Below are 72,089 nucleotides of genomic sequence, written 5' to 3'. Positions count from 1 at the left end.
TTTTTTTTCTGTTGTCGTATGTCTCTCTTTGAGCTTAATGACCTTTCTCTCCCCCTATTAAATTCTCCTCTTTTTCTATTTTCTCTGCACAAGGGGTTCTTTGGCCACAGATACCATGTGTGAACTCTGATAAATTGAGAGTCAACACTTTGTCTTCTTTAAGAATTTACTTCCATAGAAACTAATTACAAAAATCTCTAACATTGTTGGGAGCAATGTGAGAACTAGGAGGGAATCAATTAAAAAAAGTAGTTTTAAAGAAATAATCTATAATTATAGAAAAATTAGAAATAAAACAGTTTTCCAAGTGCTTGTAAAGTCTTATATGACACTCGATATTTTCTCATCTTCCTGTATCTTCCGTAAGTCCTGTCTTCCCGTGTCCCATAATGAATCCACCTGGAGCAGAGAAGTTTTAACAGACCTATGTCTACAAAAAAATACAGAATCATAGAATCATTACAGTTGGAAAAGACCTTTAAGGTTATTGAGTCCAACCACTAACCTAACACTGCCAGGCCCATCACTGAACTACACTATGTCCTTCAGCACCTCATCTATGCATCTTTTAAATATCTCTAGGGATGGTGATTTCACCACCTCCATGGGAAGCTCCCTCCAATGCTTAATAACTCTCTCAGTGAAAAAGTTCTTCCTAATCTCCTAATTTAAAACTGCCCTTGTTGCACAACCTGACCACATTTCCTCTTGTCCTATCATTCATTACTGGAGAGAAGAGACTGACCCTCACATCACTACAACTCCCTCTCAGGTAGTTGTTCAGAGTGATCATGTCTCAGCCTCCTCTTCTCCAGGCTAAACAACCCCAGTTCCCTCAGCCATTCCTCATAAGACTTGCTCTCTAGACCCTTCACCAGCATTGTTGCCCATCTCTCGACACACTCCAGAACCTCCACATCTTTCTTGTAATGAGGAGCTCAGAACTGAACACAGTATTTCAGGTGCAGCCTCACCATTGTCAAGTAGAGGGGAACAATAACTTCCCTGGTCCTGCTGCCTGCACTATTTCTGATATAAGTCATGATGTCATTTGGCCTTCTTGGCCACCTGGGCACATTGCTGGCTCATTTCCAGCCAGTTGTCAATCAACATCCCTGGGTCCCTTTCCAACAGACAGATTTCCAGCCACTCTGTCCCAAGTCTGTAGCATTGCCTGGGGTTGTTGTGGCCCAAGTGCAGGACCCAGCACTTGGCTTTGTTGAACTTCATGCAGTTTGCCTTGGCCTATCACTCCAGCCTGTCCACGTCCCTCTGAAGAGCCTTCTTGTCCTCACGCAGTTCAGCACTCCCACCCAGCTTGGTGTCATCAGCAGACTTACTGAGAGCGCACTAAATCCCCTCATCCAGTTCATTGATAAAGATGTTAACTAGAACAAGCCCCAATACTGAGCCCTGGGGAACACCACTGGTGACCAGCTACCAACTGGTTTTAACTCCATTCACCACCACTCTCTGGGCCCAGCCATCCAGACAGTTTTCCACCCAACAAAAAGTATATCTATCCAAGCCACAGCCATCTACTTTCTCCAGGAGGATGCCATGAGATACAGTGTCAAAGGCTTTACTAAAGTCCAGGTAGAGGACTTCTGAGGAATAAATGTTCCAATTGTTATGAAAATCTGATGAAATAAAAATAATTTTCTGTTTTCAGTATTTTTTTAACTAATTATCTAATGCCAACTTCTTAGGTAACCCAAATAAAGGTATACATGTATATACATATACATGCACACATGACTTAAATCATATACATATATGATATAAATTCAGAGGGAAATGTAAAGGGTCTGAAAGGGCAACTGATAGCACTTGACAATACAATTTTGTCTCTTCCAGGATGGATTTCTGCCTTTTGTAGTTTCACTTGGGTTTGGAGAAACCTTTTCTCCATTTCTGGAGGGCCATGCTATTTACTGGTTACTTTTCTGTTAAACAACGGAAATCGTACGAGAGTCACTACCGATGGGATTTTATTCCAAAAAGCCTAGCATTAGCTGTTCTGCTGCATGCCAGGTCAGTTCTGCCTTCAGTAAGATGGGAGCCGTTGGGAGCTATGAGTGCTGGAGCAATTCTCCCAAAAATGCCATCAGGCTTCCCATCTGCATAAAGGCTTGGCTACGATCTTAGTTACTTAAAGCTGGCATTTACCAGCACAGTTGTCTTTTCTCTCGTATTTGGGTCATTTGTCTCGAACGCGCCGCCGCTATTCCCTAACCTGCCGCCGCGACCCCCGACTCGCCACCGCGATACCCGACCCGCCGTCGCGATAGCTGCCTCGATACCGAAACCACTGCCGCGATTCCCGACCCGCCACCGCGATTTCCGACCTGCCACCGCGCTCTCCGACTCACCACCGCGATTCCCGGACCCTCCGCCGGGATACCCAATGCGACGTCGCGATTCGCGAACGCGCCTCCGCGGCACCCGAACCCGCCGCCGCGATATCCACCGCGACTCTCGACTCGTCACTGCTATATCTGAACCTGCTACCTCGACTGCCGACTCGCCACCGCGACACCTGAACCCGCCACCGCGATCCCCCAACCCTTCGCCACGATACCCGGCGGGCCGCCGCGATACCTGAACCCACCGCCGCGGTTCCCGCCGCGCCGCCGCCCCCGGCGCCCCGCCGCGGGACTTTCCGCTCGACCCCTACAGCATCGTGGGGCAGCGGCTGGGGGAAGAGCGAGGGGTCTGGAGGAAAGAGGGTAGCCCGCGGCAGTTGGCGTGGCCACGGGCCTCCTCGTCACCCGCTGCTGATGGTTATGTCCCTTTCGTCAGGAAACCACTTTCAAGCCCTTCTAACGCTGCGCGCAGAGACGCGCAGGCTTTCACGGACGTCGCACCGGCTGCTGCAGTGCGTGCCTAATGACACTGGCAACAGTTGGTCTAACGCGTATTCAGCTCTGAGGTTTGCTGCTTTTACTTCAGAGCTGGAAGGGCATTTGCGTGCTGAAAGTTTTCACTTTTCTTGAGGCCACTGACTGTGGTAATAATACCTCTACTCACAGACTTACTTCTCCTTTTCCCTGAGAGATGTATGTTAGCTCAGCATATTTCCAGGGTTGAGAACATTACTATAAAGGCAGATACTGTCTATGAGGTGGTAACTGCACTCCTTGTGGGAAAAAGCGAGTTGCCTGCTTGCCTTTGGAACAGGAGCCATCGTGTCCTTTGGCAGTTTCTTAAGACTCCGACTCTCCATGAAGTTGTTTCAGTTTAACTCAAAAGTGGCTCTAACTTCAGTGGATAATTTCAGCTGGGGATTGACAGTGTCCAAACTAGATTGTGGAGACAGACAAGTACAAACTCCTCACATAGGTGTGATCACAAAAAACAAGCAAACAAAAAAAAAAACCTGGATGCAATTGACCTTGATAGTCACAGTCAAATGATTTGTTATATGCTTTTGTTGGAGCTATACAGCTTTTGGCTTGACTATCTAAGCACACCAGGGTTAAGTGATAGTGCTGTGTGCTTATGTGTGTGTATACATGTAAAATGTCTGTCCCTTACACCCACTTTTCAATTCTCACCAATTTGGGTAATATGTCACAGATGTCAAAGTTAATCATTTTAGGCATGGTTTATGGAGACAGGCAGTCTAACATAGAAGGAGACTGTACTAGTCTGCAACTCAAAAAAAAAGCCTGCAACTACCATCGCTGCACTCTCTTGCACAACAGAGAACCCACACCTTGCAACATTAATCCATAGAAAACCAGCCTGCTTTTGTCCTGCTGCTCTTATAAACATTTGATTTTTCTATTTTGCGTCTCTGAGACAACTCAAAGAGAGCAGATGAATCTCATCAGAGGAAAGAACACTGCATCTGCTCTGGTTACCTCCAGATCAGGGGCCAGTATCTGACTCTAGACACAGCTAGAACTAAGCAAGGCAGGAGAGAAGTTAGAACAGAAACAAAGGAGAAAATAAACAAAAGCAAATAATTTCATATCTTACCAACTATCAACATCTGCTATGTCTGAGCTTGGAAAAGTGGTAGAGCTCAGAGAGCTGATGTCATAGTTTAACCCCAGCTAGCAACTGATGTCCATACAAGTGTTCACTCACACCAGTCTCAGTGGGATGAGGAGAATTGGGGAAAAAAAAAGAGCAAAACTTGTGGGTTGAGATAAGAACAGTTTAATAACTAAAATGAAATAAATTATAATAACAATAATAATACCATAATAATTGTAATGATAAATAATATAAAAGAGAAATAAAACTCAAGGGGGAAAAAACAAACCAAAACCAAGTTATGGCCAATGCAATTGCTCACCACATGTTGACCAGTGCCAGAGCAGCAATTGGCCCCTTCCAGTCAACTCTCTCTGGTTTATATATGGGACGTGATGTTCTATGGTATAGAATATCGCTTTGGCTTGTTTGGGTCCTGGCTGTGCACTCCTCTTTCCCAGCCAAAACCAAGGCATAGTCATTGTAAAAGGCTGAGACTCCTCTTGCTTGGATGAATCATGTATTAAAAATGCTTAGTTCTCTCTATGACTGTAAAGTGAATCTAGATTAGCTCCTATTAGGTACTTCTGTGCATAGGTGTTGTGTTCAGTTGCCACAACCTCCCTTCTCCTGTCCTAAGTGATAACAACTTGAAAGATGTAAGATTAAATAAATCAAGATGAAAATAAAATTAAATGTAACTAATAGAAGCTGTCAAAACACCAAATTATTTTTCATGACTTGCTGTGTTTAGGCAAGAGAGAGCTAGGCACAAGGGTAATTATTTCAAGAGTTCTGAACTGATCTGAGCTTTTTTTTCCAAACACAATCTTTATCTCTCTGAGACCATCTTTAAAAGAAAGTCAGCAACACCCTTTGAAAATTCAGGCTCCCAAGTCACATAGATTCTGCATCTTTCCAGAGAGAGGAATCAGCTCTGCCCTGCTGCAAGGCAGTGGGAATATCCCCTTCTCCAGGTACCAAGGACATGGTAAATCTCATTCTCTGGGTCAGGGATGATATGTCATGTATGGATTCACTCTGTGCCATTAGGGAATATGTCAAGTCCCTGCAGTGCCTGGGGCATTGTGGACTAATTCCTAGTGATTTTTTGTAGTTAAAGTTTTCACTGTGTCATAAGTAGGGATTGCAAGGTATAACTTCCCGGTAGCCTTGTAATTTAAGACTTTTTTGTAGTAGAATATCCATACCTAGAGAACAGCAGCTGCCAGCAGTGATGACAACTACAGAGTCTACCTTGTAGTAGCTTCAATTTGATGCCACTATTATTACTGCTGTCTGCTAATGCAGAATGGCTTTTGGTTTTTAGTCAGATTTCCTACAGAGACAAGATTTGTGCAGCCACACTGTCATCACCACCTTTTTAAACTTGTTAAGCTGTAACAAAAAAATGCCACAGATAGAGTTCTTGAAAACTGATGTGCAGATAGTGTTTTATTGCTCAGTGAAATTCAACTGTTACTTTTTCTGGTGTACCCATCAGATAGTTGACTGAGTAGCATACCTAGACTTTGGATCAGACACAGTATATAATGCATCTTGCACAGCCATCATGTAAAACAACGGGAATAGGAATATTACAAGAGAGCTACAGAGGCATGAGAGCTGAGATGACTGCAGCAGGAGGCCCGAGGCAACACAGAGGGAGCTGAATGTCTTAGTTGACTCAGTGGAGCACAGAAGAAAGTGGAGTACAGAGATCCTTTGGGAAGGAAGAAAAAGGGGAAAAAAAAAGGAATACTGCAGCATTGGATTTCTGGGACAAGGAAAAGAAATCAGAACACTACCATAGATGATGTGGAAAACATAAGATGAAAAAACTGGAAGAGGGCAGGCTTTCCATGTCTTGCCAGGCACATGGAACCACTATGTTGTGCAGATACCCCATCACAGAGTATCGGTGGAGCACTTATGAATACCATGGAGATAGATACCTGATCAAGTGCTAAAGAACAGATGATTCCATTCACTCCTGTAAAGGAAGTCAGTCAAGTATATCTGAGATGTGTGGGAGTGTCTTTGGATACTAAGTATAGACAGTGCTCACTTATATAAATGAAGACTTAGTAGATATTTGCATACTATGGATTTTATTAAACTGGTCTACTTCTTTTTACATGTTGTTTTTGCTTAGATTGACAGCTTTACTGGGACAGTCACTGCAGAGAGAATTGCTGTTCTGCTTGAGGAACATCAGAGTACAAGGGCAGAGTACAAGGATATCAGTGTCCTACAGATACTTTCTGGTAAGGATCTTTTTTTGGCTTCCACCTCACCACGTGGCTTATCCCCTGTGTTCTGTGATCACGAAATGCAGGCATAGCAGTACCTTTGAAACGGGACACAGGAGAACATGGCTTTTTGTAGGGCCTCCTGAAGAAGCACCTCTTACCTAGGTTTTTTCTGGGTTTTACCAGGTCTTTCCTGTGTTTTATACTCCCAGTGCTGGAACATAACTACCAGCATGGTATCTGATGGAGAAACAGGGATACTTAGTCCATACTGTTTCTGAGACCTGAACTAATACAGTGACATGACACTGCCCTGTGTCCTGTAAACATACCAGACTGTGCAACATTAAACTATCACTGTGTAACACATGGCCACATTCCACCATATGGACACTTTCTATGAGATGTACAGAAATTATCCTTTAGCTTAATAAACAGTACAGCAGAATGACCACTGCCTCTAACATATAGAATGCTCCAAAGTTATTTGTACACAGACTTTTCATTGGGATGCACTGATACAGCCTTGATACTCCATGTGTATAGCTTCCAGTCAAAGCAAGCTCAAGGTCTTACAGCAGCACAGGCAAAGAAGCCTGGGCTAGGGTGCTCCTGTCTGGGAAGAGGGAGGTCATGGCAGAGATGGATGCTCTAGAGTTGTTCTGGCTGTTGGTGGAGGGAGGGGAGATGCAGTGGATGATGACTGCTGCTGCAGAGAAAGCCTTTTATCTCTGCTGCCACCACACACCTCTCTTTCCTCTGCAGAGGCAAGAGCAACCAGGCTTAGATAATGTAGCCACTGGGCCATACTTCATGCACTGCAGCCGTCTATCCGTCCCTTTGCAGCTCTGCGTTTCTCTTCTGCCGAGAGTCAACTGTTTCTCATAGACAAAATGATGTTTTTATGAAGATCGTATTTGTCAAGGTTCTTGGGTTTAGGAAAGGTTACAGAAAAACAGAAGAAAAGCTGAGGAAAAGCAAGTAAAACCAGCAAGGACACTGCTTCTGTCTCTCTTTAAGTGTCAGTTGTCCAGCCTGCCAAACATAGACAATTTCCACTGCTTCAGCTGTTCCTTTACTCCTGTAGGAGTGGTATCAAGGCCACGGGGTTCATAACACATTTTGTATTCTTGTAGCCGTGGCACAGCACAGTCAGGTAGGGACAAATCCAGAGGTATGCTCAAACACCATGGTTCTCCATTGGAGACTCTCTCTTTGAAATGTATGGATGTTGCATGTTTTTTTTCTGTCTCCCAGATTAGCCCTATAAATTCCTTTCCTTTCTGTCCAACTCTTCCCTTACATGAAATAGAAAGGCAAAGCAGGGTATTTAGTGGCAAAGGCTAAACTGTACCTGGCAGCAGTTCTCAGGCACAGGTCAGTCTGTCACATCGATACTCATCTTTGCCCACTGGTCATCAACATATGACTCAAGTAGTATAGCCCAGTTTGTTCTGTAGGTAATGTGCTAGTAAATATTGAGTTCATGAGTTCATCTGTGAGTAGTAGAGGAGTAAGTCAGCACCTGAGGGCTTCTCCTTTCATGCTAGTCACCATCTTGGCAGAAGCCGTTCCTTTTAGATTTCTACTGCGTGAGTAGTAGTACTAGTAAAAGCACAAGTATCTATGGTTACTTTTTTGCCCATCTTGAATGCTGGTGCTGATTAAAGATTAAAACTTGAGCCAGTTTGTGGGGAAGGGTGAAGAGTACTTGGCTCAGTGGTTTTTATTTCTTCATAAAGTGTGCTGAAGTTCTCAGAGATAAAGCGCGAATCTGAATCCGAATCACCATAATGCAGAAAGTTGCATTTTGTGTGGTTTTATGACTAATTATTAAAATATAAGATGTGTTTTGGTGGGGTTTTTTTTTTTTTTACAATTAATATCATGGTTAAAGGCAAAAAAGCAGGTTTTGTGTCTGGGCTTGTAATTTTTTTTTTTTTTTTTAATCCAAAGTTTAGCTTTTGTGAAAGCTAAAGACACTGTGACAAGCTTGGGACCATGTCAGAATTACTGCTCTGTTGTACACCGGCAGCTCCTAGGATTTCAAGTTAAACTTTGGGAGATAATTAGGAATCACAGCCCTGTTGAAATTGTTGGCTCATCTGTAGGCAGGAGTGTTGAAATCTCGTTTGCAATTGGGAAAGCCACCAGCGGAGGTCAGTGTCTCACAGACTTTCCCCTTTCCTGCTGCAAAGACGGCGCCTGCTGCGGGCTTGAGCTGCTCTGATTAAAATAGGTGAATGGGGCTCCTACTTACGGTTTTCTCCCCATTTAATTGCACACCCATGTCCTATGCAACTCTGCGAGCACACAGGCCTCTTCTGGCTGAGGTTCTGCCGAGGTTTGCAACGTGATATTTTCTCCTGACACCATTTCCCATCTTGAGTAACGCCCAAAACTGGTAAATAATTGATCTTCACAACTGAAGAGTGATTCTGTACCAGTCACTAGACTGCACGAGCATGTGCACGTACTGAGCTGGAGGACTCTGGTCCTGCAGGATGGGCCCCACATCCTTTGGGAATGCTTAGTAGGTGCAGTCCTCAGAGAAGCCAGGAAGGAGCGCTTTTCAGGTGGCAAAATATGGAACTCTGTGTAGAACGAGTCACCTGAAAGTGTTTGTTGTCTGAGAAGAGAAATAGGCTCCTCCAATGGATGATTTGTCTCCCTGCAAGTACTAGAAGTGCCCATGTTACTCTGTTAATCGTAAAGCTTATGTAGGGTGGACTGTTACTGAGACGCAGATCTCCAAGTTCAGGTGAAGCAAATCTTACTCATAGTTTTAGGGACTGTAGCATGAACCATTCAGCCTTGATATTCAGCACTGTCACAACCAAAGTGCTTTTGGACTTGACTAAGAACAAAACTTTCCAGTGTGAGGGCAATAAAGATAGGCCCTTTTGCACAGTTTTCTTTATGTAAAGACTGTGTGTTTTAAGTCTCTACCATAAGCCAAAACAATTAAAATTTAAAAAAAAAAAAAAAAAAGATGCAAGCAAGGCAGTATTGTAACAATGAATTCAAGCCAGAAACCCAAATCTTTGGTTAGGAGGGAAAATCATACGGTGTTAAAACCTAACTGATTTTTAATCTGGTTGCTAAATGCCCATTGATAGTTGTTCTGTTTCTGCTGCGTCTGTTTGTGGCTGGCATTATCAGTAGCGTCAAGGCTGGCTCCCAGGGCAGCTGGACTTTCAGGTTCACCTGGACTTTGAGCCAAAGGGAGAAAAGTTCACAGGAAAAACTGCTTCTTCTGTACATACTAAAAGTGCAAGCTGTTCCCTCAAAGATAAACAGCAGCATAGTAAGATCTGTAAAGGTATATACATAACTATCGGGGCGCCAAGCACATTCCCTGCCACCTCAGCGAGGTCTGGCTGCCCAGCTGAGGGTCAGCTTGCTTTGCCAGCACAGTTGCGGTAGGGACATGCAAGCTCTCAGAGGATTTGTAGAGCCCAGACAAGGAAGTGGATGACAGCAGCTGTATGAAGCATGACCCATAAGAGTCAGGCTGAAAGAGCTGGGTTGTTTAGTCTGGAGAGGAAAGGTGTGAAGAGATACACTGCCATAAAAGAGGAAGTGAGTCTTTCCTTCTTTGTGAACTCAATAATAGGCTTGAATTGCAAGTGGAACATGAGTACTGGGTAAAAGTTTCTTACAGCAAGCAAGATGTGTGGAGATGCACTGCAGGGCTGTAAAAAGGCCAGTGCTTAAGCTTGAAATAATAGGTTAGGCAAATGTCTGATGGGAATGGTTGTGGCATATTTGATCCTTCCCTGGCCAGCAGGATGGCAAACAGTCTCTTCTGCTTGAAGTTCTTCCCAACTTGTTTCTGTTATCCACTGATAAATCAAAAATCCTGTGTTTTATATCTCAGACTCTATTGACAGAAAAAATAATTTTAATTGAGCAAGTTGTATCTTTTTTTCGTGACTTTTTTTTTTAAGTGGTCTGTCTTCTAAGGTTTAAACTTTTCATTTAGGCAGTTTATCTCCTAGAAAAATGAGTTGGAATTGGTCGTGTATCTTGAGGTTAGTGGGAATTCATCATTACATGCAGCCAAGGTATGTGTTTACACAATTATTTCTAAAGGTTGCCTTTACCATAGCATGCATTAAGAATAAAAACACAATCTTACATTGTATCCTCACAACATACGCACACAGGGACCCTGAAAGAGTCAAAAAGATTGGTAAATAATAATTTGAAATAAGTCTCTGTCATTGTTTTTTTCTTCTGTAAAGGATGCCTACTTCTGTATTATTTTTCCTTGGCTACCTGTTGAGCAGGCTTATGTGATGGGAAAGTTGTGGAGCACAGATCTAGCACATGCAACTGAAATGACATCCAGCACAGCTGCAGAGTATGAGGATTGGCATCATGGTTGCTCGCTTTCTGACTACTTTTCTTGTACTATTCTGTACAGAAATTGGTTAGGCAAGGATTAGGTAGAATAATCCTCCTTATCCATATGCTTTGAAATCCTGACTCAGACACAAGATTCTACCACTGCTGTTACGAAAAGACAGACTCTTCCTGGTTTCCTTCTCTACTCCTGCACTTGCAGGTAAATCAGAAATAAGGCATCTCCCTCTAGGTGGCCAAGATTTAATGTATCCTTTCTTTGCAAAATTCTTACACTTATTTTACTACTCTAGAAATACAATATTCGCAAAGAGTGTTCTCTGTATCATACACATAGACAGAGAACAACCATTAACAATGGGGGAAAAAAACATTAATGTTGGAAAACAAAAGTGAGACTGAGTGTTTAACTGAAAGCTGCCAAGCAAACTGACATTCATCCTAGCAAAGACACAGTAAGCTGCCACACGTAGGGATGGGAAACATATTAGGAAGCCCCAGGTGTGAAAGAGAGGATAAATAACATCTCTTGCAGGTGAAAAGTCCAGAGTCATCTTCGACTGTCTTGAAACTGGTGATACAAGAATGCTTTGATCATTCCCTCTCTAATCAGAGGAATGTTTAAGAAGTCAGTTTTGTATTGGTTAAATTAATTTTCCCAGCCTCCCTGAAAAGTGCTCTGAGCACCATCACTGCAAAATCCTGGATAAGAAATAACTATTCCTCATTCCTTTTTATTATTAAGAAAAAAGGGGGAAAAAGATGCTGTTTACTTAGTAAGGGAAAAAGCAAAGCAAAACCACAAACAGGCAGAAAATTTTCTGATTTGTGGCTGGGCTTTTGATTAGATGTTACTAAGCAACAATAGCCTGATCTTGGCCCTACGTTCTTCCTTGGAAAGCAATGTCTATTAACACTCAGGTCAAAACTGAGCTTATGTATACATTCAGGTGACATCAAAGGCATGCATGAGTGGAAAGAAAATCATGCTTTGGCTTCCTAACTTAAACAAATGCAATACCTACATTTTATTTGTGCTCATATTTGTGGCCTCTGATCAAATCCCACATGTGGGAACAAGAAGATGCTAGAAAAAGGTAGGGAACTCCGTGATTTTCAGGGAGAGGTTAACCCGAATACTTCACTGAGCATTGTTTGGTTGTTGCAGCTATTCCCCAGAAATCTCAGCAAGTGCTGACACAGTAACCCATGTAGAGCTTTGTGGAGTGGCTGCCCTCACCAGTTACCTAAATTAACTCAGCAAAGACTCTCCACACATAGAGAAAATCCTCCCTGATCTGACTTGTAATGTCATTTAAATCATTCCTCAGGACCCACCTTTGATAATATATGTCTATAAAATGAATTGCTGAGGCTAGGAGAAGAAGCTATACTTTACCTATTTGTCATATCTTACAGACGTAGGTATGTTCATTATGACAGAAGTGACTGGTAGTGACTCTTATTTCGTGTGCCAAGTGTGTGCTGTTAGTGGCTTATATTAAACACTTTCAACTCAAGAAAGATTGTAACCATTTTATACAATTTTCTTGCCATTGGTGTAACAGCCCTTTGCAATTTAACAAAGAGAAAGCCCATAGGCTAGAAAAGTGCCCCCTCACTGCCAGTAAGCTTGGATTAAATGCATACAATTTCATTAACTCACTTAATTTCATAAAGTTCCGTTCTGGTTTCACTTCTACAGTTTGCATGCCAGACAAACACACTGGCAGTCTCCCAAATAATAAATGAATACAGAATATTTCAAGGCAGGGCTCATGCCATCACAGAAGCAGGAATAGATAAATGTGCAACAGAAATGTCCTGCAAACTACTGGAGGAAAAAAGCTGTGCCAGGGTAAATCCCTTGAAACAAACTTCCAGACTCACAGGTCCCATTGCAGAGCAGTCCAGCTCTCTGGGTCGAAAGGTGAGAGAGGGGAAGAGAGTATTCAGCTGCCTGGGCAAAGAATAGCCAGAAGTTTCAACAAATCTGTTCTCTTCTTACATGGAAAATAAAGTTGACTTTCTGCTAATAAAATTCTCAGAATAGCTATATTTGCCAACAGTTTTTTGCTAATTTGTTTGTAATTCAACCTGATATATACATCCAACATGAAAAATTGGGGATGGAAAAATCTTCTATTTGGTAAAGCTAGAAACTAGCAAAGCCAAGAATTTAGATGGTAATTGTGAATAACCTTAACTATAGTTACCATCACTGTTTCTACCCATAATAGTATTCTTCTCTGGTAGTTTCTTAATGTGCCTGGTTTTATTTGCAGATTTTAGACACTGAGATAATTATTGGGGAAAAACTTTTAGAATGAATGTAAGCTACACTTCCAGATGGAAGTACACAAGGTATTCTTTAGTCTTCCTTCTGTAAAAAGTGATGCCGGTGTAGAACTTTTTGATACTAATTGTGAATTCAGATTGTAAATGTGTGCTGTTTTAATTTTACCATGATTAAATGTGATAAATAGGTATCATATTAAATATAGTATGACAAGAAATATTGCACTGTTTTAATTCTATTGACAGAATTAGAGATTTGCATTTTGCTAGCACAAAAATAAAAGAAATATCAGCTTCATATACACGTTCCATGATGTCAGCTGAGTTAACTCTAGTCTCATTGCCACAAATGCAAGTACTGTCTTGCATTAAAAACTACGTCAAATCGTATCACTTCAGATTTACTATGGACTAAAAGCATTCCTGTGGATTGTTATCATGGCTCACTTGGTCCACAGTAACTTGTTAAGCTATGATAGTTCAGTTATGAATTTGAACCTAAAGGGAAATGTTTGAGAGTACTGTAATACTGGTGCTGTAGCTGTGATAGTGTGAGAATATACTTTGCATTAACACAAGACCTAAAGAAATAGTACCCTCATCTAGACCAGACCTGCAAGACTATATTAAACAGTGAGTACTACATAACAGTCAAATAAATGAGTACTCTAAAGAGAATCAGCACTGGTTAGGGTATAGCTGATGACTGGCCTGGAATGCAGTACTGTTCCTCAATTCCCACTTTAATCCAGAAAAATATGATTATCCATTGAGAAAAGTGCCCTCAGTTGGGAATGCATTTCAGCACATACTTCAATTTCAATAAAACCACTAGGATTCAAGTTTAAGCTTAAAACTAAACATACATCTACATGTTTTCCTTCATGAAGACATTGATTTAGAGACTAAAAACCATGCAAGTTAACCTGTTTTGGAAGCTATCAAGGCAGTATCAAAGAAGAAAATAAAATTAAAAATTCAAAAACTAAGGAAATATTTGGGTCATCATGTTTCAAGCTGAAAGTGATAGCACAAAGATCTATTCAATGACAATGAAATTATATTAATTAAACTTTTTTTTTTAAGTGATGATTTTATTTACTGTTTGTGATGTTTATTATGCTTTAACAGAACTGGGTACATTTGATAAGCTGTTCGATTTTGGACTGGAGGAGCTGATGGAAGTGGAGTTTTGACAGTGCTCTGAAAAGCTTTCTCTCCCTATTGACTCTCATATTTAAATTACCCTGACTACTCTAGACCATGTCAGTAAATCGAGATGGGAAATGCAGCATCAGCTCCAAGAATCTGCTTAGTCTTCTTCTTAGAGCTGTGATGTACTAGGATGTGTTCACATGTAGAGTGAATACTTATAGTCAATTACACTCGATTTATTAGATTAGGTATGAAGAAGGAGGAGATAATAGCAGTCATATGGCAGTGGAGATTTACCATCTGTTATCAGCCTTTAGCAACAGACCAGTTCTCACTGTGGACAACAAAAAGAAACAGTGAAAAAAATAAATGGGACATATGCTTTTAAATTCCTATCTAGAAATTTAATGCAGAATTCTCAATGTACAATTGTGCCATTTTGTAAATTATTTTCCAATATTTTACAGCTGAAATGATTTGCTAGCAGGCTCATTAGTTGCAGTTAATAACCTTCTGTAAGAAGCATATGCAGAATGTTCCAAAAGCTGTTCAGCTCATGGTTTAAAGGTATATGACAGAACGGTGTGGAGTTCATTTTAGCTTTGCAACTAGTCTTGTGTATACACAGATACTTTTGCATTAAAAAAAAAAAAAAAAACACAAAAAAACCCCCAAAAAATGACATTTGTGCATAAATACTAGCCCCCAAAACAGAGCTGAGAAGAAATATGTAACATGAGACTTCTCTAGCAGCAGAAGTTAGGCATCCAATCCAAAACTACAGTACTAAACCCCTCTGTTTAGGAATCTCATTCAACTACTAGTTGAGCAGTGAGACTGCTTCCACTCTCAGTTAGTTGTGGCCCTTCAAGAATGGAAATGCTACTTTTCTGCAGCCACAGCACCTTATTCTTCAAAAGAGGTACAAGTTAGTCTCACATCTAAACCACTCCAAAGCCTCATCTGCTTTTAGGAACCAGTGGAGAAATATCTCCACATACTTCCCCAGCAGCCATCTGCTGTTACGCTCTAATTTCACATTGTGCAGCCAATACCCTAGGAGTTTCCACAGAACTCAGTAAGAGCAACTCCTTTCTTGTAAAACTTGTTTTGCACCTCTTTCAGACAAATCTTGGCCTGAGGGTTACCAGCTATTTTGGTTATGGTTTCTCTTTTGCTGAACCACTGGAGAGGAACAGAGCTACTTAAAACAGAAGGAAGGGGGGAAAGACATTCTAAGGCAAGTATTTGGGATACTTCTGGAAGGCTGGAGACATGTTGAGGTCCATGGCTTCATCAACAATGGGACCAAAACTTGTGCTGCTTTCTTCTCAGCCCTGTTCACCAAGTGCCAGGCTGCAAAGTTGCATTCCTGTGATTTGAATATCTCTTCCTACTTAGAGGCTTAAACTTAAAGGTTGGGCAGGAGGGAAGGCTGACTCATTGACAGTCAGAGCCAACTACTTATAGAGGATGTGGCTGGGAATCCACTGAAGAAGAAGAGGGTATATATAGGCAAACACAATGGATTTTATCTTCTGTAAATTGCTTTCCAAGAGAAAAGAACAGGTTATGAGCTTTTAATGACTGGCAACAATAATGAAAGTTACTCCCCTTTTTTTCATGAATAATATGTGTGTTTCTGTAAGGTGAAAATATTAATTTGTTTTGGTTTTTTAAATTAAATTTGGCTTCTCGAATCTCAGGCCTTTCTGCCTCTGTGCTGCAACCAAGAAAGTTTGATTTATTTACAGAAACAATTACTTCTGAATAATTCCATGAAAGCCTGTGAGCCCTGTGATGTAATAAAATAATCATAACATTACACTGCATCTACTTTGGGAGAGTGCCTTTCTAGGGACCATTGATATCCCTTATTCCTGCCTGTATATTGTTTTCTAGAGACGGGAACAGGGCAGGGGGGAAGGTGTTTGCAAAACAGGCCTCAACTCTTTCAGCGGGATTTATGGAAATTTTGCAAGAGGAATTTTTTGGACTGGTACTGCATTTGCCATCTCATTTTCTGCTTTCACTACTCCAAAAGCATATAAACTAGATTCTCAAGCTTGGTCTACATACCGATATCTCATGTTTCTTGATTTCTGTTTCTGACCTCTGTTTAAACACTCAGACATGTCAAAGTACGCAGACTCTACAATTTTAGTATTTAACAGCAGAATTAACATCATCTTTACCCTTTAAAACTCTATTCTTGGGGAAAAAAAAAAAAAAGAACAAAACCACACTATTTTAATCAGCAAAAGAGATAGGTTCATCTGGAAAATAATGGACTTGAGTTGAAGTATTTCTGCTCGATAAACTAAATGATACTAAAACATTTTGCACTTCCCATACTTTTAGCTTCATAATATCAAGTCCATCTGAAAGCAAAGATAAATTAATTCCTCAAAACTAATTACAGGAGAATGACGTTCCTAGTAATATATCCATCTGCACGTATGTGTGCATAAAATATTAATTCATATTATTTCACATGCATTTGTGTACTGTAATTTCAGAATGAAGATTTATCAGTTGTTGTATCAGTGCTATGGGAAGTTTTCAAATTTCCAAAAACATCATTCTTTCCACTTGCAGTGACCAACATGTACACTGTGCCAATTCTATGACTTTAGAGTCTTTTTTTCTATAAAAAAAGGACCTAGATTCAGGGTGTTGATGACTGAAATTTCCCATTTGAAGATGTTTCTGTGCAGAAATAAGCTTTTTGTGATCATACTTCCAATTTCTGTATATTTCTACCTGTGGATCCTCCCCATTCCTCAGTAGCTCAGGATGCACTGGCCAGTTTAAACTCACAGATGCAGGTAGAGGTCTCAAAAAATAACTCGTGCTTTAAGTGTCACTACAACATAAAGAGACTCCGGTAACTACCTTATAAGCTCATATCTTACAATACACTTGAGTTTACCTGGGAAAGCCAAGAGAAACTGGAGTAACAAAGAGAAGGACCCTCCAGTAGCAGGAAAGGCACCACAGTCTATCATGCACACTACAAATATGCAGGAAATCAAGTTTCCCTGGTTCTGGTCCTATTTGAGTGGTCTATAGGTGTACATGCTGCACTTTCTGTTCCCACTAACACTGTCTAGAACTAGTGCCTATCAAACAAGTTTAAATACTGGACTATCTGGTCTGCCTTCCTTTGTCTGCTGTTCAGTGGCTGTGGCCAGCAATCATGTGTATAGGGTCTAAGTCAATTACAGCGCTTCTTTTCTATGTGATTCTACCCTGAGCTTTTCCAAGTGATTCTTTGCTCCTGCACAAAGCTGAGGAGAAAAGTGTTCACTAGAAGATGCAGTATAAATTCACTGTAGTAACCTAGCTGATAATACCTGAGGTTTAAGTCCTTGAAGTTTTTCTGATTGCAAAATGAGACAAACAGAAAGCATTATATTGCGCACGTTTACAGGCTGTTAAATCAATATACTACTGGAGGGGAATCTTCCACATCATTTGTGGTGAGAGATGTGCTCTCAGCAGCAGTGATGTACATGCAAAGTGCCTCCATTGACTTCTGCAGTGTTATACGTTTTGCTGCATGATTAATTTAACTCGCTCCCCCTCATGCACTGCCCACAAGAATTACTGCTTTAACCAGAGACTTAGCTGTTGCAAAGAACTGCCATCCCAAATCAGTTGTTGTATAGAATCAATGGACTAAAATACATCTAAAAGTTAACTGGGAAACAATAGAAATGATGAAAATCGGGAGGACGTGATACTAACATCAGATAGATACTGAACCGTAGGCATCTGCAGCAGACTGTCTAGAAACATATGCTTTCTGCTGATACAAACTGTTAATTTGCACTCCTGGTGTTTCACCATACATCAAGTTTCAAATCTGTCACAGGTCTCATTCCCTAGCTTTGTCCTTTGATGTTCATCACTGAAAATGTGAAGTCCTATACTCCATGGACATCTAACTTTCTGACCTTGAACTGTATTATTAGAGGGAATTATGGTCTACAGCTGAACTCTCCTGAAAAGTCATCATGTTGTCCCACAAAGGGGTTCAATACCCAGTGTGCAAAAAGCTGATCTACACAGAGAGTTGAGATGACACTTTATTTCATGTCTACACAGATAGGTGCTAGGTGGTAAATCCACAAAGTTAGCACCTCTCTCCCTTGTTGTCACACAATTTATACCATTACCCTTTGGTTAATACCTTCCTGTAACTCTGCTACTCTCCTGGGATTGGTTAGTAATGTACACATGATTACACAATCATTTTTCCATATTGCATATGCCTGTGAGTGAGGATTTTCACCTGGGCAGGAGACTTGTAGGCATGAGTTACTCGAAGGGCACTAATCTGACAGTTTCGAAGTTTATAATAAACAGCTTTAACAAGGTATGTATGTTTCTAAGTGCAAACAGTCTTTAAGATAAAACAACAACAATTGTGGAGCTGATGCAAGAAATGGAACACTTCAAAAGCACGGCTGTGGGTACATATACTGCAATATTACTTCAGTAGTGAACAAAAAGAGGAAGTATGGGTGATCATAAATAGTCCAAAAATCCTGATGAGAATAATGAGCAAATTAATGGCAAGAAAAATCAGACTTATCAAGTACAAAAAAGTATGAAATTAAAACAACATATTCATGAATTATTCAGAAGTTTTGGTGGATGGAGTAAAAGCATATTGCAGTAGATGAATGATAGAGGTATTTAGCTGAAAGTTATCAAAGTAGATAAATCTTATGGAGCAATTTTCCCAAGTAAGAGATTTTATAACTGTGTCACTTTTTTCCCCCAGTTCTGACAGTACCAACTGCTATTGCCCAGATTTGCTTATCGTCTGATTCAACTTGAAAATACTTAATCATCACCTGAATTACTAAATTGCTTCATCTGATAGAGATTTTTAATTAATTGGAAAGTGTTTGACAAAACTGTTAAAAATGTTAATAGTTCTGGCAAAATGTTTCATAAAATCTTTCTGTGTTGATGAGTATATTGAATATACTAAACTGAAAGTTGGACAACTTAAAATTGTACTCTCAACTCAGCAAGATGCTTTTCTTTCCTTTGCACCTGAAGTTCAGTTCTAAATTATTTACAGTTTTCTGCCATGGTACAGAAGCTACACTGGCCATATCTAAAAGTCAGTAAGTTCATACATTTTCCTATGTACAAACAAAGTAAGTCAAATTGTTAGCCTTCTGAGGAGTGGGAATTATCAAGATCCTTGAACACCAATACGTGAGCTTTTGAACAAAGATCATTTTAATTGGTGTGTAGTCAAGCAGCTGTTTCAGCAATCTCTGCCCAAGCACTAGCGGTCATTTCCTCATAGCAAGTCCTTTTGTAATTAAAGTCATTTTGACAGAATAGAATGCAAAGTCCCTTGTTGATCTAGTGACAGAATAAACCACAACAAATGACGAGCTGTGAAACACCACTACCAGCAATCTCTCCTCAGGCATTTTCTTCCAACATTAAAAGACTATTTTGTGGCATGAAAAAAAACAAGCCTGTAATATTTTGCGTCATTTCATCACTTAGTCCCTTTGTAGTACTGCCTTGGCAAGCAGAACCTCTAGACTGTAAGGTCTCTACATGCTAAACAGCTGTGCATGTCTGATCAGGCAGGATCCAAAGGCTGCTCTGCCCAGGCAATGACTGGAGACTTCAGGAGTCTCCAGCTGCAGCAGAAGATGCCTACCTCCCAAATCTCTACGTGTAAAACATGTAGGAGCCCAGCCCAGGAGCCCACATGTCAGAGACCTCAGGCAGCACAGGCAATTGTAAGGAGGCAACTTTTGCTGGCATGCCACCTGGTCTGTAGCGCCTATAGCCCAGAGAGGACATATATAGCAGTCCAGAGGAGCAGCCAGCATGCAGGACTGACAGCAGAAAGACAGTGCCACCTCTCACACTGCAACTTTGTACTTGTCTTCCCACCATGCTCCTTGAGGCCCTATGCCTTAAACAGATACTGTGCTTGCTTTCCACCAGCAGCTGAGCATAAGAGTTTTTTCTCCTCCTAACATCCATTACCATTCTTAACTATTAGGTATTAGGCCTCCTACATTTTCCTCCAATCTGAAGACTGTTTTTTCAGTACTTGCAAATATGCCACAGAAAGAGGTTAAGTATTCCTGCTTTATAAAATATGTTATGCAGAATTACTTGATCACTCAAGAGTACTCTTGTAATACGCAACCCCAAGGTTGTTGATGCTACCCAATAAAGGTCCAGATTCCTCCTGATCTGCTTTATGATTTCTAATTTCTTTGTTACAATAAACATCTGCTGGCAGGGATAGCACCAGTAGCTCAGCAGAACTGCACTTGGCAGTGTTTCAGCCCCCATTCTGACTCATAAAAGTTGTCTGGGAAAGTGAAAACATAAGAAATTGCCATTAAAAGTAAGGATCATATTATCAATCTTACAAAGCAAGGGAGTTCTTCTGGGTTAGGATTAATAACAAAGGGCAAAGAGCTATATTTAGAAAGTAAATGCAAATGTATGATGAGTTACATACATTTCACAAGCACTAGAATATGAGAAGTTTGTGAAAGAACCAGTTCTCACAGGACTCCACCCAAAGACAGCAAATAAACAGCAACATATGATGAACAAGTTAAATGAAACGAAGGTATACACATCCAGCCTGAGTTACTTTCAGCATTTATATGGTAATACACAACCTAAATTGTTAAACGGGTTTGTAGCACTGTGAAATACTAATCAAGAACTTTTATTGGTTACAGGAAGATTTTCTAATGCATCCGTTTACCAGACACTGTTAACACATGGGTACACATAGGCAACACATTTAAGCTTTATAGAGAAACACTTCATATAGTAGGAATTGTTATTAATTTTTTTAAAATTCCTTATGGCACTTCCTCCTCTATATGTTTCCTCTTTTATTTTGTTTTGTTTTGTACTGGAAAGTACATTTTAATTGCCCATCTCATTTTACTTTCCCACCTTTTGTTTCTATCTACTCTTTCTTTCTGATGTTCTGATGGGCAGTACCTCTAGAAAGAAAGAAAGGGGAAAAAATAAAAAGGGGAAAAGCCCTAACCAAACCCTGGCCCTGCTCCTGTTATCTGGTGCTAATGATGCTGTAAAGAGCAGATGCCTCGAGTTCCAGTTAGTGCAAACAGCCCTGCTGCTCCAGACAGCTGCGTGGAAGAAGCTGATAGGAGCAGCCCTTCTTCTGATGCTTATTGTAGCTGAATAGCAGGAAAAAAGGTACCTGAGTGGTAAAGCCAATAAAGCTGCTACTAATGACAGCGAGGTTTCAAAAAAGTACTAGTGGAGACAAACCTTGAGCGACAGACTGTAAACATGGTTATCATACTTAATACACGGTAAATAATGCATGGAAGGTATTCACATGCTTCCCTTGACAGCAGATGCAGGCTGTATTTGTTAACCCTCAAGTCACACCACTGACCTCCTTTTTCTGTGTCTGAAGGAGGAACAGATAGCTGGGTGTATGGTAATGAGATGGGCTACCACTGAGGTCGTTATTCTGGTCGGTGTTACTGTGAGACGTGTTGGGGTAGTTACTCAATGCTTTTTTAACAGATGAGTTTTATTTTTAGTCTGTGTAGATTCATAAAAGCACGTACATCAGAGACAATAATTTTCTTTAAAGTAAGCTACTTCGTTATTGCTACTTCAATATTGCCGTGGTCGAAATATCATTGCTTTCCCTGATCGGAAACAAAAACTTCCCAGAAAGCCTCATATCTCATTATCAGCAGTAAAGAAAAATAGCAGCATTGTTATTCTATGGATTGCACCTTTTCAATAGCTGAATTGCTAGCCTGAGGCTGTGTTTTAGTGTGCTGGGGCAGGGTGGAGGGGCGGGGGGGGGGCGGGGGGGAGATTTGACTGAAGTTCTTTGATTTGAGACTGTGCCATTTGTTTTTTTCCTAGAAGATGATAGTGTTTTGGTAGGCTGTTGCAATTTTTGTCTAGTCAGCTTAATCTCTGTACATAGAGCCCTGTACAGCTACTTCATGTTGAGCTTCCAACGAGCTGTTTTTCATTATGTGCAAAAAAAGTGAGAAAAATCTGAGAAATTGCTTAATAAGTTCACGTGGTCAACATGCTGTTCCAGTGATATCTCTTAAATGTTTTATTTTCATTCTGCTTTTCTTCTCCACCAAGTTGCTATTTAGTAGCCTTTTAGGGCTAATGTGGTAGGTTTGGGTTTTTTTGTTGTGGGGTTTTTTTTTTTTCCTCTGTGTTGTTGAGTTTTTTTCTTTCTTTTGTTTTTCTTTCTTTTTTTTTTGGGGGGGGGGGTAAGGAGGTGAATGATGTCTGAACGGTGCACAATGAAATGTGACTCAGAGTTCATTTTGCTAATCATTCCTCCTTTGACCGAAAAGTGCTTTGAGGAGGGGCTAGATCCAGCCTGGTGGCATCAGATTTCAGTGTGAAAGTGCTACATTCCTGACAGCCCTGTATTCTCTTTGTGATTGATTTGGCCTGGTAAAATAAATGGAACATTTAGAAAGACTAATCCCATTCAGGGGGGAAAAAAATCCAACAAACAAACAAACAAAACCCACCAAAAAAACAAATGAAAAGGTACAAACAAACAAAAAAACCAAAAAAGATCAAAAGAAAAAAAAAAATAAAAAAAATGTTTTGTGTTGTTTGTTGATTTGCAGTGGGGTTTTTTTTCCCACATTTAATTCCACTTTTCTATCCATTATATTAATTTTCTCCTGTGTTTGGTGGGGTTTTTTTGTTGCTGCCTTACACTTATTTTTTTCTACCTTTGACTTACTTCAAGTTTAATTCCACTTCTTACTTCTGATTTTAGCCGTAGAAAGCACTTCTAAGAATCTCTGAAATCCACCCAAAAAAAAAAAAAAGTAGTTATTTTGGAAGACAGCTGCAACTTTCACCTTTGGTTTCTTGCTGTAGGTCATGACAGAGCTAGCTCATGAGGGCAATACTGCTTGAGTCACTTCAGAATCATAGAAGCACTCTGGATTTCTTGTTTGTTTGTTTATTTTAAAATGTATAGCTAAGGCCCGCATTTTTAGATGTATATTTATTTTAAATGTTCCTTTTCCCCTGTCTTTGGTCTTGACTGCAATTGCGGAGTCTGGAAGGTAAGTTTTGGAACGCAGGTGCTTGAGAGGAAGATCATTTGCATGACTGTAGCTTTTTGAGGAATGTAGTTACACTGGCACTAAATAGTATAGAGTGCCACTGCAAAGTAACAAAAAATTGACTACTTCTTAGAAGAAATCAAACTTTAAAGCAATATTTACTGTGAACCCCTAACATGTATTTGAAAATCAGAAGGGACTTTTTTGTAGGCAGTGAACATTTTAAAAAACAAAAAACCCCACTCACTTTTTGATTATGTTAATGATGACAGTAACAACAAAAAATCATTAGAGCATCCCTTTGTTTTGAGTACTACATTCACAAATTAAGTAGCAACACAGTTTGATTCATATATTGGAAAACTGCTATGTTTTGTATGCAATTGAATATTTGTGTGAGCTGTTAGGATCTCTTTTTCTTGGAAGGTTGGTCTTTTTTTACATTTTTAAAGGTTATCTTTTTCTTATCTTCTTGAACAATATATTTTTCTCTGCTTCTGTATCTTATTTTTTCCTTAAATATTGTCACTCATTTCAGAGACACAATTAAGAACCCGAAGACCTTCAGAAAATGAGCACTTTAAATGAATTATTCTGAATATTATAATGTCTTTTTAAAATAGGTTTGCATTTCTAAACATCCCTCCTAGTCTTTAAAAACTGAAGCTGGCATCTGTGTTGGCTTGAATTTAAATGGTCCCTGCAGGCTCTTTAACTCAAAGAGTTATTTTATTTATTTGGTTGTTTCTTACTTCTTCCCATAGGGTAACTACAAACCTAGCTCTTGTATTTGTTTACTTGCCTCACTTTGTTAAAAGATTATGTCTTCATCAGCACTTATGAATTTATCAGTGCTTAAAATGCACTTAAATTGTTGAACTCAGTCCAGTTTGCCTTTATCACCCTATTTTACCTGAAGCATTTTTTACTGTGATTTTTCCCTATGTAGTCCTAACAATAAGCTCTCTGAATGTAGAAATATATTGAGTTAGCTGAGCAGAGGATGTAGGGAAGTGTCAAACATTATTTGTCTAGCTTTATTTGCTCCTATTAATATATCCTTCATTTGCCTTGCCTGTAGTCAACATTTTACAACACAAGAGACTATAATTGAGTACCTTACCTGCACATCTATTAAAAAATGTCAACGACACTTTAGCAACAACAAACTCATTTCTCAGGCTGCATTACCTCCTCTTGTCTTTCTAGTCTCTCATGTGCCCAGGTCAGTGTACTGTTCCTTTGATGCAACTGAAGAACACACCACATTCCCCAGACCAGCCCTAAGAACCTTCATCTGCCGCCTTCTATCTTGCCGTTTCTTTCTCCTGGTGGTCTTGTAGCTCATTGTCCCCACGGCGGTGCTGAGGCAGATTTTTGAGGGGTTGTTCTATAACAGAATTGCCTGAAAAGGCATGAGCTAGAGAAGAGAGAGACATGAAGCAGGGTAAGACGTCAGGGGCCGGGAATGTTTGTTCATCATTACTGAACTGCACCTTCCCCCATGAAGCCTAACTTCCAAACTGTGAAGTCTCTCTTTTCTAAAATATCTTCTTGAATCCTACACCTGTAGTCATAGCTGCCAGACAGGAAGGTGCGATAACCAAAGATACCTGAATACAAATTGGTGAAGGGAAGACTGTGGTCTTCACTTTAAATCCATGAAGCAAAATGTAAGCCCGTCAAAACACCTTCTTTTGACTATTTGAAGAGATACTAGCCATTTCTAAAGTGCTCTGAAAGATACACACCTACAGAGAAAGACCATGGATTTTGTTAGAATAAAGCATAAGGCATCTGGAAAGGGTATCATGAGGCAGAAGTGACACAAAGCCTTAACCTGATCCTAAGGACACCACAGGAGTCTTCATAGTCCAAGAAAGACTTGAGGCTCAGTTTATTTTGTCTCAACTAGTGGCAAATTTTATCTACATTGCAAGTAATTTTCATGCAACTTCATGGCACATTTTTCTTAAATAACAGTGTTTATTTCTTATGCTATAGTCATGTAGATAAGCTGCTGCCATCACTTTTCCCTCACTTTAGCAGATCCTGTTTTGTAAATTCTAGTATAAACACGTGTTTCTTCCAACCTTATCACTTTGCCCATAGCACATCTGCTTTTGTGTCTCTCCATTATTTCCTTTTTCACAATGTGTTAAAAATAATTCTTGTTTTGGTCCTGTACTGGTCAAGTTTTATTCTACCTGTATTTTATTGTATCTTTTAAACCTGTTAGGTGGTATCATCTTTTATTGCATGTAACAACTTTCTGCCTTCTCTTTGAACATCAGTGTCATCAAAGGATACCTCACTTCTCAAAAAAAAAAAAAAAAGGCCACTAAGTAAATTTATTCTACATCCTTGCTTAAAGCCTGTTTTTACCAGGAAACATAGTTTGCTGGTAAGTAGACAGTTAAGTGTTATCACTTGTATCACAACCATTTAATTCTGTTTCCTACTTAATATTTTTTCCCTCACTAGATATCTTTTAACTTTTTACATAGAGAGTTAATTACATTACAAGTCGATGCTGTGTCTTGGGTTGGGTTTTGTTTGGTAGGTTGGTTTTGGCTTTTCTTCTAAAGTCAAATAATTTATAGTATTATGCCTATTTGTAGGGAGAAGTGTATTCTCCATAGTTCTGGTCACAACTATAAGTACTTGCATTTAGTTCTGATTTTTCAGTACTGCTAAAGGATCATTTATAAAGATCCTGCTCCACTTCTTCCACTAATATACCCCCTCTCCCAGCCTCCAGCCTCCAAAAGTTATGTCAGGCAGCAAAAACGGGAATAAAAAGACGAGTTCTTCTTCCTTCCCTTTTCTGGTCACTTCATTTCATCCTGAATCAGATGAGCTGAAAGCTCTTTGATTTGATGAATTTCCAAACAGTAAACTGGAAAAACTGAGGTGTGGAACACTCACTGTTTCGGTGCTTCTGCTATGTGAAGTAACAATCTTCAACACAGGGGAAAGAAAAATATTTGAAAGTATATAATCTTAAATTACTGAAAAAAACCCTCTACAAAGTCTACTAGAAGGGCCTGTTATGAAATAAAGTCACACTGGAAATCAATCACGTTTTACCTGGTAAGAGGTTACATGTATCATCTAAGTAGCGCTACTTTGAGGTAAAATTACAGCACCTTATCTCCACTGAGAATGTGTCTTGAAATAGCTGGGTTCATTATGATGGTTTAATTGCAGACCTTTAGAATGGTAAAAAGAAACACTAGCTTTAGAGAACAGAGTAGACACGTAGCTGAGGATGTGGAACAACATTTTGTTATGCATACGTAGCGTACTTAGTGGAACAGAGTCACAGCTTATCACTGGAACCTTTACATACTGCTGTAGACAGTCATATACATAGTTCTGATAGTCTTTGAAAAGCAGATTTATCTCAAATGACAATCATTGTAGCTGATGTAATAAATTGAAGCTACAGGGTCAGCTTTGCCTTTTTGCAAAACTGACTGTCCTGCAGTGATGCTATCAGGAACACACATCAATCCTCATGTGCATAATCATATGCATCCTTGTATGTATATTCATATCCAATCCTCATATGCATACTAACAACCAGCAGGGAGTGATTCAGGAACTGATTCAGCAAGCAGGTGCTAGCAGCCGGGCTGTGTGGGCAGCTTGCCTAAGCTGTCCCACGTTGCTGCCCAGGAGGTGATAGGATGCCAGACCTTGCAAGGGAAAGCTCTGACCTCTCTGAGCTGGATGAGAGCTAGGCCCTTCAGTTCAGTGGTGCCAGGACTTCTCTTGCACCCTGTACTTATGTGAAGTATCAGTAGCTTTCACCGATACTGACTCAAGATAAGGTTTTACAGGAAAGCTGAGTGAATCTAAAAGTTTGCTGCTACTGCTGCTGAAAGAGGCAGGTCTCAACCCTCATCTGCCCTGGGTTGATGATTCTTTCTCTCCTCCTAAATTGTGAGCTGTAAGGCAAGAAACGCTGCCCAAGTACAAAGGAGTAGCAGTGAGCAGTGAGAGCATGGGGGAAGGGAAGGGCGGGGACTGCTGCTTTTGATGTCACTGCAGACCAAGCATCAGCCTTTACCACCCTGTAGTGCAAACAGATCTCTGAACTTTCAGTGAGAGGTCATAAAATGCATTAAATTGTCCTATACAATGGACATTAAAGCACCTATAACATGTCTTGCACTTCAGTATTTCCTGTATGAAGTGATAAGACGAAGTCTTTTGCCAAGTTATTGATTTTAGTTTTTATACTGTTCCTGACAGACTGGCAAATACTTAACTATACAATTATTCAGATTAAACAAATGGGGAACAGATAGATAAAGTAAATTGCCCAGAGAATTAAACAAACGACAAAAATAAGACTCTGGTTTTCTTGCCTCCCCATGCTCCTCTCCATGTCATGCCCTTCAGATTTGAACTCCTGGATACGTTTTGCTCATCCTCCTGGAGCATTTCACTAATTGATGAAAGACTAAAATATAATTCAGGATGACATTCACCACTGAAATCTGCCTTAACAAGAGGCAATAAGCTGAAATAACAGAGGAAAGGGAAAAATGTTTTCAGAAAAAAATTACTTACAGAATTTGAAAAGCAGTTTCATTTCTTTACAGAGGACTACTTTTGGAGTGTCCCCAAATACACCACAATTCTGCAGTAAGCACCACTTACAATCAGCAATGGCATTATTTCAGTTTGCCATTAGGTTAATTGTGGTAGACTTCCAGTGAAGGGCTACTTCTACTGAGTAAATACTTTTCACTGTCTCTCTCGTAGGCTATTTAAAACAAGTTTCACTGTAAATAGTTACGCAACACATTACAAAGGCTGTTATCAGTAAAAATATGTATTCCTTACGCTGTCAGCATTTTTTTTCTGAGCTAATGTAATTGCAAAGAACTATTGAAACTAACCCAACCTGTTTATACACTAGAAAATTACATAACTCTGCCTAAAAAAGCCCAAAAACCCAAACAACAGAACCAAAACCCACAAATAATACCATTTACCAAGTGAAATTTTTACAGATTTTACAATGGTGTGACATTAAATGATCCAGCAACTAGAAATGCAGCCAAGTCAACCTGGAACACAAACTGGAACTCTCCTTTACAACAAGACACCTTACAAGAAAACACTCTCAAAGGTGCAGGGGTGTGCTTTGTTGAGATTTTTTTCTTCCCTGCCCAGTGCATTTAGAGAGCTTCTCTTCCGGTCAGCAAGCAACGTACATTGTTGTCACACAACCTGTGTCATACACACCATTACAGAAACTGGTAAAGTTCTGCGCTGAAAGTTATTAGACCTTTGTTTTTGCCTCCATAGGGGAGAGCTTTTCCAGAACTTTCAGCTTGGACAATCAGAAACTTTACTTTGGAGAAAAAAAAAAAAGTATATTCGCTGGGCCAAAGTCCTGCTGTACCCAGTGGGTGTGGCTGTGACAAAGAAAGGGAGGAGAGGCAAACAGCTTATGTCACACCTGCCAATGTGTCAGTCACCTGGACCCACTCTGAGGGTATACAATCAGTCCTCAGGGTGAGGGAAATGGAGGATGACATAATAGAAGTGAAAGAAAAATGAGGGCAATGGTATAATGATACTAATTGTTCAATATTTAGGCAGTAACATCCATTCTTCTGCTTGTGTGGGAACCTCCTTGACTCAAAATTTGGAGCAGGGACATGTATAAGTGACTCACAACAGCAATTTCAACATTTTCAGGCTTCCAGGCATTGATAGATAAAATTTGGGGATTTTAAGGATTGACATGGATAAATGTATCTGGGATACATGTCCACCCAAGAAAAAAATAGAATATAAGGAAGGCAACCTGAAGATGCAAAGTTGAGAGTTAAACAGGAGAGCCAGGAGTGTATGGAAACAAGAAGGAGTTGTCATCCATCTCAGAAAAGGATAGTAAACCCTATTATGACTATTAGGTAGTACTGACAATCAAAACCATATGAGTCCCTTCTCCCCACATACTGAGACTGTGTTTAAAAAAAACCTCACAAACAAAACCAAAAAAACTCCAAAGTTGGGGGAAAAAAAAAGGTTTTGGAGATATTTAAAAAAATTATTTCTGCAGGTCTTTCTTGCAGTCTACTCAACAGAAACAAGTTCTGGCATTTGTTAATTTTTAATGAAAATTCTGGTTTTCATGACAGCAGAAGCAGATGCTTTAAAAGAGAAGACCAAGCAGCACAAGGCTTCAAACAAATTGGAGAAAATTTGCATTCTTTAGTGATCTCATGTACAGCAATAATATGTATTCCATGAAAGTACTAACAATCATAGTAACTGTGGGCCCCAACATGCAGATCCTTTGTTATTTAACTATTCTGTTGTAAGCAACAGCAGTTAGGGTTACCCTGAAACATCTAAACTCTTGAGACAAGCAAGATTTTACAGCCCTGAGCTAAGCAACCAGCTTTCCTGTGGAAGGAGAATATCAGGCACCTATGCAAGATATTTTTCAGAAAGCTGAGTACTGAGTGCCACACTGGTAAAAAAATGAAAGGTGAAGTGTGGGACAAGGAGTAAAGTGTAGGCACCTCAGCTCACTCTCTATAACTAGTGGATGGACCTGAAATAGCACACAACTACTTGTCCTTAACATCTGCAAACAACTCCCTTACATCAGCATCAAAGATTGGTTTGTCAGTATCAGATGAAATACTTTGTTTCTCCATCCTGTACTTGCACTCCCTCTCTCTTTTTTCACCCTGTTGCTTTGTTTCTCCTGCTGCCTTTTGTGTCTACACTCTGTTCTTCCATCCACCCTTTGTTTGTACCTAGACTTCAAGTATGTGGGCTGGCAGGCCACAGACATTAGGAGTGATCTAGGCATGCCTGTGGGATCTGATTTCACTAGCAGAATAAACAAATTTATGTCAGATGGAGTGTTACGTGCAGTTGGCTCCTGTCTTAATGCACCTTCTCCTTTCTTCCGCTGGATAATGGTTGTCTCAAAACATAGTTGTTAAGGCAGTCACTAGAAATACTGCACAGCAGGCTTATGCACTCCAGATCACAGACTGTCCCTCATATCAACACATATGCCTCAAGCTTGGTACAAAATGGGAATTTCCTCTGATTATAGAGGATCTTTCCTGGGGAGTTCTGGGACTTCATCTCAAGAAAAGGCTTTGAGCAACTTCCTAGTGACTGTGCAATATCAGCAGTCACATCCAGGAGGAACTTGGCTGCCTAGTAAGACAGTGGCATCTGGATAACAGTTCAGAGAATGTCACTGTTGTCTTAAGTGGTAGTTACAGACACCAAAGAAGCTGGCAAATGCTAAAGCATCATTTATAAATGCCTTGTACAAACAAAATAATCTGAAAATTCATAAAGCAGACTAAGCCACCACCAGCTACTAGTTCTGCACTACTAAAACTGACTTAATCTGGGAGTTAAATATGAAATGCCATTGCTTCTGGTATATCTCTGATAATCTTCCTGTTTTTATACTCTCTGAAGGGTTAGAGAAAACTCTTCCCATCACTCTTAGTTCACGAATGCTCTTGGTTTTCAGATAGTTTCTCCTCTCCTTTTCAAGTGTGGATCCTGTTTGTAGTTTTGCCTGTTCCAAAGTAAAGAGAATTTCTAGTGCCCTTTTTTTCTGGACACTTACAAAACAAACTATGAATGTCTATCCCACAGATGCCAGCTTTTACATCTTTCTGCTTATTTATGTGTTGTTTCCATCTTTCCTTTGGCATTTCAGCTCTCTCATGATAACTTACTGCCTGGCAGTGCAAAAATTCTTCTTCAGTGCTGAGCAAGTCCCATTGGAGAATACAACCCAAAGCAAGCATAACTCATGCTAACCCTGTAAGGAAGCACAGAACTGCTGTCTTTCTCTGGATATCATTTTAAAGATCTGTCTTAGGGGTACCATCTCAGGATGGATGCTGAATGTCAATGCTGAGTTCCCTTCACAAGGAGCCACTTGTAGGAATAGAAGTAGGAATGCAGAACTTCTTCACAAGCGTAGTTGTGCTTCAATACAACTGCTGTGTTGATGCTGAGAAAGTGCCAATCAGGACTCGATAGCCAACGTGACTATTAAGCAGGTATTTTTTATTGCAGTGCTGGGTACATGGGGGATTGCTCCACCAAGTGTGTGCAAACCTCTCTAAATTTATACACACTAGATTGGCACATTTATTATGCTTCTTAGAAAAGGCAGAGTTATGCTAATTACTTCCAAGAACTCATTATCATTATCACCCATTCTCCGGCCTTAGTCTGCCCAGTTTACACCTCCATCATGCCTTCTTTCAGAGGTCCTCGTTGTGGGTGAAGATCTGAGTCTTCCTCCAGCATACTTTTCACGTTTGAGTTCCTGGTGTTTGTACAAACCACAGGACAGGATTGAACTAGTCTTTCTTCAGGCTTAAGCAGTTGCTATTCCTTTGTCTCCCTCTGATTGGTCCAAGATAAGTTCTGTAAGCTTGTTAGATAACAATAGGAGTTAGATGTTCTGCAATGAAGGCTTCTTGCAACTCTACAAGGTTAGCAATTTTGTAAAGCTAATATCTCAAATATCTAAGAATTACAAATGTATTCTTTCAGTTTTCTAGCTAATACATTATGCCCTGTATGATGCTGCTATAACTTCTTTAATTCAGTGTCATACAGTGAATTTCACTCTAAAGGCTAGATTTCATGAGGGAGATGAGAAGATTGAATTATTAATACAAACAAAAAGCACAGGCCTGTTCTTGCAATCCTTTCTCATAACTTCACATCCTCCTAGCTTGTGGCTGTGCTGCTTTTGTGGCACAAGCAATGGTCAGTCATCTATTCTGCAAGTAGACCAAGCTGATAAAAAAATTGGAGAGGAGTAACTGTTTCCTAGTGTGGTGAGCTAAAATAGCTCATTAAGTTGTGAGCTGACTATCAAAACTCTATCAAAGTTGGCACAAGGGAAAGTCTGGTGACTGCAAAGCTGGAAGCGAGGAGGAGAAGGGACTAAGATTGTGTTTTCTGTGAAACACCATTGTTGGGTATACAGACAAATGTCACAGCTAAAATTCAGTGCAAAGAGAGACACAGAGAGAAACATGAATGTAACCTCTTTTGGAAACAATCTTCAGATGAGATGGTAAAGAAGCACTTCCACATCACTTCTGAAAATCACATCTATTTTTTTCACTTAAGGGAAGTTTCTTTCTGAGATGATAGTTCTGTATTGTCAATTGTATTGACATTCCAGCCAACAGACATTGTTTCTACTGCTATGTGCATATATAATTAAAATTTTAATACAAATAAACCTATAACATACAATTAAAAATAAAAAGATGTGTAGCATCATGTACCAGTTACATGATGCACACCCCTTTAAACAAACCAAATCTGTCTTATATTACATGGATTTTGCATACTTTTCACAGCATAAATAAGTAGCTTTAAGCCTGGGTCATCTCTAACTGCTATCCATAGGAGACTGGTGTTCTTTCCTTCTTCTTTCTGCTGTTTCAGCATCTAAAGTATGCAAACATTCAAGTAATCTCTGACAGAACATTATTCGAAGCAAATTATATTTCTAAACTTTGAAGTCATAGGGACACAAAGGTGTAAAATGCTGCCCTCTTAGAAAATCTTTGCTAAAAATTGTCTCTCCAAAAAGATGAGCAGAGCAAGGTGTGAATTTTACCCTGATAGCAACTGTCACTTGATTGAGGTGCTAAATGGGAAAGCTGTTATTTTAACTCTGAACAAGACAGCCTGTGAAAAACATTAACCCGGACTGAAGATAATTAAACCTCAGCTATTGTTTGATAATCTTCCCTTTATTTCTTATTTTCCCCGGTAATGAGTTGCATTTACTTATCTTTACAAAAAGGTAGCAAGCACGTTAAAGTTTAATTTGAAACAGCCCAAGGTTGTCAAAGAAAAAGGCAGAACCGGGTCACCCGGTCACCGGTCACCTCACACATGAACATCAGTGACTCCTGCAAGGCCTCACTAGTGTGCTCTCCCAGTGGAAAAAAAAGGTAAGGAAGAGTGTGGTGATATCTCGCTGGAGCCATCTCAGTAAGGAAGCTGAAAGGCTGCACTCCCAAGCTTCAGGAATGCGACACTGCTCTGGGCTCTGCCAGTTGGAACCTAAGGCAAGAGCCTGTACTCAAGGCTTTATTATTAAATACTTAGCACTTTGTAACATTGTCTTCTAAAAGTCCTTGCTGCAATTTCTCTGCGTTGATGAGACCTTAATGTAGACTATCTTGACTCTGGCAGCTATTTTTGGCATATCAGCCTTACTTGCCCTAGGCTGGCTTAACTAATACTGATAAGGAAAAAAAGCTTAGCAGTACCAAAGTGCCCGTTCCTTGCATCAATGCCAAAAATTATTTTAGAGAAAAAAAAAAAAAAAAGTTGTGTAAGATAGACCTTCCCCTTCTCACAGCTCTATATGTGGTGCCACAGCAGTTTAAACTGATCTCAGCTCAGTCACAGTCCTGCCCTTCACCTGCCCGCCATCCAGCCTTCCTGTTTTTAATGTCAGCTGGTATTCAGGCAAATAAGCAGAAAAACAGAGAGCTCAGCTGACTGGAAACAAAAGGTATTAATCTTTGGCCATTCCAGCTTCCCAAAATACCTTATTAGCTAGTGTCCTGAGCTTCTGTGCCAGCACAAGCATGCATATGGATTTATTGCATTTTGGGGCAGAGCAGGACTGTGACTTTTCCAATTGAAATGACCAACCTCCACGTAAATTTACCTAGCACTAGCAGCCTGCAACTGCTGGACAGAAGTGGTCCTGTCCTCCTACTCCACTTCCCCGATCCATCCTGGCCAAATATCTCAGCATCCTACCTCCTGTTGGCTCTGGCCTGGAGTAGAGTAAACCGATGGAGCCTGCCAATCCAGAAGAAAATGTGTCCCAGAAGAAAGGGCAATGACTACATCCTACAAGCAGAAATCCAGATCCAAACTCCCTAATTTTTTTTCTCTTGCTCCCCTTGAGACATGTTGATATCCATGTTAAGATATAATACAGCCCTATAGGGATTTTTCCTTCAAGAATTATGATGGCTGCCCAAAGCAGCTCCTCCAGTACAAAATGGAAAATGAAACAGAAAATAATCCCATTTTTCTTGTATGGCATAGTCACATCTTGTGTGATCTCTTTAACACAAACATGGATGACTTGCATTTCATTGCTTCTGCAGGTCAAGCCCGTGAATAAATTCATTTGATACTCTTCCACTTTTCCCTTCAAAAACCTAAATGAAACGTAATTTCACTTTGTGGAAGCTCAGGCAGATAAGGAAGTGTTTCCAGAGCAGGGAACACAAATTATTCACAACCCAAGGTTGAAACTGTTGCATAATTTCTCTCAGAGGGAACTTAAGATTCCTGAGCACGAGACAGAGTTCCCTATAAAAGAAATGCTAAAGCAATTCTCCATTTGCAGAAGGTGGGTCTGAACTGCAGTCCTCTGCACCAGTGGATATCGCTTCCTTGTTGACTCAATTTTGCCTCCACACTGGAGACTTTTCTGGAATGGATCCAAAATGCTGTCATTAGTAGAAATCTGTTCAAAAAGTTTTGAACCTGACCTTTTCCTTCATGAGTGGTCACTTTCAGAGTTATCTTTTTCCCTCATTATGTTTAGTGTTCCAGGAAGCATAAGTCACCGAAAATCCACAGAATGTCATATCCTCTAATAAAACTGGTAGTTTTATGCCTTATTAGCCAGATCAGCGTTTTCAGTGGGGAAGCAGGGATTTTTTTTTTCTTTTCCTTTAAAAAAAAACTTATTACTTAAACGTTGTATTCTGATGTACTCTTAATTTGCAGGAGTGCAAACATGACTGCATTTGTGTTGCTTTTGATTTATATGAGACCAGGAATAGATCTGTCTAGGCTAGACAAAGTGTGGAACTCATGTTTCCTAAAAGCAGTACAGTACTTATTTTAATTACTAGCTAGGGTTTATTTCACACAAGGGTGAGCATCTCCATTCTAACAACGAATCATTTTCTCTTTCTGTAATGACTGTGATTGCTTCATTATACTTTCCATGGCATATAATTTCTGTGTTGACACAAGTGGATCGACAGCAGAAAAACCTCACTCATCCAGTCAGCCTAGAATCGAGCCAGATTACCCTTTTCAGCTGAAGTCTGCAGCACATATAAAACAACAGAAGAAAACAGAACCTTAATATCCTTACTTTGAGATTCTGGTTCCTTTAGCTTTGTATTACATTAATGATAATCTTTCCATCATGGAAGTGAAAGACAATTCTGCTCTGTCATTAAATGAAATGCTTGAATTCTCCCAATTTAAAAATCAGTGCTTTCCGTAAAATAGCTGGAATCTTATCAGATAAATTTCTTCTTATAAAAGGAGATCTAACACTGTGACTTGTCATGTTCCCACCAGACACAAGCGCTACTGATCTGAACCTTCATGGGAAACTACAATGCATTTACCCTACTTATTAAAAACCTAATTGTAAGCTAGTAGGTAATTAGAGTAACCAACTATTTTGAGAGACATCAGTGCACGTTTGTATATTCATAATTCCAACAGAAATGGAGACACTGCCTATTTCATCATCGGGAATCCTTTATTGAATGAAAGGTGTTAACACATCCTTTTCAGCTAAGTTTGCGAAAATGCCCTTATGAGTAGTTACCCATTTGATGTAATGTTTTCAACAAGGCCAGAAAGAACTTGTTTTTAAACTCTGATACATACAGAACATAATCATAGAAAAATGTATTTGAACTTTATTTATTACGGACTTCAAAGAAAAACAACACACAGTAATACCATCTATTTCAAAATTTGTTTGCACTGTAACACCTGGACTACAGAGTTTTTTCATTTGTGTAGGTATTTGGTTATGAGGACGCTTTCTTAATATAGACAGAGCCGCGGATATACCAGAGGAGATGGTACCAATACAACTTACCCCTTTTCAAGAGTAAACCATAGTGACACACGTGTACATCAGTTAACAGCTGTGCCATCGCAGCCCACAGCAGCAGTACATGCATGGCAACGCGTTCGTACAAAGCACTCACTTGGGGAAGACTAAACCTCGTCGGGGCTGCTTTACCTTCTGATAAATGTGTCTGATGGTTTTGCTGTACTTGGGACTTCAGACTGTGTTGGGGTTTTTTTTTTCCTAGATTCATCTGGAGCTGCCATTTTAAGCGTCATGCAGCTGCTTCACGCTACAGAAGGAAGCCTGACGGTACCCTTTCGCAAACAGTCTCGTTTTCCTTTTCTCTCATTTGCCAGCCGTCTTCAGTTCCAAACTTCCAGTCAAAAGGCGTATATGCTGCATGAGGAAAGCATAAGGCTTTACAGAGGCGTTGCTATGGGGACTGAGGAAGACCGGTGTTCTCGGTGCTCACGGTATCAGCGGGGGCCCGAACTCCCGACGGGAACGGTACCCGCGACCCCAGCCCACTCGCACCGCGCTGTTAACACCCCGCCTGGCCCTTCACCCATGACGGACGCACTTCGCCCGCTCGCACGGGTCGTTGGGCACTCGGGCAGTCGCCGTCCCGCTTCCACTGGCGGGCGGGCGCGCGGGCGGGCACCGTGACGGGTGAGGCGCGGAGAGCCCCTGCCACCCCTGCGGAGTGCACAGACCACCCCTCATCACGGTGTGCGGGAGCGGGCTGCCATGCTGGGGAAAACCAGCAGCCCCGAGAGACTCCACACCGACCCTGGGCGGGGAGGGGGCGGCAGCAGGTACCGGTGCCGGGGGCGGGCTCTGGGGCGGGTGTCGGCCGGAAGTGACGGGGCGGGGCTGATTCACCTGCTGGGCGGTGCGCGGGGCCGCTCGCCCGGAGTCGTGGGGTGGGAGTTGCCGGTGCTGCTCGTCTGCCGCACCATGGAGCCACGGCTGCCGCCGCCGCTGCTGCTGGGGGTGTCCTTCGTGTTGCTGTGCTCCGCAGGTGGGCGCCGGGCGCAGGTGCAAGGGAGGGCATCGATCTGAAGGGAAGAGAGGGAGGGAGATGGCGGGGGTGGCGGTGGTTCTGTCGGGTTAAGAGAAGGGGCAGTGAGGGGGCCGCTCATCGCCCGGCGGCTCCCGCAGTGATCGGCTGCCCCGCCACATCTCCGCCCGTGCGGACGCCGTCGTATACGTATGGGAGGCTGCTCGCCTGGAAGAGATGCCCCGTCTCCACTGCTTTGTGTCCCGGGCGGGCGTTGCCGCCCGGCCCCTGCCCACCCACAGCTGCGGCAGGGGAGCGCCGCCTGAGGCGCGGTGCCCGCGCGGGCGCTGGCGGCTGCGGCACGCTGTGGGGCCGACCTGGGCTTTGTTCACTGGCCGCGGTTTGTCCTTTTCCTCTTCCCAAAAGCCCCCGCCTGCCTCCCTCCCGGGCAGCCCTCGGCGTGGCTGGCGGCCGCCCGCTCCGCCGTGAGCCCCGTATTTTTCCTTTGGCGTCCCTTTTTCCTCGGGGGGCGGCGGCCGCGGGGTCTATGCGCGACCCGGCGGTGGCGCGGTGCGCGCCCGGTGTCGCTCCCTGTGGCCTCACTCCGGGAGCCGGCGGGGCGAGCGGCCCACGGTGTGCGGGGCTGGCAAGGAGGGCAGGCGGGCGGGCAAGACAGTGGCCGGAGCGGCTCCCGATGCGGGCACGTGGCCGAGTGAGCACCACGCGTGAAAACCGAAGGGAGAAGAGAAAAAAAACCCCAAAATTAAAAAATAGGACTTAATCTTCTCAACAAAACCCTGCACGTGTACGTAGTATGTGGATCGAACTGTGTGGTTGATCTTGTTTGTAGAGGGGGTAGAGGGGGCGGGTTACTCCCAGAGAGCCCTCGTGACCCCATTGTCCCACACTCGATGGCCACGATTGAAATCTCTGGAGAAAAGCACGAGACAATTCAAGGGTGAGGGGAAAGCATTGGATAGATTTGACCTCGCTTGTTTTTCTTACTGAGTGAAAACAAAGGAGTCGATAGTCACAAACAACAGCAAAAAACCCAACCCAAACCAAAACTGAACGTGCCTGGGCTACTAAAAAGTAGGCACACGTTTTTCATCTCAAACATTGTTACGAGGTTCCTGTAGTGAATTCCGTTGGAGTGCCATGTTAATGTTTCCTGAACATATCTTTCAAAAAAGGAAGTTTCCACTAAAGTTGGCCAAACTTGCATGAAACTACAAAAGATGACAAAACACCTGTGGAGGTTGGGGTTCATGGTAAAACGTGTGTCAGCCGTGTCAGGAGGACACTTTTTGTTTCCTGTTGAAATGTGCATGCCTTTGTTGATACCACTGCTGTTTTGGGAAATTACTCATGGGATCAACATTCTGTGCCTATAATGGAATGATGAACTCTAATCTCCTGCATGATAATTGGTAGTCCTGCTTTAACATTTCTCTGAGCAGAGGTAAAAACAAGATAGATAATGTATATGTACTGCGAGTTGCTAGTGTTTGGTTGATGGGGTTAGCGATTAAGATTCATATTGAAACTTCTTCGAACTAAAGCTGTGAAAAAAGCATGCTATGAGTAGACTTCTATGTACTGTAAATGAGCTGGATCACTGCCAGACTATCAGAGGCTATGATGCTGTAGAGCTAGGAATAATTAATATATGAGGAAATCTAAAATCAGAATAAAATGTTATACTTTTTCTCCATTGAAGTATACAGGTGTCTTCAGATGTCACTTGTGAAACTGGATGACTTTGTGAAGAAAGTGTTTTGGTTAGGAATATCTTTTGCAGGGTTATTTGGATGACTGTACCCTGAAAGACATACAAATGTCACTGTCCTCTGAAGGAAATAATTTAGAAATATATATGTCAGAGGAGTTGGTACATCCTCTGATCTTGCTTGGGTTTTTTCTCCAGTCATATTGAGTTAATATTTATGAGTCTGTGTTGGAGATAGAGACTACTTCCTTCACTGAGGGAATGGATGTCAGTAAGTTTCTGTTCTCCATATGGACCAAACTAGAGGAAACTAGTGTTTGTGCAGTTGAGTGAAAACTGTTGGCAGTGGAGGATTATGTAGGTGCTGAAGTCTTTACTTGCATTTATGGTGCTGGAATAATCTTAAGTCTTACACTATGTGCTATTTTTATAGCTTTTTTTTTTCCACCCCCCTCCTGTAAGCCTTATTTTCCTTGTTTCACTAAACGTAGAGCATTCAAGATAACTGATTTTGTATGAATAAGAGGCTTATCATGACTGTACAAAATACACCTTGGACAGACAATCGGGCTATATGTGTTGAAGTAGATTTAAACTGTTTATGAACTCTACTCAGGTTTAATCCTGCTCTTAAGGTCAATTTTGCAGACATAAATAACCAAATTGAGAACTTGTCTTTCCTTTGCAGAAATGGAAGAGTTCATCCTTAAGTGTTTCAGGGTACTCGGGTAGAACAATTCTTTTCTGCTTTATCATTCTAATTAGTAATGAATTAATTCTAGTGACTGCCTTGGTGTTACATAACTGATAAATGACTTGTGGCAGTTTCTTCTTGCATTGGTGCTCCTGGAAGATGACCACAAAACAGATTGGTTTAGTGAAATTCAGTCTTCTGCTGTCTGGCAGACTTCTGGTATGAATTTACATTTGGATGGCTATTTCTGCACTCATATCTGGTCTTTTAATTGTACTAATGCTCTGCTATCTAAAAATGCACTCCAAGACTATTGAGGGAGAATTTCATGGCCATTTGAAGGGTCTGTTGGTATGTATTGTAGCTGCATAGGATTAGTAATTTTAAGTAGTTGGGAATTCCCAAAATGTGAAAATTCTGCTTGACTTAATGAAGATTTTATGGCTGACATCACAAATCCTGGACTAGGTAGTAGAAACAATGACCCTCTTCAGATCTTGAAATATTTTATTGAGATAACTGACAATAAACTGTTTTACAAAGGGCAAAACAGGTTTCTGATTTGAAGAGCAAAGCTCAATCAAGATGTAAAGTGCTGGTGCATCATTTTGTTAGGTCTTGTGGATGTGGAAACTGGTGTATGGGGCTTTTTAAAAAATCTAAGCTTTCTGGACTATGTGATCATCTCAAGAGCTAATATAAAGACAGTTGTTTCTCATTGTCAGTGGCACCAAGCACATGTTTGCTGATAGTGTGACTTCAGAAGGACTGCGCATATAGTGGTAACCTTTTCCTGACTATACAGTGTTGGAGATACCATCTCATTCCATTTGGAGCAAATTTGTGTTTGTGCACAGTTTTACAAGGCTGAGAATAAATATAGGCGCCTAACATGTGATTCTGATTTAACAAATATGATAGTGACCTATGACCGTTCGACTTTAAAATAATGTGTAATAGAGAATGCAAACTTTTAATAACTATGAAATGTTAATGTAGCCAGATTAGTATCTATCTTTGTATAGCTATAGAAAAGTGATTACATATGTAGTGATCCATTTAGTCTTCAGAAGATGTTATACAAAACAGTAGTGCTGTGTACATAAATGCTCAAATGGAGTAGATTTTTAACGTAAGTAGGCAGGAATTTCTATAATATATGGTACTATCTTTTATTGTGGTGTTTTGGGTTTTTTTTCCCCAACAGTAGTAGGAGGCAGTTTTGTACTATATTGAAATTCTGCAGTGTATGGTGCTTTATTAACAGAACATTAAACTTTTGAGTAACGCACTGTTTAGCTTTGAAAGAAGTCTGTGGTTATTGTCCTATCATTAACTTGCAAAAATATTTCCAATAACATGGAGGAGCAGAACCTAATGTAGACACGGTAAGTCAGCATTTGGTCAAATATGTATAATAAGGAACTTAAGCCTGTCCATGTTTTTATGCATGCAACAGGATCTTACAGAATTTGAGAGAGAAATTTGAGTACCGCAGGAGTTTAGCAAGCGTTCCCATTGCAGGCTCTTAATTGCCAAAGCTGGTATGCTTCATTTTAGGGTTCAAGCTCTTCGTAAGTGTCCCTTGACATGAAAAGTTACTTGGAGTTCAGGACTGGTTTTCTGGTTCCCAGATCTTAATTTTTCGAGAAGTATGAAAAACTTTAACCAGAAATGCCTTAAAATTTGAATTAGTAATTTTGCCTTAACTAATCTGTGTTTATCGGAAGGCATTTTATGCATTCAAAATGCTGCTGCAGAGATTATTATAGCTTGTGGCTTTCATCTCCTCTGACTCTTCCCTGCAAACCTTGTGCAGACTTCCACTGTGTTGCATCAAACTTCAGCTGCCTGTCTTCACATCCAGTGCTTGTCACAGCCTTTTCCAAAGCTGAATCTGCTAAATATAAAGCTGAAACTACCACTCCTAAATAGCTGGTTTAGCTTCTATTGCTGCTTTATGTTTTTGTATGAGCAGTTCTATGCTTTGCTACTGATTCCGTTTAAGCTTCAGGAGATTTTTTGTAAGTATCTTTAAACCTGCCTCAGTACTGGGCTGTTTTAAAACTCATTTGCCAAAGTGTCCACAGGCTTCTACAGACTAAGTAACTAGTTGTGGGGGGGCTGATACTGTTTCATCATACTTCCTAATTTAATAATTTGTCGCTTGTGTACATTCATAAGCTTTTAATGGCAGATTCTCTCTTTGCTCTTGTTGCAACATCTGATCAATTTCATGGTGCTTTTAGAAGGTATGTGAAACATTAAAAATGAGAAATTTCAGCAGTTTTGTGGCTCACCTGCTTGTAAGAATGTGTGGTTTACCCCCCCCCCCCCCCCCAATCAATTTAGTTGCGCCTTTTTTTCTCTCTCTTCCTAAGGAATTCTTTTTTACTGGTTTGCCAGAGCCACTACAGCCTGCTACCACAGGATTAAATGCCAGTGAAGCTACAGTTCTGTGGAAACCTGTTTCAGTAGCAGATTGAACATAAGTAGCCCCTTCTTCCTTGCTGGTCATTTCCTTTACTGCACAACTGCCTTGATTGTGTGTGTGCATGGTGAGTGGGTCTTAGTTGAGGCTGCTTAAAACTTCAATATTTTTAACAAGCTAGATAGCATGATTTGAAACAAGAAGAGTTTTGCCAACAACATTTTCTGTTATGGGGCAGGATTGAATGGCAGGAGGGATGGCAGAAGAACATTAGGAGGACAATCCATTCTTCTTGATCAGTGTTCTCCCATAGGGGAAATGTCTGTATAACCTTGGCCTGGGGGGAGCTTAACTGGGGAATCTGACTGTATTGCTAAATGAAGCAGTCGGTTTATAGTCTAGATGTTGCCTCAAAGATACTTTTGCATCCTATTTCTTATTGTATCTGATATTCATCTGGCTCATAGTGAGACAGTTCAGAGAGATTCAAAGTTAGAAAACCACTATTTTTTTAATACCAGTTTTCTACCTGTTTGTTTTCCTGATCCAACTCAATGAGATTGAGTTAAAATTGTTAATAAGAGAGTTATCTGGAACCTCAGGCTCATTTGGGTGGAGTATATTAGATGTTGATTTCTTTTTTTCTCATCACCTACTGATTGGACCATATATTCAAAACTTGTGATGTGACAGAGGCAGGAATTGGAGCTATATTGACTGTAGGCTGGAGCCATTCATCAGTGCTGTTATGTCCTTTAGCTGCTTTTAAGAAGCATCTGAGGTACTTGATGGTCAGAAATTTTGCAGTTCCACTTGCTGCTACATTTTTTTCTATGTTTTTTGTACCCTGTAGCTAAAACCTATGCTTCATGTGCTGAAAGATCATTAATCAACAATAAATGTTTGATGTGTGTAGCAGGAAGAATGAGAACTTCATGAATTCATAACTGATTTAACTTGTGCAGAGTAAGTTTGTACAGGGAATTGAAGTTTAATGTATTCACTGATCTTGCATTTTCAGTCCCTTTTAGATGTTTTAACAGTTCAAGGACTGTTTCGTCTCAGTTGTTTTAAGATGTGAAAATAATGGGAGTGTGTATATATATTTAAAGCCTCCCTAAATTTTAAAATGAGTAGTTAATTTTGTGGCTGTTTAGGAGTGGATATTCTAATTCTTTGAGCTTATTTTTTTCTATCTGTTTCTTACATGAGGGAAGAAAGCAAAAACAGACAGATAGCTACTTACTTCTGTCATTGCGATGCTTCACCGTTTCATTTGAAAAAGAATCAAAACAGCAACAACAAAACAACCCCAAACAAAAATGCCCCACTCCGTACTATTGAATTAAATATTTTTAAATCTGAATGAAATATTTTTAAATCTTAATGAAAAACTTGCATGCGTTAGGAAAAAGCATTGCTTGTTCAGTCGCTTGGAACAGCCAAAACCCTTTTACTCGAGTGAAAATAATATGGCTGCTCAGTTGAAGTGTTTAATTGCACTTAACTTCCCGATGCATTGACTGACAGATGTGCCTAACGCATGCACACTGCTAAAGAGCTGCTTCATTCAGTTTCCTATTCAATGCCGTCAAATTGACATGAAAAAAAAATCGAACCATGTGACTTGATTGGCTAGTGACTGGATAAGCCCTTCAGTATCAATCTGTAATGGGAAAATAAGTGACTTTCAGGGCTAAAAGCAAAAACAACCTGTGCAATTTTGTCGACGTGGTAGAGAACAGGCAGACTTTTGTGTAAGTTGTGTTAGGATTTGAGTTCTGATGTGTTTGGGGTTTTTTGCTTTGGATAAAAAAAAAAAATCTTTGTAGTGATTGGCCCTCATTTAATTTTATCCTTGCAATACCACTATTCTAGGTGGTTCCTTAATGGCTTTTAAGTACAATCTGAAGGTACAGTTTCACATTACACCTAGCTGCTTTACGGATGTGATGTGGTTACATCTGGTGTAACTTTTATGTGTTTGTTGAGGTTGTTGTTACTTAGAGTAAAGGCTTTGGGTTCCCTCTTCATGTCAGAGCAGAGTTGTGTAATTGCTACGAGAATCCGTTCAGCTGATACTGAGAAAAAAAAAAGTTTTGTATGTTGTTTTCCTATTGGGTGAGTTTCACTGGGTGGCTGCCCAGCGTGGCTGCAAGAGCTGGCAGGAGCATGGCTGGGATAGATGTCCTGTGAAATCGCTTTTGTGGGTAGGACTTCTGGCAGCGCAAGCAAACCCTTATCAAGGCAAGGGCAACCTCCCAGCTTTTCTCTCTCTGACTTTGTGCTCTTGCGACTTACCCTGTGTTTGATGGACCTGTGTTTGTAAAACCCCACCAGGAGAGAGAAAGCAAAACTTTCCATGCAATGTCAGTTTTTAGCAGTTTGGCTCTCTGCCTTTTTGCATGAAGTGTTGTACTGGTGTAAAGGGAGATGACGGAATCAAACCTGGTGATGAGAAGGGCAGGACCTCTGCAAGTCCAAAGTATGTGTTTTAGTTGTCATTCGCTTATACCACAGGTTGAATTAGGCAATGCTGGATTGTTTAAATTTGATCAAGCATTAAAACTCAGAACTCATGGAAGTCTGTAGATACTGGGGTAAACAGTATTCCTGTACTTAAAATTAATCTTTAGACCAATTTATGTTACAGTATCCCCTCTCCTTTTGTCATCCTCCTCCAAAACTGTATCTTTTCCTTCAGTAATGAGATACAAATGCTCCCTCTCTCAACTTGATAAGCACGTCCCTCTTGAGTAAGGTCATCAACTGCTGCAGTTGCTAGGATACTTGGCTGGTGACTTGGGGTTTAGCAACAACAAAGCTTCAAGAATGTGCTGAACAAGTAAGGAGCACAAGGACAGTTGTAAAAGGAAAGAGATGTTGGATAGAATCTGAAAGCAAAGGGGATGTCAGGGACAAAGTGAAAGTTGGAGGGAGGGAAAAATTAAAATATCAGTTAAGATTTAGCCCACAATTTTTAGATTTTCTTAGTTCTGTAACTATTCCAGCTGATCTCAGTGAACTGCAGATAGGAATTAAATTAAGCTCATGCTATGTATGTACAGAGTCGGTGATATTTGCAGTTCTCTTTCTATAAGTCTTGAGATTTTTTTTTTAAATTACATCGGCAGGATGAGTAACTTTAAAACTTACTGCACAATTAAGTTAAAACTGGGGCATGGGTATGTGACACTACGTGAATTAGAACTAGTTATTAATTTAATGCTGTCTGAATACACTCAGACTGAAAGAGTAATTTTTTTTTTTCCCCTGTCTTTGAAGCAGTATACTTAGCCTGTTTCCTGTTGGTTTAAGGTGGGTTTTTTTTCCTTATATGATTTGACAGAGGATTTGTGGATTCGGGTGAACTCTACTAGGTGTTCAGTAACTTCAGGATTATTGTAAAATTGGTATATTTTGTTAGATTTTTCAGGCCAGACCAGTGCAGGATTACTTCAGCTTTGGCTTCTGTTTGAAGCAGCGATCCTTAAGGTGGTTTTTGTGGTATTCTGAAGATGAATAGGTCTTTTTGAATTGTTCTACAGTAGTGGTGAGCCTAGAGTGGCAAACTGTTTTGACATTGGTCAGATATCAGTGTTTGCTGAAAAATGTATTTCTTCTGTGAGTCTGTCAATCAGACAGTATAAAAAAGAATGTAAGATTTAGTAGTGGAGTCCTCTTTTAATTTTGGAAGCAGATGAAAAATGACAAGTCATAAATATGCTGGGAGAAGATAAATCCATGATTTGAAGAAGTAATGTCACATTTGTAGTATTACAGGTAAAGACAAATGCGAGACTGGCCAGTAAATATGCCTTAGAAAAACGATGCTTCTCTTGGGTTCCTCAGAGGAAGTGAAGTTTGGGACTACAAGCCCATTGTCTTGAGATCCAAAAGCAGCAGAGTTGGCTGTCCAGATGGTAGAGCTTTGCTAAGCTTATCTGCACGATTTTTCTGGTTTTTTTTGCTTTAAGTGCTACTGCTGTTTTATCAGCCTTCTCTTTGTATCTTATAGCAGAACCTTTCTTGATGCACATAACTCTTTTAGCTACACCATCTGTAGAAAAAGTGTCCTGAAAATTTAACCATGGCAGAGCTCTGAGCGTTGGGTCACTCAGCTTCATTGTACTATTGCTAAGGCAACTGAGGTGAAATATGTGAGATTTGAAATCTTGCCTCTGCTAACACTGTATCTGTGTAAAACTCAAATCTCTTTTCTCCAGAAATTGGTTTATGACTTTAGTTTCCAGAACTATTTTTGTGTTTAGTCTGGGACTAAATGGATTAGGAAGTTGTTCTGGTTTAGCAAGGAGCAGCTTTTGGCTTAGGAACAGGGGGAGCATGTTGCGGTGAAGACCTGGTAAAGAGTTTGTGGACTCTTGTCTCCATAAAGTGAATCCTTTCTGCATAATAGAAGGACTTCAATAAGATTTGTGACTCCTGATTAGTGCTATTCTGGGAGGTATGATATGCAGGTTTGAACATTTTTGTCTGATTGTTAAATCTCTATCTTTCGGGATTAACCAGTGTTCAGCCTAGCAGTCTTACGCTAGTATAGAGGCAAGATTTTTAATCTTCTTTCAAACTTCAAAAAGACCCAATCCAAACAGAGTAGAATGATACACGATGTTTTTGCTAAGATGGCATGAGATTGGTTTGTCCTTTCTTTGTTCCTTTACTGTTAACTGTGCTTTTATAGGAAATTTGCATTGTAACATTTATGGTAACTACAGTTAGAGCATCAAGCATGGGAAAAATGTAGTCTGTGGAGCATATCAAACACTAAGGCTAACACTTTCGATACTGGCAGGACAATATGTTCTTTGTTAGAAAAAGCTTTGTGATTTGCCTTTATCAGCAGTGGGTTATGAGAATCTGAATTCCCTGCAAGGTTCTGCAATTATGTACTAAATCAAGACTTGCTATTTGGGTACATTTCTGCTATAGATTCATGTGCATTAATTCTGTGCCTTTTTATTGTTGTGTTCACTGCTGCATAATTATGTACCTTTTGGTAGGTCATTGTCTGTTGCTTACTGTTTCTTTCCCTTGTCTTATTCTTAGATGAAGTTGCTGTGAGGGTTAAGTATTGTTTGGTACCTATGTGCCTGAATAAATTAATAGGATGTGTATTGAGTTTAGCTCAATCAAAATAGGTATTTTGGTTTCTGTCCTGAAACATTTGATGAGAATATCTGTGTACTTTGACTGTAAAAGAGAAATTTAGAATTCTGTTCTCTCATGAAATGTCCACAAATCTGTGGAATTTGCTTTCTAAGAGGAAAACAACTGTTTTTTTTTATCTTTCTGTTAAACTTTGGCTTTCTTCTTTATTGATATCATTCCTTTAGTGTGTACTAAGCTAAAGACGACTCTTTAGCAACCTTTGTCTTGTTCCATGTCAACTGTCCCATAGAAAAACTGTGAAATCAAGAAAAGAAGTATGAGTAGATCTGGTTGAAAAAATGAAATTGACCCTTTTCCTTTCACTCTTTGCCCTGCCAAATTGCTCAGCCTGAATTTCTGAAGCCTGATATAACTTCCACAGAAAATGAAGGGGCATTAACTTTGCCTTAATGTGTGTTAGACCTCAGCAGAACCTGGGACATGATGTTTTCGGGATCTTTAGTGTTTCGGTAATGCTTGCCAGAAGTTGTAGGGTTTATGACATGTGGAGAGCTAGATGCACCAAAGCTTTGCAATGTTTTGGGACAAGTTCCCGAAAGCTATGATTGTAATGGGACCATGCTTTTGCTGTTGTAGGTAAGATGCTTGTAACTGAGAACCTAGATCTGAACCTGAGAACCTAGGCTTTTTTAGGCCTTAGGAGTCTCGCTGGTAAAGCTGGTATTGTGTTTGTGGTGCAATAAGTTATGACAAACCGTGTCAAAACATGATAAGAGAACTGCAGCTTGTGACCATTTTGGCTGTGCTGATGTGACTCAGCTCCCAGATGCTGTAAAAATCACTGAAATAAGTAATGTCAAATACTCTTTTCCCTTTATTGTTGCAAAGGCAGCTTTTAACCCAGTTAGTTCATTAGCAGTGCCCTGCCTTGCAGAGGCTTGTTTTGGCATCACCTGAAGATACTGAGGTTTTATGTGCTAAGGAAGCAGGAGAAAGTTGTGAAATGGTGGCTTCTTGTGGAGGTTTCAGCCATAGAGACTTAATTTTTTTCTTGTATTGTGCCAGTAAACACTGGGAAGTCGCCCTCATCTAGGTACTCCTCAGTGTTTACTTACCTTGGTGTGTACTCCATACTTGCCAAGAGTGTAAACTTAGGTTGACTTTCATGATTCTACAGAGCCATATTTCAGAAATGCAGTTATGAAATGAGGAGTTGTAGAACTTCTGAGTGGGAAAGGGAAGAGTTGGAGAACTTTGCTTTATAATATCACTATAGCTAGTTGAAAAAAGTAGGAGCTTAACTGTGGATAAGATGTAATTTCAGAAGTAAAATGGGGATGGCAAAGAGGTGGATCTTGAGACTGAAGTTGGTAAAATGAAAAGATTTGATCACAGGTACATCTATCATCTGTATTTGAAAGAGTTGTCTAAGCTGAAATGTCTCAAGTATATTTTATAGCTCGCGTCTCAGCCTTAACATTTGTTTGTGGTTGTCATTGTTATTTACTTCTTAGGGCCTGAATTCTGTGAAGAAAAACACTTATGTATTTACAATCATTCCTTGTTTAAAAGCAGATATTGGCAAACAAGGTGTTTCTTGGAGAGCCTGCTACTGAAGTTGAAGTATTGTGTGATGTCTGATTGCAGATGGATCACATATGGCTTTAAGTACAGCAACATCTCTTATGGACGTAGAAGCAGTCTGTGCTTCTTTGCAGTTGTGCTCCTTAGTGATTACCATTTCAGACATGAGTCTGATCTTGGCAGCAGTGCTGCCTTTGTGGTACATCTCCCCTACTCCAGCCCCTTTGTGTATCAGCCACCATCCTTTCTGCTGTTCAAAGTGGTTTTATTCTTCTTGTTACTACCCATTTAGGGAGGGACTGTGTCTATTGAGTTACTAAATCTTTTTGTAACATGGCACTGTCTGATGCCAGAAACATTCATGCCAAGTTTAAATATACTCTTAAATTTGTGTAAGCCAGCAATCTAAAAGAATTTCAGTGCATCCTGAACTTGTAACTTTTTTTCATTTGAATAAGAAAATATTAAATGCATAAGTAATTCATCTAATGAAAATTTGCTTTTTGTTAATTTTAGGATACGTCACAGTTCTGCTTGTTTCTGTATTGGAATCGAGAAAGCTTTGGTCTATTTCAATTTTTCTGTTTTGTGTTGAATATTCTTTTATTCTAGACAACACTTTCTATAAAATTCTGTCAAACATTTGATTTCCCTATTTCTTAATGTCTTAAATTTCTTAAAAATATTAATAATATAGTTTACTGACCTGCATTCCCCTAGAGTAATATTTGAAGGCATACTCATACAATCAGAAGGTCATACAGTTTCTCAAAAGATGGTATACTGGTTTGCACCCCTTCAGAAGTCATGTGAAAAACTTGTTCAGTCATGCATATATAGTTTACAGTGCTCTTTAGGGTCAATTTCCCAGAGTAAGAATATTTTATTCCACATTAAGAAATGTAAATCTGAGTGCTCAGAATCCAAAATGTGTGTTGACCTACCTCTTACCTTCTGAGATGAACTCTTATAAGGGAAAATACTTACTATTCTACTTTCAGGAGTGGTACTTGTCTCTTCTGCATCCAGTTACAAAGGTTCACTCATTCTTTTTGCCCCAACTGGATATGGCATGTGTCCTTCCAAAATATTTGGAGGATGATATACATGCATTTGGACCAGGTGCACTTTGGTGTTGATTGTTTTCAGTTGTCTCTTTGAGAATCTGTTGCATGCTTCTATAGCTATAGCTTTGCAGTGATTTGTTTGCTACAATTAAAAATAAGCCATAGAAGTTAAAACACTGCTTATACCACTTCTTCAGTGGTATGTCTCCATAAGTAGCCTGGAGGAAGTAGTCTCCACAAGCATTTTCCCCTTCATGTGAAAGAGCAATGAGACCAAATTTCACTTGGGGTCCTATATCCTCCTTTGTCCCTGAAGTTCTCTAGTCATTCTAGGTCTCTCTTGCTAATAACATGGGTGCATGTGTGAGTAGATTATAGTTAAGGGGAGGAGGAAGATAAACAAAAGAAGACAGCAGTGTAATAATAATATGAGAAGTAATGGTTTAATAAGTAATAGTGCAGGGTTTGGAGGACACTTACAGTCTCTGTAACGTGATGAATCTGGCCAAAACTCCTTCATCAGCATGTCTAGCAGCAGATACGTGCATTTCTTCGGCAGAAAGGGACTCTTCAACTAGTATTACGTACCACTCCCTCACATTGTTAATGCTTCATTCAAAGCCAGCTCTGACTTCTGTCTTAACTGAGATACTTTCTGCTTCTGCCTGTCATTCTAATGTTGACCAAAAAAAAAAAAAAAAAGAGGAAAATGAGTTTATACGCTTGTTTTTGTAGCATAAGAAGAGGATTGGAGCACTAGTATGATAAAAATGAGATGTTGGGAGATGTGCAGTGAGAAAGAAAGGAATTGAGATTTATGAAACATCTGAGAATTGGAAGGCTCAGACCAATGTTTGAGTACCTCTCATACCAACTAATGTGTGCTGCAAGCTTTAAGTGATTGTTGAGAGCTAGCTTGAGGTTCTCGTGCTTTCTCCTTCATTGACATTTTTACGTACAGTCAATGTGCATGAACATACTATTCATACTTCAGAAGTTTCAATTTTGGTAACAATCTTCTATGTGGGATAAATTTCTGGAAGGCCATTTTAGGCTGTTGGATGGTGCTTTTACTTGGCTTATAGTTATTATGTTGTTTCATATGTTTTAGATCAGAGAAATAAGTGTTGTGGTAGAAGCTGAGACTGAACTGTTTCCCGTTTGTAGCTTTTAAAACACTTATTAAACAATCTACCAGGTGATAGGCAAGACTTGGGGAGCCTAGCCTCCTTGAATTGTGTCTTCCAGGTTTTAATGTAATTTTTCTTCCCTGTTCCCAGTGTCTCTTTCTGTGTTTCACTGTCTGAATGAGAAAGTTTCTGTAGTGTCCGCTTTGACACAATACTCACATGGAATTGTCTGGCAATGAAGAAATACACTTCTGTACTGTGTCAGAACAAATTAATAACATCAGGGACTTCTGTTTGCACTGGACTGTTACTTCTGCTTTTGTATTTGTTTGAAATTTGGAGATAAGTAATGGCAGAAGAGGGAGATAAAACATTTTAATTGTACAAATCCTGTTTGTTTATAAAATTAGTAAAAAAAAAAAAATCAACATATGAATACTTATCTGTCCAGATTGTTTTGGCCATTCGTATTTCAGCAGATGTCAACTAAAAATTGGAGGATTTATAGTTCTTAGTAGTAAAGATATGTCATACCATCTCTGAAGCATGACTTCTGTTATTTGCTACCCACTGTGTAGTGACAGGTGTCATTATTTTCATCTTACCTGGATTACTGAACACTTGGGGAAATCCTCATCAAGTCCCCTGGCAGAGAGGAGAAAGGAAATGTCTTTTGTGGTCCTCTGTTGCGGAATTTCAAATGGCAAGTTGACTGTTGTTGGAGATGCTCCAGTGATTAACTCTTACTGCAGAATGAAACGTTTTCATTTCCCAGCTTGTAAATCTGAGGCTTTTAAGGAAGTAACATAATATTGTATTTTGTCACTACTCACTAAACTTGTAACTTCATCTCAATTTAGTATCTCACCTCATATAGTAAAATGATAATGCAGAAATTCAGTTTGGAGATGAGTGTGAGAGTATTGTATTACAGTTCTCTGATGAGACAGTGGGGGAGAAAGGAACAGACAAATATGGAAGTCACTGGAAAACACTGGAAAACAGATGAGTTTGCATTCTTTGCTGCTGTACTTTATGTAAACATGAACATACTCTGAATCTACCTATTTCTAGAGATGGTGGCTAGGTAGTAATATTGTCTTTGTTCATGCAAAGCTGACCAAAGTTAAGGGTTACCCTGTAACGTATGTCAGTAGTTAAATGACCTTTTTAAGAGGTTTGGAATGGCTAGTTGTATGCTTGGAAATCTGAAAGGATCCTTTAGAAGGGGATAACATCTGTGGCAAGTCATAGAGATTTAGGAATTAGTATTAGTTCAGCCTAGTAGCAGAGAACTAGTTGCTCAGATATGGTTACTGTAGTCAAAAAATAGGTGATACAAACCTGTTAAAATTGTCTGTGAAAAGATGTACAGGGTTTGGTCAGAAACAGTGCATCTAAATGTTTTGGTGTTTTGTTTGTTGGATTTGTTTCCTGGAATGAAGGTAATGCCATACGAAGTAATACCATGAATGACAGGAAGCCAAGTAATCCTGCCTAATTTGTAGTTGTATGTAATTAACAATTGTGAAGGTCTTTTCTTACAGGCATTTGTCTAGAATTTAGTATGTCTGATGCCATTCGTAAGTGTGGGGTTTATTTGTTTTTGTTTTAAATAGCTGTTAGAAATCCCTTTGTTTTGACACCAGAAAGAGAATCTAAAGATTTGATGTAGAGCAAAATTTTAGTAAGGTAGAAGAATAGCTGTTGCAATTTGATCTACTGCAGAAATGCACTTCAACCTCTGCTATATGGAGAAGTGCAAGTTAGATTATCGCCTGAGCTACTGCAGAAGTGCAAGTCAGAGTATAAATGCACTGCTTACAATAATTTTTTGTGTAATTGAGGGCTTTTTGTGGTCTTGCATCTGTTGTGGCTGTGGTAACATCTGTGTGACTAACTATGGTGGACAGCAACTTACCTAAATTGACTGAAAATCTGAGCTTGGTACCCAGCAAGGGGGACAAAACAGTGGATGTACGAATGCCAAACCTGTTTCCATAATGAGCAAAGAGAGCTTTCCACTTCCTGACTTTGATATGTGAGTCTTTACCCTTGATGAGGGGAGCCTGTGTTTGTTGTAAAATAGGGGGAATCTTGCTTCAGGCCTTTTGACTAAGTATTTGTGCCACTATATAGATTCTTTTTCTGACCTGAATTGAGGAAATTTGTTGTTTGGAAATATTTTTTGCTTATAGGCATGCCGATAAGGATGCACAGCCTTTATTGAGGGATCAGACAAGCAGAAAGGGTGAACAAATCTAAAAATCTCATTGAGATTTTTGGAAAGGATTAATTTGTCTGCTTCCTGTAGGTAGAATAGCCTATACCTCAAGGCATCCAAATAAATTAATTTAATGTAACCCAGGACTTCACTCAGCAGTTTTGTCTATTCTGGCAGACTTTATTGCTGTCCTATGCTTTCATTTTACAGTGAGGGAGTTGTGGTAATAACTAATATCTATTAACTTGGAAAACCTGCTGCTGATAATTTTTGGTTTGGCTTCCTATGGGACTTAAGATGTACAAAAAGATTGTATGGTTTGAAAGATGTAACTGCCTCTTGACTATGATTCCGAATCAACGGTATGTGACTTTGCGTTATGTTCAGTAACACACTGCACGACATCTCTTCAGCGGTGACAAGTCTGACTTAATGTCATTGTTTCTATACAGGAAAAGTATATGATGGATTTGAATGTATGCTAATATATATATAAGAGCACTTATGGTGAAAACTGCATGTGAAATGTTTTTTAAAACATAAAAATATGTTTTTCTAGGCCTAACAAGAAGCCTAACTATAACCTCATCTGACCGATCGTTTGAAAAAGCACAAGGAGAGAGTGTTACGTTGCCATGTACTTTTGTACTCTCAGATGAAGATGGAGGCCCACTTGATATTGAGTGGGTACTGATACCAGCAGATAATCAAAAGAAGGAAGAAATAGTAAGTAGAGACTTGTTTTGAACAGTGTTAATTCAGTTGTTTGAGTAGGTCAACACATAGGAACTATGCTTTTCTACCTGCATTATTTTCTTGACTGAAAAATGATTTATAATGACTTAATTTTAAAGATAGTAAGTATTTTAGTTAACTCTTCCCTTTCTTTGTAAGCCTTATCAGTACAATGACTCATTGTAGTAGATAGGTTTTACAGAATTAGATTAGACTAATTGTAAAAAATTTTCTTTCACTTACAAGTCAATGCTGACATAACTACTTGGGCAAGTGTTTGGCTAGAGTATTCATTAGAGTACTGTGTGGTAATATTTTGGGAGGCTGAGACATTTAGTCAAGTTGTACTTCTGGGATTATTTAAAACAGTAGAAAGAAACTGTGAAATCTTAAGTAACAAATGGTTTTGAATGTTTACATGCCAAGTGAATTTCTGAGTAATATTTTTTTTTTAATAGATAATTATGTATGCTGTAGACAGGATTTATAATAAGTATTATGGTGCTACGACTGGGCGGATGCAGTTTACTGATCCTGATCCTAAATCTGGTGATGGTTCATTGGATATCCTGAATTTAAAATCAGCAGACACTGGCACATACCAGTGCAAAGTCAAGAAGGCTCCTGGAGTTCAAAGCCAAAAAATACAGTTGACTGTATTGGGTAAGATAATGCTTTTCTTGAATTTTTGTTGACTTTTTTAATATTTGGTTTTTTTATTTGATCTTGTCTTTGCCCAACATAAGTTTTTGGCTTGGTTGTCAAAGACATACTGAATGTATGATTATGCATTTTTTATTGAGGCTTTGAGAGAGGTTTGCATCATTCTGCTCTGGGGAATGAGTGGAATAATATTCGTTATTCCAAACATTTTTACAAATTCCACACGTGGCTTATATGTCATGGAAAAATCTTTCCAGAGAAATGGTTTGTTGCACATGTGTTGTCTTTAACAAGGTGCACTGACCTACTAGAACACAACTAGTAAGCATTTTGATTCTGACTGTTATTAATTAAATTATACTTTTTTATTAGTAAAACCAGCAAGAACTAAATGTTCCGTTGAAGGATCACAGGAGATTGGAAAAGACATTACTTTGAAATGTGCATCACAAGAAGGATCTCCACTGTTGTCATATATGTGGAGGAGAGCATCTACCACACAGGAACTTCCTGCTACTTCTGTGATGAGTACTGTCAAATTTTATTGATTTAAGAAAGCTAGTATGTGTGTTTTTGGTTGACTTGTGAGCATCTCATGCTTGGTAATACTTGAGATAAGCATCACTTCTGCCCTTTCACTGGGAAATAAAACTGACATTGAAACAAGCTGGTGCTTATTTTCTTATTCATACTTGGAAATATTTAAAGCTTGAAGTTGAAATTCTAACCATTAGGCTGCAGAATCATTCTTACTTGAGCCCAGGGGCTGTGAATTTTCTTGCTTTTCTCTTTCTGCTTTTGAACTCAAGTGAATAGTAGAGAAGAGTCAGAACAGACTCTAGACTAATGGTTAGAGCTGCCTTCAGGGAAGCTGAATTTTATTAGAGATTGAACGAAGGTCTTCATTTCCTGATAAGTAACAGAACTTGCTTAACAAGTGTTACTTGTCTTTAGAAGAAGAGTTATAGAGAGTAACAGAGAAGGCTTAGCCTTTTCTTACAAGAGCTGACCTACATGAAAGATTTATATTCTGAATTTTTACTTGTGGATTCCAAATGACTATGCTGATGCTATTGGATTTTTATTGTGAGAACTTAATTGTAGAAGATTAATTTGTGGGTTTTGCTTTTGTGAAAGTTGTTCTGAATTTTTTTTTTTAATGAATACTGCTCAGTACCAATTCTCGGTCTTTGTAGTTCTGAAAACTTTAAACTGCAAAATGATGGTATTACCTTGCAGATGGAAGTGTTTTAGAAATCTGCTTACAAGCAGACATATTTTAACTTGTATTGTGTGGTGAATGCAAGACAAAGTGGTATCATGTGTCTAAGAGTAAACAAAGTGGATGTCTAGGGAGAGAGAGACTTAAATCATGTAGTTCTTCCTCATAGGGCTCTCTTATAGTTTATGCCTCAGGAAGTTCAAGTGTGTCTTCAATATAATTGATTTAAAACAAAAGATGGACTTCTGAAAACAACTTCAGTTTCCTTTAAGCTTTTGTAGTTTATTAGAATCTAATATCTTAGAATGTAGGTCTCTAAAAATCAGTTACATAAGAACCTACATAATCAGCTATGTAAATTCTTCATTTTGAACTTGCTTCCTGGTAGTACTGTTTGATCTCTCACTTCTTGTTTTGACAGTGAACAGTTGTCCTTCTCGATACCACTCAAAACCATAAACTTCTTGTGTTGTTACACCCCTTCTTTTTCCACATCCCAAGTTTTTTCATGGTACCAAAAAAATCTACTGACAGTATCAGTGCTGGATGAGAGTGAGTGAGGAAGTATGTAAAAGTGTCATATAACTCAATAAAACAATGCATTTAGGAGGCTTGTGAATGTACATTTTGAGACACAGAACATATTTTTGAGAGTCTAGGTGCTACCTAACTTCAGCAGGAAGAGCTAAGGATTTGTCTAGTTCTTTGTTCCTGTGATATGGTCTCTTGCAGTGCTGATAGCAAATCTGTTGGCAATTTAAGTATGCAAGCTAATTGAAGTTCATATAGTAGAATCTCACAAAGCTAGCTGTTGACGGTTTTGAAAGCCCTAAGGGAAGTCATCTTTATTTTCACTGGTTGTCTTCTGTCAGCATAGCTAGACTTAACTGGTCACCTACTGGAGAAGCATCAGGTTAGATCCACCTCTTGTTGAGCATGGATTCTTGCAGACATTTGAGCTGGTTGAGTAGAATCATTTTAAAAATAAGAGGAGGAGGTACTTCTAGGATGCAGTTTATCTTTTATATTTTAGAAGTCTTGTGTTTTGAGGAGACAATTGTCTGTTTTAAGCATCTGTTTTCATCACAGATCTAATAGTCTTTAGGCTTAATATTGAAGTCAAATGCTGTGGAGTAAATTTCTAACATTGTAAAAGACTTTTAGAAATTATAGTATTTTGCATTACAATAGGCATTTGTTTTTATTTGGATATTTTTAATATGGTATTTTTTAGTTAGGACTTAATCTATGTGCTAAATTAATGATTCTGTAGTATTGAATCTGGAATTACCTTTCAGAAAATGGTAAATTTCTGTCTTTTGTTGTTTGTAGACAGAAACACAGGGGAACTTCTCTTGAAAAATGCCTCTCAGGAATATTCTGGTACATACAGTTGTGTTTCCGCAAACCGAGTTGGCACAGATGAATGTTCCATTGAGCTGAATGTCACCCCTCGTAAGTGCTTTCTGTGTAACGGTCACATAGTGTTTTGTGTACTTGAACTGAACAACTGTTTTTCTCTGAACTCCTAGAAGGTTAAAAAAACTGTCCCTGTTGTGTAACTGGTGGTTGCCACTTCAAGTCTTTGCTTCCCTCAATGTTGTTTTTTATGCAGAAAGCTCTAACTGCTCTTACTGCTTTAAAGGTGTGTGATGGAAGCATATACTCTGACTCAAATGATATGCTACTATTGAATCATATAGAAGCATACTGTTTTTAACATTAGAAGAAGTTAGTCACATAAGTTTGGCACTTAAACAGTTTTGTTGTTTATTCTAGCTATAAATACAGCTGGTATAGTTGCTGGAGCTATTATAGGAACTCTTCTGGGTCTTTCAGTATTGGCCTTTCTCATCTTCCTTTGCTGTAAGAAACATAGAGAGAAGAAATATGAGAAAGAAGTGCATCATGATATCAGGTAATGACATATCTCTAGTTTCTGAGCAGTATTATTTGAAGATTAACTTTTGAATGTGTGTTTCTGCAAGTAAGATACTTACCAGTTGACATTTCTGTCTTAATCTGGAAAGCTTATTAACATACTAACAGCTTAGCAGAGAACTTTGTTTCGAATATGATGTAGGTAGTCATGTCTAATTTCAGCAAAGATTTTAAAGGCAATGAATACTTGGATTTTTATTAACTTTCATATGGGAACCTCTTTTTATTACTGTGTTAGAATAGAAGCAAACTGACTGAAAATTAATTTTGAACTACAGCATAGTAATGCTGTCTGAATTCCTTTTCTGCAACTTTGTTTTTGTTTATTCCAGAGAAGACGTCCCACCTCCAAAAAGTCGCAGCTCAACAGCCCGCAGCTACATAGGCAGCAATCGTTCTTCTCTGGGTTCAATGTCTCCCTCAAATATGGAAGGATATACCAAAGCTCCATATAGCCAAGTCCCCAGTGAAGACTTTGAACGTACTTCTGGTCAAAACCCAACATTTGCACCTTCAAAGGTAGCTGCACCTAATTTAAGTAGAATGGGAGCTGTTCCTGTGATGATTCCAGCACAAAGCAAAGATGGGTCCATAGTATAAAATAGAATTAATTTAAATGCTGTTTTTTAAGTGCTCATTGTAAGTTTTAGAGAAAACTACTGTGTTCCATCCCTCATTTAAACAATGGCATGCAATTTTCCTTGAAGAAAATGAACAAGTTAGTCGGAAAAGCCACCAATTCTTCCTTTCAATTTTCAACTTACTAGTATATGACAGTTGAACTATTTGCTAAAAGCACTGAAGTTCCAAAATGAGTATCAGACACTGAAGGTATTTGGATCTCTGGTAGGTTGCTAAAGAGATGTTATCAGCTAATGTGCAGCTCTAAGTATGTAACAGCAAGACACAAATGAGAAGTAACAAAAGCATTTCATATGTAGACCGTGATGTTTCACAGAGTTGCTGAAACTTTATCTTCAATTTTTGAATAACAAATATTTGAACTTGGCCAATGTGGATGTAGTTGCAGGAGGCTGAAATACTGAGGATGACTTTGAATTCTGTTCAAACCAAGTGTTTATGCAGTTCTTTTAACTTGGTAATGTTTGTTTGGGGCGCATCTTGAGCTCTTATTTCAGGGGCTACCAGTTACTCGATTTGGTTCAATTAATTTAATGAATCTATTTGGAATTTAAAATTTCAGTGAGTGAAAATGTGTCAGGAGATCTTGCAAGCTCTTTGAAATAGGGTTTTTTTCCTGTTGTAACTAGTTCTAGTCACATCATGTAAGTATTGTGTTATCGGATTCAAGAGGTCCTATGAGGTTGTTGGTACTAGTATCTAAGCGTTAAAATGTATAGATCAACTGTTACTGTTGCAGTAAGAATGAATATGTATCCTTACACAGGTCTGAAGTTAAGTGCACCTTGCATTTTACAAAGCCCGTTGAGATTCTAAGGCAATACTCCTTTTTTCCAAAGTAATTACTTAGAAGCTGCGTGGGATTTTAATTTGGAAGCTGTGAAGTAACTGGTATTTGATACCTATCCTCTTGCTCTAACCTCTTGTGGAAATGCCTTTTCCCATTTACATGTAAGCAGCAGTAAGCCTTTACTTAAGATGCTAATATCTTTCTGGATGAATTCACAAGGAGTTTAAAGCTCTCTTCTCCTTGCATCTTCAGCAGCCCTGAATATTATGAAAAGGCATTTGGACTTCTAAGGGCAAGAGTTTCGTGCAGCCAGAATCTGAGAGGAAATAGTTATCTAAAACTGTTGATACAAATCTTATGTTTCAAGATGAAAAGCACTTCTTCCCAGTTTTGCAAACTTTAAAAGCATTACAGGAGCAATATAACAATTTCTTATCTGACTTCTACACGTATTTAAGGACTTTTGATAGCTTTTGATGACGGATATTATATACCTATGGAAGCTGGATTTAAAGCTTAGTGCAGTTTGAATCTCTGCATTTTTTTCCCTTCCTTTCTACTTTCTTCTTCAACCTGTGCTTGGGGGGTGGGAGGGGGTAATCCCTTCAGTTTATTCTAGCTATAGATGTTACAAGGTATTTTGGAAAACTCTAAAGACACATAGCATGTGGCAATGATGTTGATGAAGGAAGTATCTGAATCACCTGTTGAAAGATATTAGGATTATTTGTGTGTAGCAACAGTGTGAAAGAAAACACTTCCACAAACTTCTAGGATTAGTGTCTGTGGTTTTTGTAGCTTCTTATAGATCTGTGATAAGTTCTTTGGTTTATTACTAAAGGTTTGTCCCAATCTGTGGTTAGGTGCACAATTTTTGGCTGGCATTGTTAACGTAAGGAACATACCCTTCATACTGAATTTAGAAACTTGAATGGCTATTAAGAATTCTAGACTTACAGTTTTTACACATTTGGGACTCTTTAGATTGTAAACTGATACTGTTAGAGATCAGATTTTTTAATCGTTCATGTGTGCCTTGTCAATAAACTTTGCCTGATTGTAACTTCAGTTTTTATGAAATTTCTGGTGCCTAAACTTGCTGTTTGAACAGGTGCTTAGATGGTACAATTCTTAAAATGACACTGTGATCTGATTTCTTGATTCTTATGTACTATTTATACCTCTTCATACCTATTTTTGGATGTGACTTTGGTGTCTCTCTCTGTATTGTTCTGTATTTCAAAATGTCAGTTACTTTTTCAAATGCTAATTATGATTTAAGTGTTTCTATTCCTGGAAACTGTTCCGTTGTTGTACCAATGAGACGAATGTTTGACTTTTACTTGTGTGGTAAATACCAGGTTTAGTTTAGTAACTGTGCCAAACATGTACTTGGGAAGAACAATAGATGAGGAGACATCTTCCTGCATCCAATTGTTGTGATAGAAGAGACTTCTGAGATTTTTAATTATACATTGATTGTTTACCTTAAAACTAAGGCCTTCCTTAATTAAAAGGGTATAGTTCTAATAAATACTAGGTAGAGCACAAAACTAAACGGAATCACAGACCAAGAGAAAGCTATGAACCTAAGCAACCAGGCAACAAATCTTACTGAATTTGGACATATGTGTTTTTCTTTGTTTTTTGTTTATTTACTTTTGATTTTGTGTTTCCTGGTGGGTTGTTTTTGTGGGTTTTGTTGTTTTGTTGTGTTTTTTTTCTAGTTTGGCCTGAGGCCCTGTGCTTAGTCAGGTAAGCCCTAGGACACTCAAAAACTGAAACCTATCTCACTAAAGTGTACAGAGCAGAGTTTACACATGCTTAACGCTCTGTCAGCTTGCACAAAAAAATAAGTGGACAAAACAGAAGGACAGCACGATGTGCCCTCAGAGCCTAGCTGTTGGGCTTAGCAGCTTTGACAGTGTCTGTCTATTTATGTAATTGCATGGAAAATAAAGGAAATAGAATCTGACATAGTCCTTATCTGAAATAATGAACCACTGACTTGGGGTGAACTTTGCTTCAAGTTGCTATCATCACACCTTTTTGAATGGGTAGAACACTACTATAAAATCTAATACTGCTATTAAAAATTATTCCTTTTGTCAGTAGATTTGCTCACAGTGGATTAAGATTCATTCTCAGAAGCAGCTACTGTAGTTTAGCAACGTTTCCTAGCTGTGTAGGAGATGAACTGGTTAAACACATGAGGTGTCCGATCTTAGAGATAACTCTGCTTCCTAAAGGAGTTCTGTTAGCAATGGCAGCTGATATACCAGTTAGAAGGTGGCATTTTTAATGTCTCATGTAGAAAATTTAAAAAAAGGGGGGGGGGGGGAGCAGGGCAAGTGTGTGGGAAGTGGTACTGTTATGTAAATACTCCAAGTGAACTCAAGAAACCTCTAGTTAATGTCATGACTGTAAACGTGTCCACTGAGGATTAGTATATATAGAAGAAACTATTGAATTTAGCATGGTGTGAATAAGATGTTAGATTTGTGATGCTGCAGAGGTTATGTAACACTGTAACACTTGTCCATACATTGCAAGCATTTTCATAAACTCTCTGAAATGGATATTTAAAGATGTTTGTGTGAAACTTCCTTACCTAAAAATGCATTCTTCTTCCAGAACTGTGCAGTGCACAGAAATGCCTTGTTGAAGGGGTGGAACATGACTTGTGAAAGAAATGTACAATGCACACATCTTTATCAACTCTGATAGTTGCGTTCATTTTAGATGTATGCTTCCTGTTTAATAGTACAAGTAAAGAATTCTGAATTGCAAGTTTTTATGTAATGCTGAATATTGTATATTACTGGTTTCCATGATAAGCTTTTGATTTTGTTCTTTGCAATGTATATTCTGGATCACTTTAGACCTTTGTTCCAGTCTAAAGACATAGTACTACTTGTGTCACTTAAACCTTGTTTTATACACCTGATAGGTGCTCTATGGGACCCTTTGGTTGTTGGTCTTCTACCATTGAAGCACAGCTCAGCTGAAATTGGAGCAATAACATTTCCTGGAATTCAAAATATTATGTTACACTTCTCATGCACAAAGCATGGACTCGATATGAATTTCAGTATGAAGTTTTATATTCATGCTTTTGAGGGAATGGTATTTTAAAATACAAATATTGTGAGTGAATTTGTAAAAACAAAGTCAGAAACTTTAAAATGTTGTAGTTCCATGACAGACGTGTACTTTTTGAAATAAAACTGTTGGAGAAAACAGTAGTCTGTCTTTATTTTAAAACACCACTTGTGTATGGCTCCAACTTTCTGTAATTGGAAGTGAACTAATAAATAGGGCTGTTTCATGCTGGCATTAATAATTTTATTTTTTTGTTTCTTCACATTAATTTTCTAAAGGAAGTAAATATTGAACTATCTTAAAAACATATACTTTTTATTGTTTCTAAGTGTAGATACACAGATGTAGTGATAAACAGAAGACTGGGAAGGAAGTTTAGATTCATTTTCATCCCTGTTCATTTTAGAACCAAGAATTCCTGAAACTGATGAATTCTAGTATTCTAAATTTCAAACCAGCAGGTTTACAGCACTGAAATCATGTTGACAAAATGCTTGATTTTATGTTGTTTATTAAACGTGCATATTTTTTGATTCAATCAAATGAATTTGATTATCCATACCCCTTGACCCCACAAACCAACTGATTACTGTCCTTGTAATTTTATCTGACATTAATGCAATTTCTCCTGTGTCATCTTGGGCATATATATAGTTTTAGGAAACAAAAGTCTTGTAAATATTATTTTTATGTAATTGGAGGCCTAATTAGCTTACATTTCTTTAATGTGTGCATGTCTTATGTTTGTGTGTACCTGGCCCATGCTAGATATTTCAGTCATTACTTTGTGTTTATATAAAAAAACCTTACATAACTTCACATGCTTGTGTACACTTTTAAATGGAGTGCAGGTGGAAAAACGTCTCAGATTTTTCCTGTTTCAAGTGAAGATTTATGCTTCAATACAAAATGAAACCTCATAAAAATGAAGGTTCAGATTTGTTCTTGTAGCTCTTAAGAAACCTTTCTACACCTCTTTAATATTAACTTCAAGACTTAGGTTCAAGGCTTCTGTCCTTTTTCCAAAGCGGCAGTTCTGTTGCACTTTCCTGCTTCAGCTGCCCCAGGTCTCTTATTTGGAAATGAGATGATTGTGAATCAAGAGAAGCTGAGTACCTTCAGCTTGCCTGTGGGAATTCCAGCAAAGCACCAGCTAGCTGCTTTCCCAAATGGTGTTCTGAAGGAACAGAGGGACACTCATCATCTGGTAGTTCAACAAAACCTTTGTGGTCTGTGTATGTATGTATTAGACAATATATTGGGCAAAGTTTCTTAAAAGGCCTGTCTTGCTATTTTGTGGTATGGAGGTTTTTTTTCCTCTGGACATCTTAGACTGACTGTGTACTTTGAGGTTACTCTTTTGGATTCCTAGATGGAGAAGCTTGGGTTTTTTAAACCTCTGTGATAATGCTGATAGTCAATTAATTGTTCGACTGTTTTAGAAAGGTTAATGACAGTGACTTAACCTTGTTTCTTGTGTGCAAAATCCATTAAATAAAACCAAAAGAACTTATGAAGAACATAGCTGATTAGGGAGCAAAAGCAAGAGTAGAGTGAAGGAAGCTATGAATGTTGCCTGCCTTTGCAAGAATAAGCTTTTTCTAAAATTACCTTTCACTTGTGGGATGACTGTAGGTGATTACTCAAAACATGAAGACATGCATTTTAATAGAAAAATAACGTGTGTACTTGAGTTACAGTGATTCTCTTTTTACTTGCTTTAGGCATTTTTCAGACTATTACAGGTTCAGCTATCAGGAGAAGAATATGAGCCTTTTAAGTTTATAAATTAACCTCTGTGGCAGAAAACTGGCCTGGAGGACTGCATTGTCCCTGCTTGTGAATTCTATTCAGGGTCAAATTTCTGAAAATAGGGGTCATTTAAGGATGCTTTGTTTGGTTGGTTTTTTTTCTTTTAATTTTTTTTTTTTTCCTGTATTGTTGTAAGTCATTATTAGTGTCTCACTCTTAAGTTGGAGTTTTGAACGAGTCAGCTTTGGGCTGCTGAGTACTGGTCAGGCTGCTTTGAATGCGTAAAGTCAATAGCATTTACTGGCAGCACCTGCTTAGCTGGGTCCTCATTTTTAGTGGATTAGCACAGTCATTGAAATTTCTTGTGGTCAGCACTATATAAAAAACCCAAGTGAAGGACAATTCTACCATGTTGTTCAGGAAACATCAAGAAAGTTATGGAGTTCATACGGGAACCTTGTGTGATGCTACAATTGCTGAGTGGTGGAAGGGGAGTAGCTTTATAAAGAAGTTGAGTATGTTGGTTACACAACTTGATTATGTAAGTTTGAAAACATGGCAGTATTAGAAGAGATGTTAACATCTGAAAGCACATCACTTTACCTTCAGTAATCTAATTTTTTCTTACAGGGGAAAAAAAATCCCTGGAGGCAGTATGTCCCCTGGGAAATGCAGAAGGCTGTGTAATGCAATGATAGTTGTCCCACTTCTCTGAGCTGGGATGCTGTGGTTCTGTCAGCTGCAGGCAGGGAGGACAAAAGTGGAATGCAGTACCTGAAGGAGATTGGACTGTCTTCCCAGGGTATTTTCCTTTACTGCAAAATGGAGAGAATAAAGTGAGTTTGTAGCAAGTTTTGTAGGAGGGATCTGAATTCTGGAAGCCCTTCCCTACTCTGATTTCCCGCAGCATCTGATTTGGGGGTTTTCAGTCTGCAAAACCTTTTTGCATTTAGAATTGCTTATGTAGCCAATGTATCTTCGTTTGCAGAGTCTTGTATTCTTAGTACTGTGCATAATTTCTGCATGCGATATCCTTTGATTGTTATTACTATATAACAGTACTATGTAAAGAAAAAGGAGAAAATGTAGACTTAGTCTCCTGAACATCCCAAACAGAACAAACGGTGACAGCGTGGCTTCTTGGTGATCTGGGCACAAACATCTCCAGGGCTGCAGTGGTCACTCAGGTTTGGTAGCAACTCATTCAGAATGTTGTATCAAGGAACAGTGAATCAGATGGTGAAGAGCTATAAAAGTAATTTAGTACCATTAGTATAATAGATTTCAATTATGTCAATTTTGCAAATTATTTTCTGTGTGAATTGGAAAGAAAGTTGAGATTTCGTTTCTTGTGACCAGTTACTGCTGTACAAGGGAAGTAACACTTTTTCATAGTTTAGAATTTGGCCTGCTCCATGATTTGTAAGTGAAACTATTCTCTACAGGAATCTGAATCTCCTGGTTTCATATCACTTTGCAGTATTTCACATGTGGAACAGCATTCAAGATTAGTCAAACTTCTCAGAAGTCAGTGGACAGCAGAGCATCTGTTCTGGGTGTTTAAGGTTGCTGGTTGCAACCAGCAGCAGCAGCAACTGACAGACGATTTACTAGTTGTCTGAATGCAGTGGTGTTCCTGAGAAAATATTTACAGTCAGGACACTTGTGCTATGCCTTACTTTAACTGTAGGAGATCAAAATAAAGTTATTGCTTAAGATTTCTGTTTACCATTAGAGTAGCTCAAGGGAGAGGGAAAGTGATACCCCTAGACCAGAAATAAAGGCAACTGGTGGTAATACATGAAATTACTCGATTGCTTGTGATTGCTGAAAAAGGTGCCAACTCTGGGACTCAGCTGGTGGTTTGTGGAACATGTCAGAAAGCTTTATGTTGTGGCTGCTGGCACTGAACTTCTCATCCAGATAGATAAAATGCCCTTCCATGTCACTTCCAATCCTGTAACTGTCAAGATGAGTAACAGTTCATCTCAGCTGTAAAATACAAAATGAAGCTTGCAATTACTTTATTGTAATATACTCTTCCCCCGTTTCTTGTGTTGGTACACAGGAAAAATTCCAACTTCCTAAAAGGACACAGCTTCAAATGAGTTGTTAGATCTTGTCCTAGTTTCATCGTTGTATTCTGTAATTCAGTTTGAAATTGCTTAGGAAATTCATTTTCTTTCACTTCAGACTCGAATTGTGTTTTCAGTTACCTCTAAGTAACCTCTTTCATGACCTTGCATGACCCTGTTTAACTCTCTGTGTTTCAAACACAGAACTTTGACGGAGGGGGAAGGCAAGCTGTGGTCTCCTGTAGCATCTCCAGAAGACTTTGAAAAAAAAAAAATCGAACCCACACTTTACAGCTAAATGTGAACAGTTTGTGTTGAAACCATGTAAGAAATTGTCTTTTTGGGACTACAGGACGCCCCCTGGCGGGCGGCGCCGGGGCGGCATCTGTCTGTTCCTTGCTCCCTTTCTGTGGTGCTTTGCAGTCACTTGCTAAGAAATCGTATTTTTTCCAAAGCAAAATAACCTACTCAGCTGCCAGGAGGTTATTATTGCTTCCTCAGGGAAATAAGTAAGAAAATGCCTTCTGTAATCTACATCAGGTCAGATATTTTGGTTTTCTGTATAAACTCTGTCAAAAAGCTGTAAACTCTACATAGATCGGTAAAGGAAATATATGGCTGAGGGATGAACATAGTTGTGATTGATTGTAACATTTGTGGTGAGAAATGCTGTGTTTATATTGCCTTTTCACACACACTATTGCAGGGCTGGAAGTACATTCTTCTACATCCATTCTATTTACGAGCACTACCCCTCCCAAAAAAAAACCCAAACCAAAACCAACCAGAATTTAAGAGTTAGTCATTGAAATGTTTCTTTTCCTCAGACTCAAGTTGAGGTCATCAATGACGTTTCTTTGCTTGTAGCTCATTCAGAAAGAAAGAAAAAAAAATCCTTATACACATTGTCATTGTACCTGTTGGTTGTCTTTTAGGATCAAAACAGGGAAAACTCTGATTCCTGTACAGATAACACACAGTTCTGATCACAGTAGACTCACATACTTGAAAGGCATCAAAGCTCTAACATGTTCTTGAGATCGAGGTTATGTTGCTACTTAATGTATTTTAAATACATTATTTAAATCTGATATCATTGTGGGGTTTTTTTTCATAGTAAATGAACTGGGTGGACATGCAGGAGTCTCAGGCAACCCACTGAAATCCTTTATTCCTAGATGAAAGAACTGGAAGGAGTGTTCAAGCCTTTATACTCAGCAGTGCTTTTCATTGCCTGACTTAGCATAATTTCATCGCCCCTGGTGTTACCTGGGCAAGGCTTGGATTTTAATCAGCACTCTTGAGTGGGATGTCCAACTGCAGTGAAAACTGGATCATGATACTACCACGTGAATTTTATCCTGACAGTATCCTGTGTGTGTTCCAACTGTATTAAGTATTTAACTTGCTGACAACTTTGTGGTTTGTACACGGGGGAGAAATTGCTGAACATGCAAGAGCTCTTAGGGCAACCTTAATCACATGGCTTGCAGAAGCTCACTCACCTGCAATAATAATAAAAGAAACCCAAGGCAAGGGACTCTGATTAATGATTTGGAGGATGAGAGCTGATATCCTGGCTCTGTCATGACTTAACTATGTGATTATTTTTTATTTTTAATGTTGACATCGTTTCCCTATCCCTTGGCTCCCACATCTGTTAGAGATTAGTTCTGTTGACTTCTATGGACATTTGGAAATAGAGTTTCCCATCACACAGTCGTTTTTTTTAAAGCTAATCTTGACGAATCTTTTTCAGTCTTTGCCAGCTGCCTGTCTAGTGCTTGTTTTCACTTCATTCATAATCTGAGGAAATTTTCAAATATATGTATTAAAAGATAGTTATCTTTTAACCACCTGTGGTTATCTCTGTCCCCTGCTGCTTGCTGGTTTGTTATTTTTAATTCTGTCCTGATAGTAGTTGCTCTTATAATACTTCTACTGCTACTTGTGTGTTTCAAGTTCTAGTAAAAATAATAATAATAATAGGGCAGATCTCATTAGGTAGCTTCTCGAGGGTGAAGGATCCCCCAAACCCCATTTCCAAGGCAAGAGGCAATGCATTTTTTTGGAGACATCAAGAGATTACAGCTTGGATATCTGCTTGGAATAGTTTCAGAAGGAGGTGACTTCCCTCTCCTCCCACTCAATACCACGTAGGAAAGAGTATTCACCTGGGCTGATGTCCCTCGTCACTCAGATGGGTCACTTGACTCTCCCTCTCCACCATTTTCCCTCATGTACGTTAGTTTTGGAAGGTACTCTCAGGGTAAAGTAGTTCATCCTGTTCATTTTGGAAATGGAAATAGAGAATGCAGACAGTTATTGAGACTGGAAGTTTCTAGCTGTGTGTCCGTACACTACCAGGCTGAGATACATAGAGATGTAGAGCTCCTTCTTCTTATTGGCCCTGTCAGCAACAAACAACACTTTGTGTTTGGCTGTTTATACAACTTTCCTCTACCTACAGCTTCCCACTTGCGTTGGTGACTGACCTTTCTCTTTCTGTCATATGCTGCTGTTTTATTTCTGATTGCTGGATTGACTGAATCAGTATGTTGCTATTGATCATCCTTTTGTGAAGGGTCATTCCTTTTATGGATCTTTTCTGTCATCGTTTTTTGTTCCTAACCAGTTTCACTAATTTGTCCCTGGTTTAGGCATTAGACACTGTAAGCTACATACACATAGACTGTATTTTAGACTGGCCCCTGTGTTTCCAGCTTATGACTGCAAGTACATCATTGCAAGACAGACAGTTTCTCATTAATGGGTTTTTTTTTCCCCTTGGGAGATAAACAATTTGCCACACCTTGTTTATAAGTTACAGCACTAGTGGGTGGATTTATTTTTTTTTTAATATCACAGCTGCATGAGTAACCTGTAGTTGTATCCTAGAGTTCACTTGCCAGACTGCATTCTTCTTTACTTTTTTACTTTTTGGTAGAGATTTACTTGGAAGGAAGAAGAAAATCAAGACTGTATCAGGAAAGTACAAGCAAAGGAGAACAGATTGTTGTGTTTGTTTCACTTTGCCCTTCTAGCTCACTTAAACATCTGATTTTTAAAAACTTTTGCTTTTCCAGATAACTGGAGCATCAAAAGCTCTCTCGCCCCATCCCAGCTGGTCTGTGTGTACTGTAGAGCAGACTCTTTATGAGCAGGATATGTTATTTGTCTCTTGACCTATTCCTGAAAGGGAGCGAAGAGGGATGTGCCTGACTGAAAGCCATGGTTACGTGAGCCCCTGCTCGCACGACTATCCCTGAGAATAGCTAGATTTGTAACTATTTTGATACGTAAGAGCTGTGTTTCTTCAAGTGTTTCCAATAGAGTGGGATAGGATGAATTGTGTGGGGAGCAGCTTTAGTCTTTATTTAGAAGGCACAGATTTACTAATTATTAACTAGTTAGCTGTTTGTGACTATTAATGCAAGAGGTGGAAAATAGGAGTTTTGTGTTAGCTGTCACACAGAGAGGAATACAGACAGAAAGGACACTTCTCACTTCAGTGTTCAGCCCCCATTAACATGCCTCTGAATATTCCTTAAAAGAATAAGTATATAAACAATAGCCAGAGTGAAGTTGTAAAACAGGCTCTCATGCTAGACAATATCTTTAAATAGAAACAAGGCAAATGGGATGATTTAATGCCAAACAGTACTTGGTACTGCTTTGAATAATGCTTCCAAGCAAGGTTTTGGGAAGGTACTTAATTATTTTTACCATCACCTGCAACTGGAAGATTTTGTTTGATGTGTAATTCTAATTACCGTGTGACAGTTTGCAAGGAAGAAAGTGAGATGTTACAGAAGTAGCCTGAGTCAGATTTTTTTTAATTACTAGTCCTAGAGAGAAACTATTGTGGCATTGAGGCATGTTTAAAAATCTGTGAGGACTGGTGTAATAACACAAAAGCCTGTAATAATCTGAAGTGGTGGAGTAAGGTAATGTTTCCAGCAAATGTAATTTATCCATATACACTTGTGGATTATTAATTAGCAGGAGTTGTTTTCTGCTAGTCATCATGTTTGGAAATTATTTGATGACGGTCAGCAGTATATAGAAAAGGCAATTTTTGCAGCGTGGACTGGTAGCAAAAATGCCTAGTTATAATTTTTTTTATAATGATACCAGTCTTGGAATATGAAGTCAAAGAATACAGAACTGATAAACTGTAACTGGAACAAATAGTTGGTTTTTATTATCTTTGTGCAAAAAAAGTGTCCCCGGTAAAAGTCAACTACAAATGACTTCTGAGGAAATGATGAAACAAGAAAGGATGCAGGTTGGGATGAGTCACTGGCTTCTTTGAGAAAACTGAGTGTTTATACCAGTAAACAACAAAAATGTGTTGTTTGGTAATTTACTGGTGTGAAACTGAAGAAATAAATATCTAAGCAGACTTTGAAAGATACTTTAACAATGAAAAGCAGTAGGTGTGCTCTGGTTTGCTCTTAAGTTAAACTTGCAGTCATTTAAAGTCTGCTGATAAACTGAGTCAGTTTGCTACACCTCTACTCTGTTTTTGTGGAAGGCACTGTTTAAACTCTAATCTGAATGACCGTAACTTGGGTCATGATCCAAATTGTGCTTTTAATTACTGTATATGACAGTATCTAGCCTCTTGTTGATAGAGATTAATGAATATTCTTTCTTTTTATAGTATGACATCGCACACAAGATTGGTGACATAACAGTGGTATAAACATGAAGAAACAGGCATCATTTTTTGCATGACTTTCAAGTATGGTGAAACTGAAGTACGTTATGAAATGAAGTGCTGTTTTTTTATCACTTCTTACTTTAGATTCAAGATTAAGTAGGCTGTATTTGGCTTTGTAAGTACCAATTTTTTTTCTTTTACCTATTTTTAATGCAAAGTTTACAAAGTGACTATCAATTTTTTTTTTTTTGCTAGTTCTGTATTTTGAAAAGTGTACACAATCATCTCTTCTCTGCCCCTCTCTTTCCCCCTTAAAAAAAATTGTGAAGTTAGCAACATCAACTCAAATGGTAGAAATATAGCCTTAAGTAGTGGAGTGTTCATTAGAGATTGCAATCTGAAATTGAGTAGTTTTGGGTTTTCCTTGCTTTCTTGTCTACTGATTTGATAGGAAGCTTAGCATGCTGGAGTGACACCAATGAGATCTTACAACCTGTGTGTGAAATGCACTGTATCTTGAGATTGTATATTTATTTTTTAACACTTAATAAAATGTCCTTGGATGTCACAGTTAACAGATGCTTCAGCAGAATCTGTTAATGCAGATGTTATGATAATTGATGTCTGCCTTGTAACCTGCAGGAGACCAGAGGGAGGAAGGGTATTGTGGGGGCCCTTTTGCCTCCTGTCGCATGGAAACTTTGGGTACCAATTTCATAGTGACAATATTAATCTACCTAACCATGTAAGGATGAGGTCCCTGTAGACTGATCCCGTGGATGAGATCTTAGGAATCAATTTCTGGAACCTGGAACTCTACTCTGGTACTCGGACATTTTTAATAACTCGTTATCTGTCACAGTCCACACAAATCAGAGCACACTGAAGGATACCCCAGCATTTAGGAAGCAACAGTGAGCATATGCAAACTTAAATCTGGTTTTGATCACCTGTGTCTTTCTGTGCTCTTCAGAAATACTGGGTGTATGTGCACATGCTGGTTTTTACCCCTGTAAATATGTAGATACTAATTTAATCCGTAATCCAGGGATATCCATTAGGCTGTGGTCTGAAGGCAACTGTATAATCCATTGGTGAAACTGGTGGTTATAATGCTGAAAAAATGTTGCTTATTAAATTATTTTGCTTCTGTTTTTGAGAGAAGCACAGCTAATTCTACAGTAAACTTAGATGTTTTTTACCAAAAGATCCATCTAACTGAGTTTGTCAGTGCATGTGAAAAAAGAAGTAAAACCATCTAAGAAAAGTATCTTCATGAGAAAAATGAGAGGAGAGTTTCTAAATGTCATAGGTTCAGCAAGTTATAAAAAAAGTGTTCCAAGATGAATTTCAATTCAGTATTATAATTACTTATAGGTACTTTTCCTTTAAGAAGCACTTGCTTTTATGCCAA

At 39.2% G+C, this 72,089-nt stretch overlaps 1 protein-coding gene across 3 annotated transcripts; it reads left to right on the top strand.

Moving 5' to 3' along the window:
* Positions 1–37,004: 37,004 nt before the first annotated feature.
* On the top strand, positions 37,005–71,744 carry CXADR (CXADR Ig-like cell adhesion molecule). Of its 3 annotated transcripts, none has more exons than XM_062002500.1 (8): positions 37,005–37,119; positions 53,647–53,813; positions 54,281–54,485; positions 54,858–55,013; positions 57,040–57,162; positions 57,487–57,625; positions 57,981–58,167; positions 70,676–71,744. In XM_062002500.1, the coding sequence occupies exons 1-8, from the start codon at positions 37,056–37,058 to the stop codon at positions 70,715–70,717; spliced, it is 1,083 nt and encodes a 360-aa protein (XP_061858484.1). In that variant the 5' UTR covers positions 37,005–37,055; the 3' UTR covers positions 70,718–71,744. The 3 variants fall into 3 exon arrangements, with proteins under 3 accessions (XP_061858484.1, XP_061858476.1, XP_061858467.1); XM_062002492.1 differs by lacking the exon at positions 70,676–71,744 and adding an exon at positions 62,031–62,310; XM_062002483.1 differs by lacking the exon at positions 70,676–71,744 and having other exon boundaries at positions 57,981–62,310.
* The last annotated feature ends 345 nt before the right edge of the window (positions 71,745–72,089 follow it).

This window comes from Colius striatus, chromosome 1 (assembly GCF_028858725.1).
Source record: "Colius striatus isolate bColStr4 chromosome 1, bColStr4.1.hap1, whole genome shotgun sequence".
NCBI lineage: Eukaryota > Metazoa > Chordata > Aves > Coliiformes > Coliidae > Colius > Colius striatus.
Note: the sequence above shows the minus strand (reverse complement) of the source record. Positions and strands in the feature narration are given on the sequence as shown.

Bases quoted from the DNA above. Each gene is read 5' to 3' on its own strand.
- CXADR (XM_062002483.1), top strand. From the start codon at position 37,056: ATGGAGCCACGGCTGCCGCCGCCGCTGCTGCTGGGGGTGTCCTTCGTG. The intron at 55,014-57,039 runs GTACTGTCAAAT...TGTTGTTTGTAG, and splicing joins TCCTGCTACTTCTGTGATGA to ACAGAAACACAGGGGAACTT. The intron at 57,626-57,980 runs GTAATGACATAT...TGTTTATTCCAG, and splicing joins GAAGTGCATCATGATATCAG to AGAAGACGTCCCACCTCCAA.